Source organism: Polypterus senegalus, chromosome 6 (genome assembly GCF_016835505.1).
Source record: "Polypterus senegalus isolate Bchr_013 chromosome 6, ASM1683550v1, whole genome shotgun sequence".
NCBI classification, from domain to species: domain Eukaryota; kingdom Metazoa; phylum Chordata; class Cladistia; order Polypteriformes; family Polypteridae; genus Polypterus; species Polypterus senegalus.
Genome location: NC_053159.1, coordinates 18,355,573 through 18,427,661, shown reverse-complemented (window position 1 = coordinate 18,427,661; position 72,089 = coordinate 18,355,573). Strand labels below are relative to the sequence as shown.

Here is a 72,089-nt window from a genome sequence, read left to right as displayed (position 1 = left end):
TGTTCCTATATATACACTTTCAAATTTCAATTTAACACTTCATATAACTCTCCTCTTATTAGAGTTTACAGACATAATATTGCATAATGCTTGTTTCCACAGACCTGTAATCTAGTGTTTATCAGATATTCTTGTCATAACAAAATGAGTTTTTTATTATTATTTTTACAGCCACCACATGTGATTGGTGTGAAAGGGTACAACCCAAATAAAGATCAAGTGATACTGGACCTCTATTTAAGGTAAGCATGTAATTCATGCCTCATTTTCATATGAAATAAGATCTTTCTTTACTGACAGTAGTGAACACATATAACAGGCATTATTATGATCGTTTAATTTTTTTCTAACTTTTCATAGTTTATTTTTGTCCATCATTTAAAGCTATGTAGCAAACATTGATGCCAAGCTGGAAATCCCAGGGGTCATGTCAGCTGGGGCCAAGGCTATTCAGGTAAAATTTTTACAAAGCTGAAATTTATAGAGCCCATCATCCTGTAGAATAAGTATTAAAAGACTGTGTATGAAGTTAACACTCAATGGTTTACTTCAGAAAACTAACTTCATGCAGTCTTTCTTGATACTGTATTAAGATTGTCTTCAACAAAAAAATGATAAATACAAGGCTGTTTAGGGTTTGTTAGGGAGTGACAATTGCTGTTTTTATGTTTGCAATGATGCTTTATTTGTATGAGCTTTACCAAATCAGAATCAGTGGCAACTGACATTGTTATAGAAACCATGTAAAGTATTAAGTAAACTATTGTTCTTTACTAGTTTCAAGCAATACTTCGTGTCTTCATGAATTTTATTGGCCATCTTCCAATACTTCGGGGAATGAGCATAAGCTTTGTAAAGAAACCTGTAAGTACTTCTTGCGAGTTTGTTTGTTGTTGTCTTCATTTTTCTCACAATTCCATCACAAGACATTACTTATTCCTCTCAGAAGCTGGATATCGACTGGACTGGAATCACAAATGTGTTGGATATGCCATTGTTTAAGTGAGTACTTGGCTGTTTAAATTAGATCTAGAATCGCTGTTTCAGAATACTTTTTGTCCACTTTGAAGTGTTGACACCAGTTTCTATTTATAATGATTTTCTATATGGTAATGAAAATATATTGATAATCTCCAGATTAATTACAAACTGATCTACCTGTAAATGAACAGATATGGTCACTGAGTAAATTATTAGGAACACCTGAACATCTGCTTATCCATGCAATTATCTAATCAATTAATCATGTTGAAGCCGTATCATGCATAAAATCATGCAGATACAGATTAGGAGCGTCATATCAAATTCCAGAATGGAGCAAAAAAAAGTGATCTCACTGATTTCGACTGTTGCCACCATTGTGAGTGCCAGACGGGCTGGTTTGGGTATTTCTGTAACTGCTGCTGTCCTGGGATTTTCATCCACTTTGATCTCTAGAGTTTACTCAGAATGGTAGAAAAAACAAAAAATAATCTGTTAGTAGCAGGTTTCAGGATGGAAACGCCTTGTCGATGAGAGATGTCATGAGAAGGATAGCCAGTACTGCTTCTAGATGACCTAAATGCTATGGTAATTCAAATAACCACTCTGTGTAACTTTGGTGAAAAGAAAAGCTGCTTAGAATGCACAACACGTTAAACCTTGTGGCAGATGGGCTACAGTGGTAACCACTCTGTATAACTGTGACGAAATGAAGCGCTGCTTAGAATGCACAACACATCGAACCTTGAGGCAGATGGGCTACAATGGCAGAAAACCACCGTGGGTTCCACTACTGTTAGTCAAGACCAGAAAGCTGAGGCTGCAGTGGGCTCAGGCTCACCAAAACTGGACAGTTGAAGACTAAAAATATAGCTTGGTCTGATGTATCTTGATTTCTGCCAGGTCACACAGGTGGTAGGGTCAGAATTTGGCACCAACAACACAAATACATGCATCCACCCTGCCTTGTGAAAACAGTCTGTTTGGGTAGTTGTGGTGTTATTGTATGGGCAAAGTTTTTTTGGCACACTTTTGGTAAATTATTACCAACCTTTTGCTTGAATACTAATGCCTAGTTTAGTATTGTTGTTGACCATGTATACTCCTTCGTGGACACAATTTACCCAACCTCTAATGGCTACTTTCAGCATGATAATGCATCATGCTGCAAATCAAAACTTGTCTCAAGCTGGCTTCAAGAATATGTCAGGATTAATGCAATCATGTCAACATAGACCGTAATATCATAGGAATGATTCCAGCATCTTGTGCAATCCATGAAGGACTGATACTGTTTTGAGAGTAAAAGGAAGACTTATCAAGTGTTAGTGTTCCTAATAATTTGCTTATGTGTAAATTCTCGGATTATATGCAAATTGATAAAACACTTGACTATTGGTTTGGATCTTAGTTAACATTAACAGAATATTTCTCAATTATACATTGTTGCAGTTGTTACTGTTAATTACTGCTGTAGAGTTAGGCACTGTGGTGACTCCCTCTAATCCAGAATTAGGAGGAATGCTAGTAGGCCAAAGCACACAACTAATGAGTTCATAAAGGAATAACACACAAGAACAGATCAACAAAACATATAACCTTCCTGCACTTACTTTAACAGGTATTGGTCTGTGTCTATTATGTGGGGTGACTTCTTCATCTACTCACCACTTCAGTTGCAAATGTGCTCCTATCTCTATCCCTGCTCACTTTCTTGCATTTCCCTCTCTTCCACAAGCAAGAACTTGCCTCAACTCTTCTTATGACCCTAATCTCAAAGACACAATAGCCATGAGGCAGCTTTAATTAAACCTGTGAATTTTACATGTGAATTCATTACTACAAATGAATCATAAAGTATAATAACAATTATTGAAAACCTTTTATAGTTGTTTTCTTTCTGTAAGGGAATATATTTTTAATATAACAAAATATTTATTAGTTTAATTGAATAGCAGCAGCTTAGGTGAATTTTACTTGGCAAGAAAGTACAGTACTGAAGTGGTTATTGCTTCTGCATTACAGCATATTCTTCTTGTGTCTGAGTCCAATTTCTCCAGTTTTACTCCCACACCCAAAATAGTGAAAGGATAGGCTGAGTGATGACTCTAAATTGAGAGTTAATTAGTATGAGTTGTAAACGATTTGACGGACATAGTTGGGGCACCAACCTAGTGAAACCCTGTTTAAAAAATGAACACATTGAGTTGAATGAAGAGATACTATATCCTATTTTCTTATTTCATACAATACAATTCTTCTTTCAGCTGTTCCCATTTGGGGTCACCATAGCAGATCATCTTTTCCTTTACCTCCTGTCCCCTGCATCTTGCTCTGTCACACCCACCCACTAGCATATCCTCTCTCACCACATCCATAAACTTCCTCATAAGCTTTCCTCTTGCCTGGCAGCTCTATTCCTAGCACCCTTCTCCCAATATACCCAGCATCTTTCCTCTGCACATGTCCAAACCAATACAGTCTTGTCTTTCTGGCTTTGTCTCCAAACTGTCCAACCTGAGCTGATCTTCCAATGTACTCATTCCTAATCCTGTCCATCCTCATCAACCCAGTTCAAATCTTAACATCTTCAACTCTGCGTTAATAACTTGTGGATTTTTGGAAAGGCATTTTTAAAGTTTGTGTTGAGCAAATTAACTGTAATTTCACCTTCATTAACATAATTTTTCCTTACTTCTCACATATTTACTGTGAATGTCCTAACGTTTTAAGTCTTTTGGTCAAATGTGTTTTAGTTTCTTTCTTCTGTTCTTCTGGGCAGCTGTATCTTCTCTTCTACTTGATTAACCTGTACTCTTTGGGGCAGTGGGGTGGGCACCATGGAATGGGTGTTTTATTTTGTATTGATGTCTTAATGGTTGTGTTTGATTTACTGTAAGTTGTATTTACATATTCACTTAAAAAATGTGATAACCAAAAAAAAAAATCCTTTCTTGTTCCTCAGCACATACTTTGAGGAACAGATAATGGATCTCATTGCACAGTACTATTTACTTCCAAAGAGATATGCACTCTATCTTGCTGAAGGTGTGACAGAAGAGGAGCTGATGGGCCCAGCACTTGAGGTATCAAATTGAGGTTCAGATAGATAGATAGATACTTCATTAATCCCAAGGGGAAATTCACATAACACAATTTTGTTATCTTACTGTACAATAGGTTATTCTGAGAATCCACTTGCTGGAGGCACAGGATCTTATTGCAAAGGACAACCTGATGAGGGGGCTAATCAAAGGAAAATCTGATCCATATGCAAAAATACAAGTGGCCAACCAATATTTCAAAAGCAGGGTTATTGACAACAATTTGTCCCCAAAGTGGAACGAAGTGTTTGAGGTAATGAGGCAGGGGGTGTTTCCATATGTTTATAATTACGGAAAAGCTTAAAAAGTTCCCAGGTGGTCATAATATCCTCTTCACAGGCTACTATATATGATGTTGAAGATGAAAATCTAGAGATAGATATTTTTGATAAGGACCTCAACAAGGATGACTTCATTGGAAGGTAAGACTACCCCTTTCTTTTAAGAAAATTGACCTGATAATCTTGTTGTGAAGGTGTCCTTGCTCATCACCATCCTTTCACCCTGTTGTGAGCAGTAAGTCATAAACTGAACCTTCTTCCATGTTTTCTGCTTACAGAATGAGTATCAGCTTAGAAGAAATAAAGGAAAGAAAAGTTATTGATCAGGTGATAAGCCATGAGTGCTAGGGTGTAATGTTGTTTCACTATAATTAACCCAAAATACAAGTTTTGTTGAAAATGTCAAAAGCTAACATACTTAAATGGAGACTTCCACATTTATCATTTCATTCAAAATGACTTATTCTGAGCCATCTTTCAATTTCAGTGGTTTAAATTGGAAAATGTACCGAGTGGGCAACTCCATCTGCGACTGGAATGGCTAACAAAACCTGCAGAATCATGATAAGGTTTGTTAAAATGTGTCTAAAATGCAAAAACTATTATTTTTTTAAACAAAAAGGACAGTTTGAGGTTTTACAAATATGGAAAGTTAAAACCATTATACACTTGTATCCTTTTCACGTGCATACCAATAGTATGAATATGGTTGTTGCTCTCATGCCCTCCTTGCTTATAATGTCTGTTGTTCTAATCTTATGTTGTTATTCTACAACATTAGCACTCATGTACTGGTCATTTTAATCCAGGCAGAAATGACAAATAGACCAGGATATATCAAAAAGTAGAAATTTGTATAAATAATATAGCCATTAGGTGACAGCTGCTCTTGACTTTGTTACCTACTGGTAACTGCTGTCTTTCTGGATGGCCCCAGGACTACCAAAGTATACAGAGTTGAGAAGTGAGAAGTTCATGGGCTCAAATGTGTGTTTGTGAGTGAGGTTTGAGAGATGAGATGGAGTGTGTTGGTGCTATTTTGGAGAAGCTGTCAAGGATAAAATCCATATGGAACTGTGGTTAGTGTTGTTAGCTTTATAGTTTGCAGAAATTGAGTTCAAGCTGTGTGTATGGGGTTTTCCACTTTACTAAAGTCAATGTGGCTGTTATTCAGGTATGCTGGTTTTCTGCCACATCCCAAAGACATGCAGTTATGTTTCTTCGAGTCTCTAAAATAGAATGTGCCTGTGTACATGAGTGTGGTTTGCAATAAACTGGCAGCTTGCCTTGTACCAGGTGCTATTGGAAAGGTTCCAGTACCCTGTAGTCTTACACTGAAGTAGCCAGTTTCAAGAAATTAATGGATTGATAGAAATTAAGTGGTATAGTGGTTAGCAGTTCTGCTTCAGAGTCCAGATGTTCCAGGTTCTTGGTGCAGTCATTATCTGTGTATAGTTTTCATGTGTTTGTGTGTTTTTCTGTGGCTTTTCTACATTTCTTTGTATATCTCAAAGATGTTAGGTTAACTGTAAGCCTAAAATATAATAGTGAGTGTACCCATTGATGGCATGGTACTTCATCCACATCTGTTTTCTTCCACACACTAAACACTGTTAGAACAGTTGTCACTGGAAGTTGTGTTAAAATAAATGCATGCAAATGATATACTTAATATGTAATATTCATATACAATGTGTAAAACATATGGGTTTCCTCCCACAGTTCCAAGAACATGCTGTCAGGTCGCTTGACATCTGTGAATTGCCCAGGAAGTGAGACTGTGTATAATTAACTTGTAAGCACCCTGCAGTGGTCTGGCCTGTCTTTTATTTCTTGTCGACTTAAGCTGTGATTGCCCCATGACACTGCATTGGATTACACAGGTATGAAGACAGAAGTGTTGATTCAAATGCAGACAGTAATGTTAGGGGTTTGCTGAGGTGGCATCTTTGCGTATACAATTGCTGGTTACATTAAAAATGTTGAAAATCCCTGCTGTAGAGCATTTCACTAACTTAATTGCTAGTGAGTGATCCTTCTGAAAAAGCATGACACAGTTATTGAGGAAAATACAGTTATACATCCCAGCTGTATAAATGTAATTAAAATGTCTACCACCAGAACACTAGATTTAGTAAAATAGCAGGCTGTTACAGAACTTACAGTACTGTGATAAATCAGCAAAACCAGAAGGGCTGTTAACCTCGGTTCTTACCCATGAATTTCAGTTTACTTGCTTATGCTAATAACAATGTAGAAAATTATGTTAAAGCTGTAATAAACATGAGATATTTCTGAAATATTTAAATGCTATATAGATCTCAATGAGCACAAGAGTGTAGGGACTTGCATATTAATAATTTTCCAAGCCATATAAAATTACAGGAGCATGCATAATTGAAACAATATTTTTCCAAATAAGGAAAGTATTTGCACAGTGTTGGGTTATAAAATCCTTGGAAGAAACATGAACTTAAACACTTAACTATTGCAGCCATCTATAGCATGGATCTAATAAAGCTGGCCCTGGAGGGCCATAGTGGAGCCAGGATTTTGCCTAATTAGAAACCAATCCTTGCCAATAACAGATCTTATTTAAATTGATGTCTCTTTAGTGGTTTCATTCTGCCATGTCAAGTCATTCATACATTGTTGATTTCTATCTTTTCCAAAGATAGCATCAAAATGATTTGAGGCCTAAAGAAGATTAGTAACTTTTAATTCTTCACTTTTTTCCCTTCAGTCTCCATGAAATGTTTTATAAAAGCACACAAAAGCACAAGATGAAAACACACAGGTGTAAATGGAAGTAAGGTAAATTAGGAGCTGCTGGTTCCTTTATCATTTGCATCTTATTGCTAATAAGGAGCAATTTAAAAACAATGAGGGCAGCTTTTTAGGACTAAAAAGAAATTAGGGGTGGCGAATCTTTATAAGCAAAACAGCTAAAGTGAAGCATTGCTTCAACAGTAATAATTTTGATTTTGATATACTCTTATTAATCCCTGAGGGGAGATTGTCTTTTAACCTGACCTTTGGGGTTAGAGTTTACTTTTTATTAAGAAATTCAGTTGGAATGAAACTGTACAGTGACTATAGCCCTTCAAGAATGATTTTGTAGAGCCCTTCTCTAGGGTAATATAGTCATGAATAAGATACAGATCTAATTTTATAGAAGCTATATTCTAAACAGCTGAAATTTAAAAGTGGAACATCTTGTTAAACTAATTAAATTGATTTTTTTAGAATATGCAGCCAGACAACAAGACAACACAAAGCTTTTAAAATACTTTGCAATGTTTAAAACAGCATTTTGATAAGATTTCATATGCAATTATCCTTAAGCTATATGCCAGTGGCATCAGTGGCAATTGGAATTCAAGCTGATTATTAAGTATGAAATAAAGAAGGGCTGCTACTCTTGTTAACAAAATTCATTCTGATTTTGTGACAGAATTTATAATGTCAATATGTTATATCATACCAGAATTGGAAGACAGAGCCATAAAGACCTGGCTAATATTTAAAACTGGACACACACTTAGAAAATTCAGTTTAAACATGGTAATTTCAAGTGCTACCTGCAGGTAAATGTATATTCATTGTACAGTAAATAAAAGACTGTTAAAAATATCCTATTTAAAGCAACCACTGAAAGAAATGCAAAGGTTTATGCCTTCATGCACAAAGAGTATGCAAAGTTGGTCTAGGAGGGCTGTTGTGGCTGCAGGCTTTTGTTCCAAACTGATTGCTTAATTAGAAGCCAATCCTTGCCAATAACAGATTTTATTTAATTTTTATAGCTCATGTTTTCATTCTGCCATGTCAGACTATTATCTCACTGATGTTTTGTCTTTCCAAGGATATCATTCAAATGATTTCTAGCCTGTGGCCAATTAATAATTCTCAGTCCTTTAGTTTTTTTACTTCAATTTCTTTCCAAATATTTTGTTAAACGAGATAGTTCATGATGAACATGTAAATAGAGATCTACTTGTTCTTTTGTCATTTTCACCTTATTGCTAGTAAGGAGCAATTAAAAACAGTGAATGCAGCTGGTTAAGACTAAAATGAGTAATTAAGGGCGGAGAATCTCAACAAGTGAGACAACTAAAGTGAAGGTTAAAAACATTGCTATAAATGCTTTGAACATCAATAATTGATTTATCATTGAGAAATTTGGAACAAAAATCTGGAGCCACTACGGCCCATCACAATCAACATGGCACACCCCTGCTATAGGCAAAAGGGTGAATTAATTGAAAAAAATGAATAAAATATTACATTGTAAACATTGTTTAATAAAAGTCAAGGCATGTTATACTCCGACACAATTGTGTACTCCTATACACTGTTTTTGGAATGCTTCTTTGCAGTAGATAGAGGTTATGACAAGAAGAACAATTAAGTAATCCATCTGCTAAGACAGGGTAAGGAAGCTAAACCTCAGAGGTGGCTACTTAGCAGAATGCCATTGATAAACACGACCATGTAAAACTCGTGCAACTTAATAGTGAACCACATACCGTACTTAAGGGCACTGGTGAAAAGAAAGTACTGGAAGACTTAAAAATTGAAATTACTGTAGGAGGCACTACGTCATACAAGGGGTCACTAGTATGTTGAGCAACCGGCTTATTCAAGTGCTTGACACAAATACAGTACCTGAACATCATCTAGGAATGAGATACTGTATTAAGATGAGTTTCAGTCCTTAATTACCCAGACAAGCTTTGATTAACTGGATTATGTTCTCCTTATATTATAGTTTCTAATATTATAGTTTGGGCATTTGGAGCTACACATTCTAGAAGAGAATATTGCCAAAGTTGCTACTGTATATGAATTTATGTAGTATGGAAAGTGTTTATTCACTTAGTAGAAAGTGTGCATATTGAAAGTTAAAATTATTTATTTTTATTTTTGAAAGGAATACAGTGAAAAATCATCTGGGTGCAACAGTAGAAATGAAACCGATGAGTGCATGGTAAACCAAGAGGATGGAGCTGAGTAAAACCCTATTCTGGACAATGTGTCATACAGAGATTACTCTTACTGGATATGGATAAGAGAATGTTGGTTCCAGATAGAGTGATGTATCGGATGTGTTGGTACCAAGAAAGGAAACATGATTTACAATAGACATCACAACTGGAGATGATGAAATACATTTACAGAAGACCAAAACAAACCTAAGAAATAGTAAAGGTGAAGGAAGAATGCTTCTGACTGTCTGCATCAAGTCTCTTTTGGTGTAGAATTTTACAACCACAATATAAAGTACATTTTTAAAAATACATTTTGGACTTGGGCAATGCATTCAACTCCATACAGGGACTGATATATTAACCTGAGAAGCTCTGATTTCCCCCCAAAAATCAGCTAATCTCTTAGCACTGCTGTATCATAGTACTTCATAATGAAGTTTGATTTTGCATGTAATCTGTGTTCATGGTGGTTTCATCCTACAGTTTTAAAATCATGCTGTCAGATCAATTGAATACCTTAAGTTGCTTAAAGGTGTGACATTTAGTACATTTATGTATGCTATGCAAATCTGTATAACCTCCACAACACTTTTTTGTTTTGCACCTATTACTGACAAGTTGCCCTACACCACCATCATCATCCACTGCCTGCAAACATGAATTTGATTAAGTGGTTGAGAAGTGTTGACTGTGCCAATCTTATGTCTTTGAAAATTCACAAATTTACTTTCAAGTTAGGTTCATGTACATTCACCCAGCTGTGGACAAGATGCTGTACATTACAGGGCACACTCTAATGCAGGCACAACAGGCTAGTTTAAAGATACATGCAGTAATGGAGTAAAAAGCAAAAAACTTGCAAAGATCGTGGACAGGCTGTAGAATTGTGGGGTTTGAAAAAAGGATCCTGGAATTAGTACTAACCACTGTTCTGTGCTTTGAATTAATAACAGTACAAGATAAAACAAGCCAACAGTCGCATCCTGTTAAACAAGATCCAAGGGAAAATGGGATACATAATAATAATAATAATTCTTTGCATTTATATAGCGCTTTTCTCACTACTCAAAGCGCTCAGCAATTGCAGGTTAAGGGCCTTGCTGAAGGGCCCAACAGAGCAGAGTCCCTTTTAGGAAATGAGGGTGCATTATATATATGTGACACAAAAAATGGGGAATGTTTCTGATGAAGTTATGGTAATAAAGAACAAAGAATATAGACCATAGATAGCATGTCATACAGTATATCTTTTTATTTATTTAAAAACACATTTACTGTATGTTCCCATTGCGTTTTATGCTTCTACAGTTCTTTGCATTAAAGCTTGAAGATGTGCCTGTGACATCCATTGAGTTGAGAGCATCTGAAATTTTTTAAAAATAAAAAGTAAGTTTAAAAGAAAAAGAATTATAACAGTAATAATGATACTCATATCTTTCCATTACTCCTAGACATAGACTTAAAAACATGGTGGGTCACTGGTTTAAAACATTCCTGCCAAAATATGTCACTCTTCATTTAAAAATATGTATATTAGTTGTACTCGACATTCTTTGGGACAATATTCACAACAAAAAGCACTATGCAAATAAAAAAATATATTATTTTTTGACTTGCGCATATTAGTGCAGCTATTAGCACTACTTCTTACTGGTTCATAACTCCCGATTCCAAATTCTGGCCAGACCATTGATTTTGTAGTCTGCACATGTGCATGGTACTCCAGTTTTCCTCCCACATAATACAAATATGCATTACACTAATTACACAATACTAGTCTGGTGTGAAGGAGTGTGGCTTGCATTAGACTGTACTTGGTGCTGTAAGACCCTGTGATTGTACAGTACTTCAAAATAATCAGATTCAGAAAATCAATGGATTGATGGAAATATGGTGATGCGGTGGCTAGCATATCTGCCTTAGAGTTTGAGCTTCAAATCTTGGTCCAGCCACTGCTGGTATAGAGTTTGCATATTTCTCCTCTGTATGTGCATATTTTTGGCTACTCTTGTTTTTTCTTTCACATACCAAATATGTTTGGTTAACTGTAAACTAGCCCTGTGTCATCTGCAGGTCCAGCTTGGGTCATGTGGGTTTGCAGTTTGATGAACAAATGTAATATTTTAATACATTACTTTAATCCCGACTGAATATTCTCTTTTTCAGAAAAGGATTCAAAAACTGACCACCCTAGACTAAATCTGTGCTTCTGATTTTTTAATTTTATTTATCTTTCTTTTTTACTTTTCTTGTTCTAGCCTAGCCTAATCAGTTATTATCCTATTTATTATTTATCCTGTTTAGTTATTATTATTTGCTATTTCTATTTTCCTACTATTGTCAAGTGACAGCCTCCTTGGGGTCAACTCATCTCAGAATAAAAGTGCAAAACAGTTCATTAAATATTAAAAGTGCAGTTTTTTATTGACCAAAAATGAATCATAGATACTTTAAGGAAAAACAGAAAGTTGCAAAGTAAATGCAGGAAAAGGAAAACATAGAATCCTAAAGATTTTTGTTAACTAGGAGGCTTTGCTCGTCAATCCCATGGCTTACACTATGTGCCAGCCACTTCGTGTCTCTGCTGCTTGTGTATGTGAATTTCACTTTCACCAAACAACAAATCTTAGAATTCTTCTACTTTTCCATGATGGCAACATGAATTAGACGATCTACAAGTCTCTGACTAAATCCGAACCATATATTTGATCTCTTTTCGCTGTTCCGTTATTTCACCGAGTAATAATTTCCATTTGTTTGCGCTAATGTGATCTTTACTATCATTTTGTTGAGACTTTGGAATTTTAGTACTTTCATTATCTCTAACCTGCGCCAACGTTTTTGAATTCTTTACGATTTTCTACTTTGTCATCTACTCTTTGTCTTTTATTTCCGGCCCTGGGCATGGTTAAATCTCTTGGCACAAAGTTTCCTCTTCCGGGACGTGAAAGTATCTCTCTGAAAAAGTCACGTCTTGTCCCAGGATTGTTTTTTTTATAATAGAGAGAAAAGGCTTCTAATTCTCTTTCTGCCAGGTGGAATGGCCCCCCACTTTACCATTTTCTCATCTTCAAGTTTTATTGGCATGTATAACCAACAGACTACATTTTGTCATCATGTTTAATCTTACATCTTACAAATATTACTAAAACAATCAGATAGAACAGACAGGGTTCTGTGCACGGCACTTCTTAATTGCTGTCCCCTCTTTAAAGTCGGACCATTGAACCTTTGGCTAAACTCAGCTTCCTGCTCTGGACTCATTGATACACAGTCAAATAGCAGCTCTTAATCCCCATCCTGATGTTTTGTCTGTTAGGTCAGTGATATTCTACATTGCTCCAGCTCACAGACGCCATTAGATACATGGGACAAAATACACTTCTGAGCCTTGACCAGACATGGCAGCTGCCGGGTTGCCTTGTTTCGTTTTTGAGCAATAGAATTCTACCTGTCGCAGGTGGAGTCCTCCAGTAGCCACCTTATGGCCCAGAAACTGTGTGTTCATCCTTGTCCCAACAAAATATTTAGGTCTACTGTAAAGATCCCCAAGTCTGGTCCTGGTAGGCCGCAGGTGCAGGTTTTTGTTCCAACCAAACAACTTAATTAGAAGCCGATTATCTGTGCTGATTCCAATTATTACTCGAGCAACATTTTTGTGCTTCATTTAGTTAACTTGTGTTTTAAAATTCCCTTAATTGCTTTTTTCACACTTCAACAGCAGCATTCTTTGTTTTTAATTGCTTGTTATTTTCTTAGCCAGCTTCTAATCAACAATGAAATAAAAGTAGCAAAAGATCATGTGGATCATCATCTAATGTGGTCCCATTTTCCCCTGTGTTGTGTTCATCATGAAATATTTGTTTGAATAAAATATTTGAAAAGAAAAGGCATTGTCTCCAAGAGTATCTACCTGCCTGTCTACCCACACACCCCTGTAGAAGTAACCTCCATTGGCTAGTTTAGATTTTTCTCTTGTGGTGCACTTATACTGTACATCTGTTCACATCCACTTGGATGCCATTTTGGGCCCTGACAATTCCCCCACTATGAAATAAAGCACTTTTTTTTTTTAATTTACTATTTTAGAAATCCAGTCAGATGTTATTTACATACTATGTTTTAAATTGTGCCAGGACTGGTATATCTTGCACCAGTTGCTTTTGGGATAAATTCCAGGTATCTGAGACCTTGACCTCAAAAAGCAGGGTCTATAAAGGTAAGATTTTATTGTTGGCATTTGTTATGGCAAAATTTGTTTCACTGTACTTAATGGCCTATTTCTAGATTTATTGATTGATATTCCCTAGTAGTGGCAAATACCAAAGATCACCTCTACTTCTGGTTCTTCTTAAATCAGTAGGGACAAGGACAAGTAATGGACAGACATTTCAGTGGAAAGTGTGTTTCTGTCTTGGCTTTGTGGAATATAAATACGTTTTCATACATTATTGATGTCTTCAAATCTATGTTATTTGCTACAACTATGATAAGTACATATTAACAAGGTATGAGCTGATATGTTGGGTTCCGTGGGTTAATATGTGTATTAACAGGTGAGTGACGAAATGTGAGTTGGCATCTCTTGTTTTTATTCATGGTACATTATTCAGGAAACCCAATCAAATATACCCGTCAGGTGTCTGTTTTTGTTTCCATAGCTTCATATTGAAAGTCAGCATCCTAGGAAATAAGGCAGAAATAACATTGATTTTAGTAGTTTATTGAACTAGATATTCTAGTAGCGAGAAGAACCTGGTGAAAAACAATGTATCTTGAATCTTAAATGCGGATGTAGCAGAGGAGGTGATGAAAGGTAATTGAGTCAATGCCAGTAAAGAGAAACCCAAGGTGAAAAAAACAGATGTTAGGAGATCAAACTCCAGGCTTTTGTGGTCTGACTTTGTGTTGCATGCTTAAACATTTAACAGGAAGTGTGGTGCAGCCACTGAGGAAATGAATTTCAAAGTGCAAGATCTTAAGTTCACATTCCATTACTGAGTTAAGGTGTGACAGTAAAGTCCAACAAGAGTTTACTCAGTATGAAATTATGAATAAATAAATACAACTTTCATTCATTGAAGTCAAAGGTTTTACGGGGTCGCTTGGTAAGGACTAAATATCTAGGCAACAGGGAATACCGTTAAAAGGACAGGAATGCTCTGATGTTAACACCACCAGACCATCAGGGGCTGCTTAGAGATAAGAAAATAGGAAATCTAACCAACAAGAGGAGACAATTCAGTCCCATCAAGCTCATTTTCTTTAGCTAATAGCTAAGCTGTCCCAATATCTCATCTAGATACTTTTTAAAGGTTGTTGGAGTTTCCCCTTCAAGTACATGTCTGGGTAGTTTGTTCTAGATTTCCACAACTCCTTGCACAAAGAAGTGCATTCTGACGTCAGTCTTAAATGCCATATCCTTTAATTTCCATTGATGTCCTCAAGCATGTGATTCATATTTAAGCTGAAAGATTTCTGCTAGATCTAGTTTATCAATATCTTTTGAGGATTTTGAAGACCTGAATTAGGTCCCCAAGCCATCTCCTCTGCCTGAAATTAAGCAGGTTTAATTCTCTTCAGTATCTCTCAGTAGGACATGTCCTTAGGTGTTGGGGTGCACCTGGTTGCTGTCCTGTGCCGTTAGCATGGTGACCAGAACTACACCCAGTACTCCAGATGCAGTCTCACTAGTGCATTACATTATCCAGAGGTAAAAACTCCATTGAATTGAAGTTAATAGGGCATTGGCAGTGCTGGATGTACAAATGATCCAGTCTAAAAGATGGCAGCAGGGGGACCCATTACATTACAAATGATCTCTGGCTATGTATTATGGTGGGTAGCAGCATTATATAGTAATGAGAGGTTAGGAGCATGCGCTGATACAGCACATTATCGCACCCACCACATGACAAACCAACTCAGATTCCCAGATTAGGACCCAAGTGCAGCTAGCACCACTCTAGTTCAAATGGAATGGAACCAGTTTGAGGTTTTCTATGGTGGCTGGAGTGCCAATTCTGCCACCAACCTCAAGGTTTCTCCCTGCTGGTTGGAGGGCCCACATGCAGGGATGGATGCAGATTAACGTCATACCCAGGACTGAGCAATTGCAGGTTAAGGGCCTTGCTCGGGGGTCCAACAAAGTAGAGTCACTTTTGGCATTTACGGGATTTGAACCGGCAACCTTCCGATTACCAGTGCAAATCCCTAGCCTCAGAGCTCTGCCCAATAGTATAGTATAGTAATGAAGTAAAAATATTTTATTACTGTACTTGAATTCATGTTTTAAGAATATTTCTACTTGAGTGTAAAGTATTCTGTCTACCTTTATTTCACTACATTTTCAAACACAAACCACTACCTTTACTCCAATATATTTTGCTGGACACATTCTTTACTGTAGTATTAAAACAAGATAACAAAAGGGCTATGCAAATACACAAAATGTTTTACTCAGTCAGTTATCCAAAGTAGAGCCTTCCCAAACTTTAGGAAAATGGATGTGTATGAAGAATCTGGGATGATTTTCAAATATATGCCACTAGCACTGACACCCTCTCATCTACGCAGTCGTCAAGAGAGTGTACTGTATCTCGCTGAACAGGGACTAAGTGCTGCAGACACGCAATTCCAGTTTCAGTTATTTCAACAGCTGATGCCACGGTGGTAAGATACGGTCCAAACAAGATGAGGCTGATCAGGAGGCTACAGTGAGGTGCACCTGTGTGCTCACATCCTTCAGTTCACTCAGCTTGTCACGTGTGTTGCTCCCATGTCTTCTTACAGCATCCTTGGCATCAAAGCTCCAAAACAGACTGTGAACTAGTTTAGAAATTACAAGAAAAAAACCAAAGACCTTTGCTTTCAGTAGATAGCTAGAAATGCTTTTATTTGTCCCCAAGGGAAAATTAAAAATGTGAATATGAAACTAGAAGTGATAAAGTCCAAGTACTAAACATTATAAGGAATTACTTTGATGACTAATGTTATTATTAAACTAATTCTGTTAATTTTTATGTTTCTTGGTGTTATTTAAACAAACATGGAAATTATCTTGGGCGGCACGGTGGCGCAGTGGTAGCGCTGCTGCCTCGCAGTTAGGGGACCCGGGTTTGCTTCCCGGGTCCTCCCTGTGTGGAGTTTGCATGTTCTCCCCGTGTCTGTGTGGGTTTCCTCCCACAGTCCAAAGACATGCTGGTTAGGTGGATTGGTGACTCTAAATTGGCCCAAGTGTGTGCTTGGTGTGTGTCCTGCGGTGGGTTGGCACCCTGCCCAGGATTGGTTCCTGCCTTGTGCCCTGTGTTGGCTGGGATTGGCTCCAGCAGACCCCCGTGACCCTGTATTCGGATTCAGCGGGTTAGAAAATGGATGGATGGATGGAAATTATCTTTGGGGCGGAGAACATTTCAAAATGTTTTCTATGTAATTGTAATTATATGTTCACAATATGAAAATTTACTCTATAAAGGTGTTTTCATGAAAATATTAGCTGCTTCTTACAGTTGGGGAGGCCTGCATGATTCTCTTATTAGCACCCACACCAATATAATTAAGATTCAATCATTCAAATATCCATTCATGCTGAATGTCACTGTTTCAAGTTGCATTTACTTGGCTCATACCTTAGTAATTGTATAACAAATCACACACAAAACACTAGGTGGTCTGAATTACCTTACATTTGTAAGAACCTTCTTCGACTATATTTAAAGTGGGAATGGGGTGGGGGCAACAGTGGTGCAGTGGGAACACTGCTGCCTCACAAGAATGGAGACCACGGTTGAAGTTCCGGGTGCACCCTGCGTTGAGTTTGGATGTTCACTCCATTTTCATGTGTTTTTTCCTCTGGGTATTGCAGTTTTCTCCTACAGTTCATAGACATATGGGGCAGGTGGATCATTAATGCTAATTTGGCCCCAGTGAATCTCTGCATGTGTTCATCCAGTGATATGCTGGCACCCTGCCCAAGGCCTGTTTCTGTCACGTGTTAAGTGCTTGATGGAATAGGTACCAGCATTCCTTAACCCTGCTCCAGAAAAGTTGATTCTGAAAATGAATGGCTGAATATAAAATCCTCCATTTACTTGTCTTTCTACTGTATTATAAATGAAAATCTTGTGACGAGACAAGACTATTGCCAAGAGATTTTTTTCAAGTCCCGCGAGATGAGACTATTGCCGAAGGATTTTTTCAAGTCCCGCCCTCCTCTCAACCATTTACGGTTCCTCTCACCTCTCATTCGTGTGAATGCTTTTGTCAGACACAGTTCCTGCGCTCTCAGCTCTTATAAATTTTTATGCTTTCCTCACTTTAAGTTCCCAATAAAAGAAGACTTATTATATCACAATTTCATCCTAAAGGCTTATTAACAGAAGAAATGAGTACATGGGCAATCCTAGCACTGAGAAACGATGAAACCAAATGAATTAATGTGAAAATTGTTGATCAGTTACACAGCAATTTGGTTAAATGTGTATCAATAGATTATGCTGAAACAGTTAGTGGTGATGGTGCGGAAGATGAAAACATCAACTTACAATATCCTGTAGAACATCTACAACTGGTCTGGTCTTCCACTAGTCAAGTTACAGTTGAAAGAAGGATGTATCATAATGTTATTGTGTAATTTATGTCTGAGTGATGGGCTATGCAATAGGACAAGATTAGTTGTATTCAAAATTGGTCGAACAATTCTGACATGTAAAATTTTAACAGGCAACAATAAAGGTAATGTGGTACATCTTCAGGGGATAACATTAGACACCAAAGGAGATCTTGATTTGCCATTTGTATTAAAACGTTTACAGTTTCCCGTTAGAATCGCTTTTGCTATGATAATTAACAATTCACAGAGCCAAACATTTGAAAAAGTCAGTTCATTTATTAGAGAGAAAGAAACAATATTCACTCACGGGCAGTTATACGTTGTGTTGTCATGATGTAACTCCAAACACGGAATCAAAATTCAATGCGATATTGATGAAAAGTTAATTCCAAATATTGTTTTTAGGGATGTTTTACAGTATAAGTGTAAGTTTATAAAGTATTTACATGTTCATTTCAAAGCCAAACAGAACAAAAACATATAATGCAATGAATGCCTCTAAAGGAACATGAAGCATTAATTTTCTTTCAATGTATTACATTTTACAATTTTTTACTATGATTAATTACTTGCTGTAATGTAAAATAGTTATTTCTATTATGCATATGTAACAATTCCCATGAAAATAATAATCTGTTTAAATTGTACATCCGGTTCCCCATACGCGAGCAGCAGAGAAACAAAGTGGTTAGCTCGTAGCGCCTGCACAGGGGTTGGCGAGCGAAGTGAGCAGGGGGCAGAGCCCCCTAGTACTTAAAGTCTTTACTTGAGTAGTTTGCTTGTGGGCAATGTTTATTGTGTTTGTGTGTGCTTTTACTCAAGTAGGGCTGTTGAGTGCTTTATAAACACTGGTGAACAGCCTATATGGAAGCTGACCTTAAAACAGGTGCAGGACTGCATGGAAACCTGAGGGTGCTAAGTATAGTTTCAAGGGTATGACCCCAGATGTTCCATAAGGCATTCATGACACCCTTAGACATGTTGTCCAGGATGTCCCCAAAAGTAGTTTCTGGTCCGAGCGTAATAGCTCTTTCAGTCCAGCCCATCAGTGAATACGGAGATAGGAGGTGAGCGAGAGAAGGATTTAACTCGTAGGAGGAAGAGAATCCTAGAAAGGTAAACTGTATGAGAGGTGTGCAAGAAATGCTTAAACTGTGATACTTCAGAGGGAGGTGAACCAAACACCACACTACACAGACAGGAGATAAGTTTGAAAAGCCTGGGGTTATTTTCTTTGATTCTGTACATTTGTTGTGATTTCTGTGCATTCCCTTACTTGTGTTCATTTTGAGTTAATAATAAATTAACTTTTTTATTTATTTTCGATTAAGATTTGCTTCAAGAGCTCCTGCACAAGTTACATATCCATCTATTCTCAATAAAGTCTCCTTAGTTCTTTTTATGACTGTGGGTATTGGAGTCTACCCTGGCAGCACTGAATCAGTCATGGATGGGGTGTCAATTTATTGAAGGCCACACTCACTGTGCAAAACACTAGGAACAACTGTACATCTGCTTATCCACGCGATTATCTAATCAGCCAGTCCTGTGCCAACAGCGCAATGCATAAGATTAGGCAGATACAGGGGAGGAACTTCAGTTATTGTTCACATCCAACGCGAGAATTGGGACAGAATGTGATCTCAGTGATTTCGATTATAGCATGATTGTTTGTGCCAGACCGGCTGGCTTGAGTATTTCTGTGCTTGCTGATCTCCTGCGATTATCTTGCACAACAATCTCTAGAGTTTACTCAGAATGGTGTGAAAAACAAAAAACATCCAGTAAACGGCAGTTCTGCAGACGGCAAAAGCCTTGTTGACGACAGAGGTCAGAGGAGAATGGCCAAACTGGTTCAAGCTGAATGAAAGACCACAGCATCTCAGAAGAGCACCTCTTTGTTAGCCAAGAACAGAAAGCTGGATCTGCAGAGGGCACAAGCTCACAGAAATTCGACATATGAAGACTGGAAAAACATTGCTTGGTCTGATTAATTTAGTTTTCTGCAGAGGTACACTTGAATCCATGCACCCAAGCTACCTGGTGTCAACAATCCAGGCTGGTGGTGGTAGTGTAATTGTGGGGCAAATGTTTTGTTTGTACACTAATACCCCATTAGCCCATTAATACCAATCAATTGTCACTTATTATGCCTATTTGAGTTATGTTGCTGACCATGTGCATCCCTTCATGGCCACAATTTGCCGGTCTGCTAATAGTTACTTCCAGCATAACACTGGACCATGTCACAGAGCAAAAGTCATCTAAAACTGGTTTCTTGACCATGGCAATGAGTTCAGTGTTTTCAGTAGCTTTCCCAGTCACCGTATCTGAATCCAATGGAACACCTTTGGGACGTGATAGGACAGGAGATTCACAGCATGAATGTGCAGATGGCACATTTAAGGAAACTGATTTAATCATGTCAGCATGGACCAGAATCTCAAAGGAACGTTTTAAACATGTGGAATCCATTCCATGAAGAATTGAGGCTGTTTAACTTTCCAGAAACACATTTCTTTCACTACCTCCAAATTAGAAACGTTGCTAAACAAAACCTGACCAATTTTCCTCACCTCCCACCTACCTCTAATCCAGAAAAAATATTGATAAGTCTTGAGGTCTCAGACAGCATTTCTGTAATATATAAAATCATTTTAAAGTCCCTACCTTTTAAAGATCCCAGAGTACAGTGGGAAAAGGATCTCTCACTCAACATCTCAGAAAAGGAGTGGAAGGTAGCAATGCACAGAATTCTCTCAAGCTCCATATGTGCAAAGCATAGAATTAATCAACTTAAAATTATATATCGAGCACATCTGTCTCATTTAAAATTATCCCAAATGTTTCCAGGGCAAGATCCAACCTGAGAACATAACAATCGAGCTCCAGCCTCATTGGGCCACAAGTTTTGGGCCTGCGCCAAATTAACATTATTCTGGACCAAAATCTTTAAATGCCTTTCAGACAGCCTTGGTGTCACAATCCCTCCTAACCCATTAACAGCTGTGTTTGGTGAACTTCCAAATGGACTTAAAGTGGAGAAGGACAACCAACAAACTGATTGCCTTTACTAAACTATTGGTACGTAGACTTATCTTGCTCAACTGGAAGAATCCTAACTAAGTCATCTAAGTCCTATTCTAAGTCAATGGGTAACTGATGTTAAATACTACTTGAAATTGGAAAAAAATCTAATTTTAACTACAGGATCTGTGCAAAACTTTTTAAAAACCTGGCAGGATCTAATCAATAACATTTTAGAATAAACATTTAAATTGTAGAAGCGGATTCTCTTCCCTTTTCTTATTCTATTCATTATCCAACCTGCTATATCCTGTCACAGGGGTCTGCTGGAGCTAATCCCTGCCAGCACAGGGTGCAAGGCAGGAATAAATCCCTGGGCAGGGCACCAGCCCATCACAGGGCACACACACACACCAAGCACACACTAGGGACAATTTAGGATCGCCAATGCACCTAACCTGCATGCGGAAGGAAACCCATGCAGACACGAAGAACATGCAAACTCCACGCAGGGAGGACCCGGGAAGCGAACCCAGGTCTCCATACTGCAAGACAGCAGCACTACCACTGTGCCACCGTGTTGTCCTCTTATTCTAATTATCTTATTTATTTATTTTTCTGACTATTAAAGTTTTACTCTGCTGGCCTAGCTCTCTTTCTCAGGGGTGGGATTTGATTTAATTCGAACCTAGATTTGTAAAATTTGAATTGCTTGTATGGAATATTATTTGATTTTAATCTACTATATATATATATATATATATATATATATATATATATATATATATACAGTAGTGTGAAAACTATTTGCCCCTTCCTGATTTCTTATTCTTTGCATGTTTGTCACACAAAATGTTTCTGATCATCAAACACATTTAACCATTAGTCAAATATAACACAAGTAAACACAAAATGCAGTTTTTAAATGATGGTTTTATTATTTAGGAGAAAAAATCCAAACCTACATGGCCCTGTGTGAAAAAGTAATTGCCCCCTGAACCTAATAACTGGTTGGGCCACCCTTAGCAGCAATAACTGCAATCAAGCGTTTGCGATAACTTGCAATGAGTCTTTTACAGCGCTGTGGAGGAATTTTTAACCCACTCATCTTTGCAGAATTGTTGTAATTCAGCTTTATTTGAGGGTTTTCTAGCATGAACCGCCTTTTTAAGGTCATGCCATAGCATCTCAATTGGATTCAGGTCAGGACTTTGACTAGGCCACTCCAAAGTCTTCATTTTGTTTTTCTTCAGCCATTCAGAGTTGGATTTGCTGGTGTGTTTTGGGTCATTGTCCTGTTGCAGCACCCAAGATCGCTTCAGCTTGAGTTGACGAACAGATGGCCGGACATTCTCCTTCAGGATTTTTGGTAGACAGTAGAATTCATGGTTCCATCTATCACAGCAAGCCTTCCAGGTCCTGAAGCAGCAAAACAACCCCAGACCATCACACTACCACCACCATATTTTACTGTTGGTATGATGTTCTTTTTCTGAAATGCTGTGTTCCTTTTACGCCAGATGTAACGGGACATTTGCCTTCCAAAAAGTTCAACTTTTGTCTCATCAGTCCACAAGGTATTTTCCCAAAAGTCTTGGCAATCATTGAGATGTTTCTTAGCAAAATTGAGACGAGCCCTAAAGTTCTTTTTGCTTAACAGTGGTTTGCGTCTTGGAAATCTGCCATGCAGGCCGTTTTGCCCAGTCTCTTTCTTATGGTGGAGTCGTGAACACTGACCTTAATTGAGGCAAGTGAGGCCTGCAGTTCTTTAGACGCTGTCCTGGGGTCTTTGTGACCTCTCGGATGAGTCGCCTCTGCACTCTTGGGATAATTTTGGTCGGCCGCCACTCCTGGGAAGGTTCACCACTGTTCCATGTTTTTGCCATTTGTGGATAATGGCTCTCACTGTGGTTCGCTGGAGTCCCAAAGCTTTAGAAATGGCTTTATAACCTTAAAAATTCCTCCAGAGCGCTGTAAAAGACTCATTGCAAGTTATCGCAAACGCTTGATTGCAGTTATTGCTGCTAAGTGTGGCCCAACCAGTTATTAGGTTCAGGGGGCAATTACTTTTTCACACAGGGCCATGTAGGTTTGGATTTTTTTTCTCCCTGAATAATAAAAACCATCATTTAAAAACTGCATTTTGTGTTTACTTTTGTTAAATTTGACTAATGGTTAAATGTGTTTGATGATCAGAAACATTTTGTGTGACAAACATGCAAAAGAATAAGAAATCAGGAAGGGGGCAAATAGTTTTTCACACCACTGTATGTATGTGTATATATATATATATTTTATATATATATAAAATCCTAAACCTAAAAGTGCAACGATTTTGTGAAACGATTTTATGTGACTTTTTTTTCACACTTTAAACAGGCTTATTTTAAAACCTACATATATATGTTTGGTATCATTCTTTTCAGAATTTATCAGACTTTAATGTGATGTTGTTAGATTTTCAGATTCTTATTCTGTTTTTTAAATTATAAACTAAACTATCCAGAACTCACTTCCCGCAAGATGAGACTGTGTTCCAAGAGATTTAACCACGCCCAGGTTAAATAAAAGATAAAGAATAGATGACAGAGACATCTGCTGTACAGGCTATAAATGTTCGAAGCACTGCATGAGATGCAGATTACGCGGCATGGCAGCAGCAGCAAGCCAACAGCTGATTGAGCAAAGAGGAGACAAAACAAAAACTGTATTTGTTTCCCGTTGTATCACCATTTAAGAGGGGGTTTTGGAAGTGCAACCACTTCTCCTTGGGGTGCGTTCAGCCCCCCTCTTCACAATACGAGCGGCAGAGACGGAAAAGTGGCTGGCGCATAGTGCAGGCCAGAGAGGTTGGCGAGTGATAGCGAACAAGGGGTAAGCCCCCTAGTAAATGCAATAGAATGTTAAAAAAAAAAAAAAAGAAAAGAATTGAGGCTGTTTTGAGAGCAAGTAGAGGCCCTACCCAGGAATAGTATAGTGGTCCTAATAATTTCACAAGTGAGTATATATCTACACTAGCTTATATACAGTGATCCCTCGCTATATCGCGCTTCGACTTTTGCAGCTTCACTCCATCGTGGATTTTAAATGTAAGCATATGTAAATATATATCATGGATTTTTCGCTGGTTCATGGATTTCTGCAGACAATGGGTCTTTTAATTTATGGTACATGCTTCCTCAGTTTGTTTGCCCAGTTGATTTCATACAAGGGACGCTATTGGCCGATGGCTGAGAAGCTCCCCAATCAGAGCACGTATTATGTATTAAATAAAACTCCTCAATGATATACGATATGCTTCCCATGCAGTGCTTCGCACACTTAAAAGCTCTAACAGCCCGTATAGATTTTTGATTGTTTGCTTTTCTCTGTCTCTCTCACTCTCTCTGACATTCTCTGCTCCTGACGGAGGGGGTGTGAGCAGAGGGGCTGTTTGCTTAGAAGATACAGACGCTCCTCTAAAAAATGCTGAAAAGACTACCTTCACATTGATCCCTTCATTGCGGCCGCTTGGTGCTTCGCATACATAAAAGCCCAACAGCTCGTATTGATTTTTGATTGTTCACTTTTCTCTCTCTCTCTGACATTCTCTGCTCCTGACGCGCACTTTGAAGAGGAAGATATGTTTGCATTCTTTTAATTGTGAGAAAGAACTGTCATCTCTGTCTTGTCATGGAGCACAGTTTAAACTTTTGTCTAAAGGGTATTATTTCATGTCTAGACGGCTCTAATAATGTTAAACAACGTATTTAGAAGGTCGTAAACAGATTTTCAATGCTCTAACTGCGAAAATATTAGATTTATAAATAAAGAATCCTACTTCGTGGAAATTCATTTATCTCTCTGGAGCGGATTAACCGCGATAAACAAGAGTTTACTGTATAACTGTGCGGAGAATATTTATAAACAGTGTGGGAGAGTTTCTAAGTGCTTAAAATATATAAAAATAACCATACAAACATATGGTTTCTACTTTGTGGATTTTCACCTATCGAGGGGGGCTCTGGAACACAACCCCCGCAATTGAGGAGGGATTACTGTAATGCCAATTTATTGTCACCAGTTAACCTAACCAGCTACACAGATACTGGAACCCGACCCACTCAGACATTAGGAGAAGGAATGAACTCCACACAGGCAGTGCACATGTTGAGATCTGCACCCTGACCTCTGAAATTGTGTTGTAGCAGCGCTGATCACTTCACCATTGTGCCATTTTTACTGTATAGTTCATTGTTATTTATATTTATTTATTGGCAAGAAAAGCATGCCTTGTGAAAGCAATTTAACTTCTCTTTTTTAAGGGTTACTTGCTGCCTTACTCCTTTTGGTGCCAGGACAGGCACAGGTTCTCTGTGCATCTTTGACTAAGGATGACACCTAATTTACCAAAATGCAGTCTACTGTACATGTAGGAGGGTAGCCAAATGACAGTGTGTTTCTGTCCAAAGCATTTATCTCATTTTCCCTGTTTAGGGCCTCCTGAGTTGGCTTTCCCAGGTGACCATCATGAAAGTGAAATTTTATTTTTTACAAGTCAGCATTCAATTCATCATTTGTGAACGTTGGGGCTGGCAAGAAAAAACAGGAAATGTAATCTTCTGGGATCAGGCAATAACAGTGGAACTGTTGGCTGCTTCAAATTCCACACGTTACAGATATCCAATGACCTGGAATGGATCCAAAACATCGAGGTCATAGTGAAACAAGGCAAAAGCCCTCCTTCACGTTCTGAGTTTCCTAAGGATTCCTATTTTTACAGCTTCTTATAAAATGTTCACTGTCACTTCAGACTATGATATTAAGGTTTCCAGTTTCATATCTGTCTTTTACTCACAAAACCCTGTGCACATCAAATAACTAGCAGGTGCTCCATTTGTAAAAAACAATACAGTGATTATAAAATGTATTAACACCCTTAAAAGTTTTCAATGTTTTGTTATGCAACATTAAATCACAATGGATTTAATTAAGATTTTTTGACAGTGATCAACAGAGAAAGACTATTTATTTATTTATTTTTATTTTATTAATTTTATTGCAATCCATACAAAGCAATCAAGTTTTTACAAAAAAAAATTAGTTAAGAACAGATCGATCCCCACCCTGAGAGAGAGAGCAAGCCAAACGTGTAAAATTTAAGGCTTGTAAAATACCTAAATTAATAAATTCTCTGTGCTTTATGAACTTATTTTAAAATATTACTGATTAGATCCTGCCATGTTTTGAAAAAGTCTGTACAGATCCTCTAACTGAGTATTTGATTTTTCCAATTTCAAATAATATAACACATCAGTTTCCCACTGACTTAAAGAGGAGAGTTTGGGTTCTTCCAGTTTATCAGAATAAGTCTGCGTGCCAAAGTGTAGTGAATGCAATCACAATTTGTTTGTCTTTCTCCACTTTAACCCTCTGGAAGAACCCCAAACACAGCTGTTAATGGGTTAGGAGGGATTGTGAGTCCAAGGCTGTCTGAGAGGTAATTAAAAATTTTTGTCCAGAATAATGTTAATTTGGTGCAGGCCCAGAACATGTGACCCAGTGAGGCTGGGACTTGGTTGCAACGTTCGCAGGTTGGATCATGCCCTGGAAACATTTTGGAGAGTTTTAGTCGAGACAGATGTGCTCGATATATAATTTTAAGTTGTATAATTGTATGCTTTGCGCATATGGAGCTCGAGTGAATTCTCTGCATTGCTACTTTCCACTCCTTTTCTGATATATTAATTGAGAGATCTTTTCCCAGTGTCCTCTTGGATCTTTGAAAGGAAGGGATTGTAAAATGATTTTATATATTGTAGAGATGGAGTCTAAGTCCTTGAGATTGAGCAATATTTTTTCCAGCATGGATGAGGGTGCAAGATGAGGAAAATCTGGAAGGTTCTGTTTAACAAAGTTCCTGATTTGAAGATAGTGAAAGAAATGTAGCTGGAATGTTAAATTTGGAATGTAATTGTTCATAGGATGCAAAGACGTTGTCTATATAAAGATCTCTAAGCAAGTTAATTCCAAATTTTTCCAGATATTAAAACTGCATATGTTTGTGAAGGTTGAAAGAGGTGGTTCTCTTGCAGAGGTGCCACAGATAGAAGCTTCTCCGTCTTAAAATGCTTTCTACATTGGTTCCAGATTCTAAGTGAGTGGAGCACAATTGGGTTATTAGTGTATTGCCGATAACGTGTGTTTATTGGAGCACAGAGCAAGGAATACAAAGAAGTACTGCAGTATTTTACTTCTATTGCGTCCATGCCTGTGTATTTTCTTCTATTTGTGTCCAGGTTCTTATCACCTGTATATTTGCTGCCCAGTAATAAAACTGGAAGTTAGGTAGAGCCATGCCGCTTCTGCCTTTTGTCTTTGTAGGGTCGCTCTTTTGATGCGTGGATGTTTTGAATTCCAAATAAATGAGGTTATTGTTGAATCTAATTGCTTAAAGAATGATTTATTAATGTATATTGGATGTTTTGAAATAAAAAAAGGAGCTTAGGAAGAATATTCATCTTAACAGTGTTAATTCTTCCAGCTAGTGTGAGATGAAGGGTTGACCATCTATGCAAGTCTTGTTTAATTTTTTCCATGCAGACGTGAAATTTTGTTGATAAAGAGCTTTATGTTTACTTGTGATGTTTACCCGAGGTATTTAAACTGTTCTGCAATGATAAAAGGTAGGGTGTCTAATCTAATATTATATGCTTGAGAATTCACTGGAAAGAGTACACTTTTATTCAGATTAATTCTGAGACCAGAGATCTTTTGAAATTCTGTGAGTGCTGCTAAGACTGCAGGCACAGAATTTTCTGGGTCCGATATATACAGTACCATGTCATCTGCATATAATGAGATTTTCTGTTCCAGTCCTTCTCTGCTAATCCCCTTTATCTGATCAGTATTTCGACAATGTATTGCCAGTGGTTCAATGGCAATGCAAACAGCAGTGGTGACAAGGGCATCCTTGTCTGTGCCACGCTCTAGTTTAAAGTAGTCTGAGCAAATGTTATTGATGCAAACTGAAGCTTCTGGGTTAGTATACAGTAATTTAATCCATGCACAAATGTTCGGGCCAAACCCAAACTTCTCCAATGTAGTAAAAGGTATTTCCATTCAATCATGTCGAATGCTTTTCTGCATCCAATGATAATAATATTTCTGGGGTGTTTGATTTAGTTGGTGAGTATATTACATTAAACAGGCGTCGAAGATTTGAAGATAAGTGTGCCCCTAATAAATCCAGTTTGGTCTTGTGATATTACGAGGGAGCACTTTCTCCATCCTTCTAGCTATGATTTTAGAGAGTATTTTAACGTCGTTATTCAGAAGTGAAATTGGTCTGTATGATGCACATTGTAATAAGTCCTTATTTTGTTTTGGAAAGACAGTGATTAGTGCTTGGCGAAAGGTTTGTGGAAGAGATTGGTTATCTCTGGCTTCTGTAAATGTTGCTAATAGGGAGGGAGCTAGCTGAGCGGAGAATTTCTTGTAAAACTCTGCAGGGTAGCCATCAGGGCCTGCTGCTTTTCCACCTTGGAGTGACTTTATAGCATCTAGTAATTCTGATAATTGCAGAGGTTTATCAAGTTCCTCCACACTAAAAGCGTCTATTTGTGGTATCTGTAATGTATCCAGAAATGCATTAGATTGTGTATTGTCTTCTTTAAACTCAGTAGTATATAGGGATTTATAGTAGTCTCTGAAAGTGTGCATTATATTTTTGTGTTCGATGATTTTATCTCCGTTTGTTAGTGATTACCGAGATTGCGTATGCACTTCTTGCTTGTGAATTTGTTGAGCTAAAAGCTTATTAGCTTTCTCTCCATGTTCATAATAATGATGTCTGGATTTGTAAATTAGTTGTTCAGTTTCTTTAGTTGTCAAGAGGTTTAATTCTGAATGTAGAGCCTGCCTCCTCCTATGTAGAGTCTCGCTTGGTAGTCTGGCATGTTCTTCATCTATTTTAGTAATTTCGCTTTTATCTCTGCTACTTTCTTGGCTTGGATTTATTTCTGTGGGAAAGATATGAGATAATCTGTCCTCTTAAGAAGGCCTTAAGAGTTTCCCAGAGTATTCCTGCAGAGATCTCAGGGGATGTATTTGTCTCTAGAAAGAATTTGATTTGTTTGGATATAAATTCAGCACAATTCTCGTCAGCTAATAGAAGCGGATTGAGGCGCCATCTATGGGGTAGAGTGTATGGGGCTTAGTAATTTTAGCTCCAAGATCATAGGTGCATGGTCAGAAATAACAATAGCATCGTATTTACAAGATTTAATCTTAGGCAAGAAGTTATTGTCTATAAAGAAGTAATCAATCCTTGAGTAGCAATGATGTACTGGTGAGTAGAAAGAATATGTTCTTGAATTTGGGTTTAAAAACCTCCAGGGATCTGATAAGTTGTGATCAGTTATAAACTTTGTAATTATCTTTGCGGTGTTAGATGCCGTTCCCCCAGTGGAGGAAGTCCTATCTAAAAGTGGATTTAGAACACAATTAAAGTCCCCAGCCATTATAACTTTATGAGTGTTCAGATTGGGAATGGATGCAAATAAATTTTGTATAAATTCCTTATCATCAACATTAGGTGCATAAACATTTATCAAAATCATTTTACAGTTAGATAAGTCTCCCATGACCATTACATATCTCCCTTCAGGATCCAATACTACATCTGATGCTACAAATGGTACTGTTCTACGTATGAGAATTCCCACACCTCTAGTTTTCTTCGTAAAACTAGATTGGAACATTTGGCCAGTCCAGTCTTTTTGCAGCCGGAACTGATCCTTGCTTAGTAAGTGGGTTTCCTGTAAAAATACTATTTTAGCATTTAGACCTGTTAGGTGAGAGAGTACTTTCTTTCTCTTTAATTCGTGATTCAGGCCTTTAACATTCCAGCTTACGAAGTTAACTGTCCCATCATGGAGACACTGATTCTGAGTTTTTGATGTCATTTTATAGTCTTAACTGGAAGTGAGACAGTTTAGGTCTTAATTTCCTATTTCCCCAAGAGTTGTTGCCATGCAGCTTATTATTACGTTGGTAGTTATAATTGTAAAAATTAATAGGATAGATTGGGCATAGATCAAGCCTGCTCTCTGAGAAAGACTATTTAATGTCAAAGTGAAAACAGATCTCTGCAAAGAGATCTAAATTAGTTCCAAATATAAAACACAAAATAACTGACTATCAGTATTTACCCTTTTTTAATATGACACACCTAACTAATCCCTGGTGCAGCCAATTGGTTTTTGAAGTCCCATGATTAGTTGACTTGAGATCACATGTCTAGGGTCTCAGTTAATTGCAGCATCAACGCACCTCATCTGGAAGGTCCAACTTTATGCTGAGTCAGTATGATGACCTAACCTACACAATGAAAACAAAAGAACACTCTGAGAAACTCCGTGAAAAGGAGTTTGAAAAGAACAACTTAGGGCAGAGGTTGCAAACACCGGTCCTGGAGGACCACCGCGGCTGCAGGTTTTCATTCTAACCCTTTTTTTTTTAATGAGTGCCCTGTTTGTGCTGCTTATTAACTTTTTGTGAATTCATTTGAATTGAACTGCTTTTTCAATTTCTGTTCCCCTGAATTTCTTCATCGTTCCCCTGAAATTCTTCATCGTTCCTCTGAATGGCACCCAAACAGAAATGAAATGTGAAGTGAGTCAGCCAACAGAAGACCAGCTAAGTCAGGGCCTCAAACTCCAACCAATTTCACTCCAACTAGCTGCTTAATTTGGCGCTGATTCTTGTCGTTCATTAAACCCGTTCTTTAATTTCATAGCTTGTTGTTTCTCTCATTGTGCAATAGCAGACACTTCCAAAATTGTTGATTTTCTCTATCTAAGAACACTGTTAAAATGTTTTGGGGACCTGAGCAGATCAGCATTCCTTCATCTTTCTTTATTTTCAGATATTGTATGATGGACACCAGTTGTTTTGGCTAATTTTGTAATTCATTATTGTTTGGCAGCTAATTAAGGAAAAGAAACAATTAAGGTGCTTGAGTCTTCAAAAGCAAGTCAATTAAAATTATCCAATCCTCCATCCATCCATTATCCAACCCCAAATATCCTAACTACAGGGTCATGGGGGTCTGCTGGAGCCAATCCCAGCCTACATAGGGCGCAAGGCAGGAAACAAACCCCGGACAGGGTGCCAGCCCACCGCAGCAATTAAAATTAGTTCAAAAGAAGTTAATTAGCAGCAAAAACAGGTCACTGAATAACAAAAGGGTTAGAATGAAAACCTGCAGCCATGGTGGTCCTCCAAGATCGGAGTTGGCGATCCCTGATTTAGGGGTCGGGGAAAAGAAAACATCCAAGTCACTGACTAATCCTTGTAATCCAGTTAAATTAGTCATTAAGTGATGGAAAAAGTATGACACAGCTGTGAATCTTCTGGAACGGGCCGTTCACAAAAACTGAGTGATGATCAATGAATATGACTAATTATTGAGTCCAATAGGAGACCTGTGAGAATTCTGAAGGAGTGACAAGCTACAGTGGTTGACGTCAGAGAGACTGTGCAGACAACAACTGTCCCCAGGTTCTTCAAAGAGAAATCAAAAAAAAAAAAAAAAAATTAAAGCACATGACATCTTGGACAGAGTTTGTTATAAGGCACATGGCAGACACAGGAGTCATCTGGAAGGGGGGGTTGGTGGTCCGAATAGACTAAAATTGAAAATTTTAGCCATCAGATTAAATACCATGTTTGGTGTAAGCCAAACACTACACATTATTGAAAATGCACCATGGATGCTTCTCTGGAGCAGGCCCTGGAAAGATTGCAAGGGGCAGCAAAATTAGGGAAATTCCTGGAGGAAAACCTGACCCAGACTGCAAGAAACCTGCCCCTTGGGAGATTTGTTTTCTATCAAGACAAAGGGTAAAACCAAAGCTACACAGGAATTGCTTCAAAATAAAAATATTAATGTCCTGGAGTGGCTGAGTCAGAGACCACATCTCAGTCGAATGGTGAATCCCCATGCCACCTGACAGAGCTTCAGCAGTTTTGGACAGAAGAAATGGGGAAAAATGGCAGAGTGTAGCTGAGCAAAGCTGACAATGAAAGAGAGAGAAGAGACCTGAGCACGCAGACTCAAGGCTGTAATGGCTGCCCAAGGTGCAGTTACTAAATACTGACTTGAATACTTATGAGATTTAATGTTTTGTGCTCTACATGTGTAATTAATTTAGATCAATTTGCAGAGATTTGTTTTTACTTTGACATTAAAGAGTCTTTAAAAATGAAATCCACTGTGATTTAATATTGTATAACAACAAAATGAGAAAACCTCTAAGAGCGGAGGGTTGGATATTTTTTATAGACACTGTATGTATAGCCATAAAGCAGGGGTGGGCAAATTTGTCTGGTGGTGGGCTGAAATGTCAACACTGACTCATGCAATGAGTTGTATACACTCTAGGTGTGCCTATGAACTCAGGCATATGTACTAATGACCAGCATTAACTTTAAAAATCTTTGTATCAAGTAATGGTTTAATTATAATCCATCCATCCATTATCCAACCCACTATATCCTGACTACAGGGTCGTGGGGGTCTGCTGGAGCCAATCTCAGCCAACACAGAGCGCAAGGCAGGAACAAATCCCGGGTAGGGCGACAGCCCACCGTAGAGTTTAATTATAATTTTGTTATTAAAAACTATTAAGAGCAATACTCAAATACTAATAAAAGAGTCATTTTAAAATAATGTGATTTTGCTGTAACATTGTTCCGGTCATGAAAATGAAACTGGTTGCTTCTGCCCAAACTGTTAATATCAACTGAGGTCCTGGAAGTCCCCACAATTAATTCATTATAACGCTTTGTAACTCTTAGTTCACTTCTGTACTCGCTGTATTTAATTTTCATTTGTGAAAAGGCCTGCTGGCAACTATATTTGCTACCAAATAATGATACCACGCACACAGCAGGCTTACAAAGCCTTGGATATAAATCCTAAGTAATGTGCAGTCTGTAGAAATCAAGGTAAAGAGACGTAAAATCTCCCCCTGGCCCCTGACTATGTCTCTTCTGATTCTTTTCTTTTTTTGTGCTATATTTTTTATCTTAGCACAATGCTGATGCAAAATCACACATAATGCTGGAAAGATGAAATTTTCAAAAATTTGAACACTGTTGAGCAAGAAAGCACTACTAGCTCAATAGGGAGTGTTTTCAGAAACTGAGATCTAGTGAGGAATGAAGCTTTTTATGTTGAGTAAGAGATTGCACACGGAATGATGAGGTTTTGCTCTTGCCTGGCTGTAAAAAGTTAGCAGCCATCATTGTGTTGTCATTGTGGAAGGCAGGGAGCTTACCTATATGTGATATGTATAAAGGATATCTTCACATAGAAGTGGGTATCAACTGAATGTGAGCATTAGAACAAAACATAGATTAAAAGTAAGAACATAAGAAAGTTGACAAAAGAGAGGATACATTCAACCCATCAAGCCCGTTTGTTAAGCTAATAGCTAAACTTTTCCACTATCTCAACCAGGTACTTCTTACAGGTTGTTGTGGTTTTGGCTTCAATGACTCAGTAGGGTTTTCCAGATTTCCACAACCCTTTTTTTTAGTAAAGAAGTGCTTTCCAGCTTCAGTCTTAAATGCACTTCCCCTTTAATCTCGACTGGTGTCCTAATGCATGCAACTCACTGTTTATTTGAAATAATTCAGCTGGATCTACTTTGTCGATGCCTTTGAGAATTTTGAAGACCTGGATTAGGTATCCAAACAGTCACCATCTTAGTAAAGCATTTGATACTGTCAAGAGTGATATTCTACTGTCCAGAATTGAGAACCAATCTGGTATATCAGGCACTGCACCCCAGTGGTTCAAGTATTATCTCACTGATAGGCAATAGTTTGTAAGTCTTGGCAGCAACAGGTCCAGCCCAGAATCAGTCACACAAGGCATTCATGAAGGCTTTCTCCTCTGCCCCCTGCAGTTCTGTTTTCACATGCTTCACATTGGCTATTTTATTTGTAGCTTTGGACTGGGTTATTGTTTTATGCAGATAATATTCAGATCTGTCAGTGTTAAAAGTGAAAGTTCATCTGGGCTTTCTCGTCTTACAACTTCCCTTAGTGAAATTAAAACCTAGATGGAATATAACTCTTTAAAACTGAACTCTAATGTTGCTAACATACTCTGTCCTTACTCTCTCAGGCTATCCTGGATTCTGCACCCTCAGGTCCTTTAGGGCATGCCATCCTCTCCTCCAGGGAGTGTATGTTGCCAAATCCAGCAAAAGTCTTCTATTTTAAGATCTGCTGACCCATCCCATCCCACCTCATCCCATCACAGATGTCTAAGTGATACTCTTTTTCCTGATGTACTCATTTAATATGAGACCAATAACTATATCAGCCATCTATCTTTATGAAGAGTACTATTTGTATTCTGTTTTCTATCTTGTGTTTTACCCAGTTTTTGACACCCACTGCAAACCCAAACCTACCTGGAAGGTAGATCTGAATTGCCCTTCCCTTTCTTTCCTGCAAGGTTTTTTGGGAGTCTTTTTTCTTCTTCTTCTTAAAGAGTTAAGCCTGGTGAGCTGTGATTTAAACAATGCCAGTTAAAGCACATTGAGACATCCTTTGTGTGATTTTTGGCTATATAAAAATATTTTTTTCAGCATAGGTACAGACAAGGATACATTTCTTTTTGTGTCAAATGTTTCTAGGAGAGCCTACATCTCTACATGATCATTTAACATAAAACACATGCTTGGGATCTGTCAATAACAGCGGTATCAAACTCCGATCCTGGAGGGCCACAGTGGCTGCAGGTTTTTCTTCCCGCTATTTTCTTAATTTTGTAACCAATTCCTGCTGATAATTGACTTCTTTTCACTTTATTTGCCTTGTTTTTTAAGACTTAGTCCTCTGAATTGCTTCTTTTTTCCTTGAATGGCAGCCAAACGGAAATGAAATGTGAAGTGAGCCCACACTCTTAAAAATATTTTTTATTTAATGACATTTTATGTTTTTTTACTGGGTTGTGTGGTTCCTTGTAGAACTGTAGCTTAACAACACACCATTTCATTCTGCAATAGGTTCTTTGTATATGATGTTGGTCCTTTGTGCTTTGAAAAACTTCCTAATATATAGAACAAACTGAAATCTATAATGTATGGTGGGCAACCTAGCTGCACATTTTCAGATTAAGAAAACCTGAACTTAGCTGATGTTATTTTATGCAGCAAAGAGTCCTTTTGAAATTAGGACCAATTAGCATTTTACGAATTTGTTACCATCTTTTAGTAACTGTATGAAGACTGTTAGAGATCTAAATAAATAAAAGGTTCTTCCTGCAACCTTCATGTGGATGGATCTTTTGGTAACCAAAAATGGTTCCGGTATGGCAGAACCACTCTGGCACCTTTATTTTTAAGAGTGCAGAGACAGTTCTACCATTAGGGCCTTCTGGACGTGAGCCCAGGGGTCTGTGATGGCAAGTGGTTCTTTCATTAATCCTCATGATGAAACAGCCAAGTGTCAATTGGGGACCTACCCTCTCTTAATGAAACGATCAAGTGTCAATGTGATGCATTGGGCAGCATTAAACTGCCAGGTGTCCACAAGCTTCTTTGTTAAAAGTGTGATTAGCTCTCTGTTAAGGAGCTAAGTCACCCACAGGCTTGTGGGGGTCTTAAGCTAGGCATGAGTGAGTCGCAGATGATCAGCAAAGTCAGGGTCTCAAACTCTAAACATTTTACCTCCAATTGGTTTTGAATCTTGTTGTTAATTAAACTTGTTATTTTATTCCATTGCTGTTGGTGTGTCCTCCCTGCGTGGAGTTTGCATGTCCTCCCCGTGTCCGCGTGGGTTTTCTCCAGGTAATCCAGTTTCCTCCAAAGACATGCAGGTTAGGTGGATTGGAGATTCTAAATTGTCCCTAGTGTGTGATTGGTTTGTGTGTGTGCACCCTGTGGTGTGCTGGTGCCCTGCCCGGGGTTTCTTTCCTGCCTTGCGCCCTGTGTTGGCTGGGATTGGCTGGGTTGGATAATGGATTGATGCTGTTGGTGTTCTCATTCTGCCATATCATGACGGAGTGGTGGCTCTGAGGCTAGGGATCTGCATTGGCAATCGGAAGGTTGTCGGTTCAAATCCTGTAAATGCCAAAGGTGACTTTGTTCTGTTGGGCCCTTGAGCAAGGCCCTTAACCGACAATTGCTGAGCGCTTTGAGTAGTAAGAAAAGCGCTATATAAATGCTAAGAATTATTATTATTATCACACATTTCTAAAACAGTTTATTTTCTTTTTTCTAAGAACACCATCAAAATGTTTTGGTGACCTGAGCAGATCAACATCATCAAGACATTCAGCTTTGTTTATTTCCAAATAGTGTACGATGGACACAGGTTAGATGGCCATGTGTTGGCTCATTTTGCATCTCATTTTTGTTTGACTGACAGTTAATAAAAAATTGAACAATAAAGGTGCCAGAGTCTTAAAAAAAACAAGCCAATTAAAATTATAGCAGAAGTTAACTGGCAGCAAAAACTGGTCACTAATTAAGAAAATGGTCAGCATGTAAACCAGCAGCCCGCTAGGATCTGTGTAGGACACCCCTGGGCTACAAGAATGAGTGTGTAATAAATGAGAAATGCGGCTAAACGTAGGTTTTTTCCTCACCTGCAGTCTTCCTTTCCGCTAGGTGACGCTGTAAAGCTCTTATTTCGCCGTTTTCCACTTTTTTTTAAGCACACCCCCTCCTCCCCGTTTTCTTCCCAGCTTCCCCCCATGTGTTTCTGTTTCACGATTCATATTTACATTTTAACAAAAAGAAAAACAGACAGCGCGAGAAGGAGGAGGGGGCGCCGCTGCTTTGTGCGTGGATCCCCCCGTTTCTGACATCGGCGGATATCTTCATTTGTGGTACTCCTCCGTTGAAAGCGAGAGAAAAAACAAATCAAGAGGCCGGAAAAGCGAGGTGAGTTTCTTGTATTTTGATAAAGGGAGGGGGAGGTCTTATTTTAGGGTCACATGGGGAAAGGGGGGGTGACATTGATATTCTTCGATGTGTTTTTTCCCCTCTTCATCACCGACTTAAGAAAAAATGAATTGAGCTGCAGGCTAAACCCACGTGGTGCAGTCGGACGGGCTGCAGATTCTTTTGTTCAAAATCAATCAAAAACAGGAGGAAGAAGAAGACGGTAACACGGAGACCGTGAGGAGGAGAAGAAGAAGAAGAAGAAGAAAAGGAGGAGGAAACAGAGTAGCGTGGGCCGGAGGAGAGAATTGAGAAGAAAGGGGGAAAAGCGAGAAAAAAAGGGGGAAAAGCGAGAAAAAAAGGGGAAACAAGTAGGAAGAGAGAGAGAAATTCGAGAAGAGCCAGAATTGATCAAAAATAAAAAAGTTGCGTGACGAAGAGCCGTATTGGCCGCAAAGACAAACTTTTGGAGCTTTTTTTCCTACATCCTACTTCCCGATTGGATGCGAATATTTAAAAAAAAAAAAATTCTAAAAGTTTGAAGGGGATTGTTCCACGACAGGAGAGCGTCTTTTTCTGCTGAATTTAATGTAAGCCGCTTTTTGAGTTTTTAATTTGGTGACAAGAATGGCGAGAGAGTCAGTTGTATTTCAGTAATAATAATCGTACCATGATGCGCTTTTTCCAAATAATAAATTAATAAAGCCGGCGTAGGACATTGCGAGTGAGTTTTGCTGTTTTCACCTCGGGTATAGGGATGCACATTAAGGTTCTTTTTTGTAAATGCAACTTTTTTTTCTTAAACATGATTGGGGAAACGTTTTATATTTGAGCGCAGGTGTGAAGTGGACGCGCCGTTGTGTACATCTGCCCGGCTAAGACGGCAGACAAAGAGGCGGAAGGCAGGAAACGGCGGGCTCCACGGCTCCCCCGCCGACATCTTTCTTATTTCCTCAGTTGTCTTTAATTATTTATCTATCAACGCGTCTGCTCATTTGATTGTTACCGCAGTGTTTTTTTTTTTCTTTCTCCAAGATTTACTTTACCGAGTGCGATTCGGAAAACCGACTCGTTTTTGTTTGTATCGACGTGTCGGTTGTAAAGTTCTCTTTGGGGCAGCATTTTTTTTTTTAGTCTTTTGGGAGAAGCGGTTGCACGGGAAGTCGGCGTTTCTGTCACACAATGGATGCTGACGGTGGTGGAGGAGGAGACGATGAGGCCCGAGAGTGGGCGCGTAGATGAACTGGCGCGCGTGTCCTGGACAGCCACGCGCCGCACACGCAGCGGTCGAAGGCGGGAGACGCGCGCCAGTCTGCTCCCGGGTGTCGAGCGCGGCGGCCTTTGTCTTGAGAGGGGGCAGGGATGGTGGGGTGCCATCCGGCACGGCGGCTGTTGCCGTTTACATTCATGTTCTTATCCCTAATGATTTCTTTGGAGAAAACGTTAAATGAAGTGAGAATGTGGTAAAATTAGTTATTTTAAAGCTACTTTTTTATTTAGTCCAATTAACATTGGCAGTATACCGTTAGTTTAATGGATGACTGTTTATTAGTTTCCCATAGTTCGCGTGTAACCATTTAATTGTTCATTAATGTCCATTGTTTCATTATATCTGTAGTATGTTTCGGAAAAAAAACTAACTTGACAAGTCAGTATTATTGTTTTTGATTTATTCCCGCGGCAGCCTTTCATGTTGTTTTCCACTCCCGCGACGCTGAGCATCTCTTCTGTCTCGAGAGCGCCTTTATAGAACTTTGGCACATTGCGGTTATCTCGCATCTCTGTGACGGGCTACTTCGAACAAATTGCGTGGATCGGAGTTACGCGGAGGTATACTGCCTGTTGTGTGGAAACCTTCGCTAACATGGCACTGGTGTTTGGTAACATAATTTCAGATCTTCGAATCTTGACTTGTTCGTGGTCACATAGTGTCATATCCTGTTAGTGCCACTGTACAAACGGCGATGTGCAAGTCACATCACTTTCCTGTGCTCTAATTGGGAAAACAAAAGGCACGTTAGCAGTTGTAAGTCACCTTGGATAAAAGCGTCAACCAGATAGGTAAAATGTTAACCTGCTCCTGTGAGGGCCGTAGCCTCTGAAGGGCAGAATTAGTGGCCTGAGCCGATATAGGTCGGTGCTTGGGATGGTAGAAGTACGGACGTCAGCACATTGTCACTTCTTCCTGCCAGTTTAACTAGAGCAGGGATTCCCAAGTTCAGTCCTCGGGTGTCACTGTGTGTGTGTTTGGGGGGTTATTCCAGCCAGTTTCACAAATCAAATGGTTCGGTTTCACTTGTAAATTAGCGATCTAGGTTTTTTTTTTTAATTTAGCCTTTCTTTTGCGTTTAGAACTATGTGCTGGTATATTTACATGTAAACAAAATTGAGAAACTTTCATTTTTGCCTTATCTTTTAAATGTTAACTTTCTTTTACCAAATTATTTTTAGTTCACATTTTCCTGTTGACTTTACTGCCTTAATTGTATCAAAATACTGACAATGAGTGATGAGATGTGCAGCCAAAGGTACAAATGAAACTGAATGTTAAGTTCATCATTGTGGTAATTAGTAATCAAATACTTGGCTATGTGGTCCTAAAGTTTAGTCCTACAGATCGTCTTAACTGAATGTGTTCATAACAACCTTCTGGATTTCGTTGTATTCCTCCCTTTAATAAACACACTTATTTTCCAGTTCTGCCTGTTTTGTACAGAAACGTCGGAAGCATTTGTTTCAGACATTTTTTTTTCTTTTTAAGGTTTTGCTCTTTATGTTCTGATTTCACCCTTTCCTTATGTTTATGAAATTGTATTTATAAGAATTGGTTGTAATCAAAACCTGCAGCCACAGTGATACCTCATAGACTGAAATTGGGAACCTTTGAACTAGAGTGTCAAGTCTATAGTGGTATAATTAAGTCTGTGATTGGACATTAACCCATGTTACTGTTAATTTTAATCCTTTGGCATGGTGGGTGATATGTAAAATAAATATATTACAAACAACCATACAATATTAATGTAAAGGGCCCCCCCCACCCCCAAAACTCTGCAATTTCCGTGAAAGACTGGTTCGTTTAGATTTGGACACTCCTGATGTGTTTGGGTGTATATCAAAACAACTGGACTAAGACCCCTTTGGAAAGTAAACCTGTAATGATTAAAATGTGTGAATGTGATCTGACACGGTAGTCTCTAACTACATGAGATTCTGGGCATTATATGTGAAAATTGTGTTTGCTGTGGTAGTCATGCTAAGTGTCTGCTTCCAGTAATTAGGGAATCTTATTCATAGCATAATTAGTTGAGAGGTTAACATGGAGCTTTAAAAACAATTAATGGGTAAAAATAAATATATACGTTGGTAATTGTGCACACCATTTAATACAAATCATGTGACATTTGTACATGTCAGTAAGGGGAAGTCTCACACCTGATTCAAGTACCTCATAATTTCTCCTTGCACATGCAATCATACAGCAGTTGGAAAAGAAACAAAAGGTGTGTTCACTTGTGATCAGGTAATAAAGCACATATAGAAATGACAAGAAGTTAACAGTACTGCCTTCCTAATCTTACTCCACAAAAGTTGTGTGCAGGTGGGGTGTCCGTTGAGTGTGATCTGAAATTTTGTTTGGTGGTCCATCGATTGTATGCTTTTTCTTGTGTGTCTTTGAAACTTCTAGTAATAGGTTGCCATCATACTGACATCCCACCGTCTCTGTTATCTTCTTTCTACAGTATCCCTTGATATCCCGATGGAATCCTTCACCCTGCTGTTCACTTACTGGTCCATGATTTTTAAGAGAAAAATACAAATTGAAATCCAAAAAGTGAACTTTGAGATAAATATTGCAACCCAATTCCTTAAACTTGACTAATATATTTTTCACATTTTTTTTCCAATTTGAATCTTTACCTTGATGTTTTTGATATTTGAATAAGCAGGCCTTTTGTTCCAGGTCACTGCACCGTCAAATTCTTCATCAGAAATCAGTTTTCTGATGTGTCCAACAAAAATGCCGTCTTTCAGTTTAGCTTCAGACAAATCTGTAAACTTTTAGTACAAATGCATAAAATGGGTTCTATCTTTTGAGCTGGCTTTGACAAGCTGCTTTATTACACCAGGCATAATATGAAGTGGTTGGTTCTAGAATTTTATCTGGATCCACCACCAGATGAAAAGTATTTTTTGAAAAAAAAATAGTGATGGAGAAAAATGATTTTCATTTTTTAATTCAGCACCCAAAATATGTAAAAATCGTGTGGAATGATCAAAACAATTTTTCTTCGTATACCTGTGAAATGGATATTGTGTGTTTTCTATTGAGTTTTCCGTATTATGGGTGATCAGATTCTTGATTGATCAACTGTTCTGTGCAGGACAGGCATGTGTTCACAAATATATTGTCTCAAATCACCAGAAATGATGACCTATGGGAGCCTTAGGAGTACAAAGTATGCTACCTTTCACTCTGAAAGATGTAAGAGGTATCATTTTTATATAAGGACGCCACAAAATTCTCAATTGAGAATTATTTTGTACACCATAGGTAAGGTAAGCAAAAATTGTTTTTCTAACCTGAAAGATCAGGCCAAATCTACTTATATAAATGTGTCAGTAGATGACTAAACCTACAGAATTGCACACCTGTTCTCGTTTTGGTCATGTTCATCAGTTTTATTGATTTGTAGTTTAATTTGTTCAGTAGATGCTAGTATAGGACGGTTTTATGGATAGTGGTGCCTACTTGGGTCACTTGAACCTTTGTTAAATTTCTTGGATGTGGTGTAGCATTTATGTATGTTGCATGAGTTCCGGTCATCAATCCAAGATATGCTGTCCATTTAGTTGGAAACTCTAAATCCACTCAATGCAACCGTGTTCCATTGATGAATTTAGACCATGATTATTATTATGGTCAAGATGATCTCTGGCTCTTGCAACTTTTGAAGTGGAAGAAACTAACTTAAGGGAGATTTTCTAATCAAAATAAGATTACTTTATTTATACAGTTGTTTCCTATGACCTACTTTAGACTATTTTAGCTGTTTTTCCTAAACTGATGTTTTCCTATGGTGTAATTCTTGTAGTGTTTTATGTAAAGTATACTTTAAACCAGTTATTTAATGAAATGGTTTAGTTAAAAATGGCATTGTGATTATTGTTTGAATTTTCAAATAAGCTCTAATTTGTCTGCACCTTTTTCTGAAACTATCAATTACAAATGGTGCAGGCACCCAGAACTTGACTAAGGGATACTCCTCCTTACAGCCTGCTCGCAAAGTCATTTTTAAGTTTCTAAAAGACTCAAAAACATTTGACTTATTTTATCCTTTACCAACTTGATCCTAGACTCAACATAATGCCAAGAAAGAAGGTCACTGACATCTCTGGAAATGGAGGAATTAAGAGAAAGCGTGCTGGTGGTAGGAAGAAGGACAGAGACTTCAGCAGTGAAGATGAGTTTGATGATTTTGAGCAGGAGAACACAAAGAAACCAGGAAAAACTGCCACAAAGTCAGGAATGCAGCCAGTCACGGTTGCTGATGATGTCAAAGAGAAGATTGTAAGATTTTAAACATTTGTGTTTGTTTTGAAATAATGCATTCCAGTAAACAAACCTGATTTTATACTTGGGTTGTTAGAGTGAAATTACTTTAAAATAAAATCAGTAGATGTTTAGGACACGTTCTTTGTAATCAGGTCCTTAGCTGACTTGAAGTTTCAAGTTTATGCTCTTTGTGTGAAAATTCAGAAAGTTATTTTTAGGAGCTGCTCAGAGTTCCACTTAAGTGCTTTTTATATATTTTGCGTATAATAAGTGATGTGCAATAGGGAATGGTTATAGCTAAAATTAACACTGTTGAGTAGGGAATCCTTACAAATTCAACTGATAGTAAAGAGGGTGTATAAAACTGTATTTGTTGAAATTGTTCTTGCTACAAAGTCCTATGGTATGCAATATTAAGGAGAGCTTGAGATTCATTTTTGAAATGGTTGGTGGGTACTCATGAAATGAATACTTGGAAATTTCAGACAATTGAGATCAAAACCCCACCATTTACAAAGTAAGTCAAGAGTAATGTGCAGTCATGAAAAGGCTGATCTGTAAGAGATGCACTGCTGTAATTCATTTCCTTCTGTGCCAATTGTTTTCTCAGTGAGAGTGGTAGCCCTTACTATGTGTTTAGTCACTGTTTTTTGTTTGTTTGTTTTTGGTCTGCCGTTCCTAAGAGCTTTGCATCAGCCACATTTTCCTGACAGTTCAAGGATATCTATCTTCTAATATACAGTATACTTTGGTGTGCTAAAGCATTTTTCTTCATACTGAGTTCATAATCTAGTGTGAATTTCAGTTCTGTTTACATTTTTGTCCAAAGAATTGTGTATTTCATTGGTGTGTGTGATGTTTTTTTTGTGTGTGCATATGGATAGATGTACAGCTAAGTTCACAATTAAGTAGCACACTGATAAGAGAGACCCCAGAATCAGTTCTGAACCACCAGAGTAAGGGTTATAGAGTTAAAGTCTCATCCAGTTATCTATTAATGTTTTGCAGACCAAAAAGTGTAGAAACATTTTGAAGAATGCTTGTCATTAATATACAGGTTTATATTTTTCACTGAATGGTCTACGAGTAGTGTAACTATGAATTAGTGACCATTCCCTTGGGCTACCTTTAATTAAAAGCTTAAGAAGAGCTGGATAAAATTGAGCAAGAGATTGAATCTAATGAATCCTTATTTTACTTGGTCACTTTACAGATACAGTTGACACTCTTAACATGTTTTAATACAAAATTATATATGAGTTATACAGGTCAAATCAGATTATACAGGGTGGGCCATTTATATGGATACACCTTAATAAAATGGGAATGGTTAGTGATATTAACTTCCTGTTTGTGGCACATTAGTATATGTGAGGTGGGAAACTTCAAGATGGGTGGTGACCATGGTGGCCATTTTGAAGTTGGCCATTTTGGATCCAACTTTTGTTTTTTCAATAGGAAGAGGGCCATGTGACACCTCAAACTTATTGGCAATTTCACAAGAAAAACTATGGTGTGCTTGGTTTTAACGTAACTTTATTCTTTCATGAGTTATTTACAAGTTTCTCTTTGTTTACAGCCATTGACATGTTGCAGTGGTTAATACGTGAGGAGCGGATAGAAATTGTGTTGATATCTGGTGAACGTAGTAACCGGGTCATTGCAGCAGATTTCAATGCAAGACACCCTACGAGACCACCCATCTCCCATGCTACAGTTAGCAAACTGCTTGCTAAGTTTCTTGAAACTGGTTCAGTGTTGGGTTTGCCAAAATGTGGACGCATGAAAACGGTCACTAATGAAGAAAACATCAGTGGCTGTCCTAGCTTCATTCAGCAAGAGCCCACAGCGTAGCACTCGCCGCATGTCACTGGAGAGTGGCATTAGTCGAACATCCTTCGGCAGATATTAGCTACTCACAAATGGCACCCTTACAAACTCCAGCTACTGCAGCATCTCAACGAGGATGACCCAGATCGGTGCACTGAATTTGCAGAATGGGCAAAACAAAAATTGGAACAGGACCCTCAGTTTACGCAGAAGATTTTGTTCAGTGATGAGGCAAACTTTTATGTGAATGGTGAAGTTAACAAACAAAACCACCGCTATTGGTCTGACACTAACCCACATTGGATAGATCCCTCCAAGACTGTTGGAACAAAAAAAATGATGGTATGGTGTGGTATATGGGGTACAAAGATAGTGGGGCCATTCTTCATCAATGGAAACCTCAAGGCCACTGGATATGCGAAATTGCTACATGATGATGATGTGTTTCCCTCTTTATGCACTGAAGCTGGCACGTTCCCTGAGTTTTTCCAGCAAGATGGTGCACCACCACATTATGGGTGTCAGGTCCGAGCATTCCTAGATGAACAGTTTCCTGGAAAGTGGATTGGTCCTTGTGGGCCAGTTGAATGGCCCCCAAGGTCTCCCGATCTGACCCCCTTAGACTTTTATCTTTGGGGTCATCTGAAGGCAATTGTCTATGCTGTGAAGATACGAGATGTGCAGCACCTGAAACTACAGATACTGGAAGCCTGTGCTAGCATTTCTCCTGTGGTGTTGCTATCAGTGTGTGAAGAGTGGGAGAAGAGGGTTGCATTGACATTCCAACACAATGGGCAGCACATTGAACACATTTTATAAGTGGTCAGAAACTTGTAAATAACTCATGAAAGAATAACGTTACGTTAAAACCAAGCACACCATTGTTTTTCTTGTGAAATTCCCAATAAGTTTATAAGTTTAAGTTACATTTTTTAATTATGGTGCCGTGGTTTCCAAGTAAGCTATTTAAAGGTTACATTGAAGTATTTGATCTACGTACATCATTTCATTTTAAGCTTCTGTTATTGAATAAAGTTGTTGTATAGTTAATATTATAAAAGTTGTACCTTGACATTTTTAAAACTACTGCATTTAATTTCAGATTTAGGTGCTGTTTCTTATGTAAAATTACAGTTACATCATAATATAATGCAGTTCTCAGTTAAAAATATTATTTTTGCAGAAACTTGAAAGTTCTAAGTTTAAAGGTCAGCTTCTGATTTGTGGAGCCACCAACTGGGATCTAATTGGCAGAAAAGAAGTTCCAAAACAGCAAGGTACAGTGAATTGTTTGCGAGATATGTTTTTTTTTTTGTTTGTTTGTATGCATGTCTCTAGCCACATCATCACATTTGGTTTCTAAAGACTTATCCTCCTCATCAACCAAGTACTAATGATTGTTGTTACCCTAGGGTTGGGGGTTTTGATAATGAGGTGAAATTTTGAAGAAGCTTAAAGTGTATTTATAAGTGTGATTTTTTTTTTATTTTTATTTTATTGGTTAATAGCTTAAGAATAAAGGGGTTCTAACAGAATAATAAGCTTTAAACCTTGTTAATCATTAAGTGATGCTGACAGTATGCTGTCATTGCATAAAATTACTTGGTAGGTAAAGAAGTGTCTTGAGCCATCATTATATATGAAGTCCATACATGGATGTCTTTTATGTACACAAACAGGTGGTTTAGTGCGTCCTGGTAGATTTAAGCTATTTTACAGAGCACTGCCCTTTTATTTAGGTGCATTTACATATATTTTAATCCGTCAACATACAGATAAATGGTATACTCCAGAAACATTTCTTATTATTAAACATTATGCAGTTGTCAAACTTGTTGGAGATCTTAAGAGTTTTGGATAAATAACTTGTTAAAAAAGACCTTTTATATGTAGGCTATTACTAGAGAACAGAATATAGAGTTACATGTTATATAAATATTTCTATTTTTAATGTACTGGTATATGTCAAGATGTCCTATTTTAACATGCAGGCAGTTTCAAGAACATTTTCTGTTACTGTTATTGTGACACTTGTTCTTTTTCTATCCCTTATGTTTCTAAAAAGTGCCTGAATATCTAGTATTCTTTAGTCATAGGGCTTCATCATTTGTTAGAGTTGTGAATTTTTCTCTAATGTAACCACAAAGATTTAAACGTAGGGTTTATATTTAAATATACAATCTTAATGAAATACCTGATGTTTCTTACATGTGGACAGACTAAATTATTTAGAAGTTTTTTTTCCAGTAAATGCAAAGTAACTACTGCTTAAAATCAATGCTAAACATAAATATTCCAAAGATTCAGTAATTCAGTGTCACTGAAGTCAAAGGCATTTTGGGATGTTATTTATACCAAACTCTTTTGTAACGGTACACTTTTCATACTGTGAGCTTGTGAAGAAAAACATTACTGGGTATGTAAAGTGAACCTAAATTTCAAATGATACATACTTTAATTTTTCCAAATTTTTGCCTCCTTTTTTAGATTTGTCTGAACTTTAAGTCTACCTTTGTGAAATTGAACTTGGCAGTTTGGCAGTTATTTGTGAGTTTCTATAAAATGGGCTTTGTTGTGTTTTCAGGCTTTCTCATATAGCTGAATCAGTCTTTGCTGCTGTTTATGCCTGTGTACTAATCCATAATTAGCGATTGAATGCAAGTGCAAAAATTGATTATAACTAGAGATGCCATTGCATTCATTTCAGTAATTTGAATATATGCTGTGTATGCTTCAGTCAAATGTTATTTGTTTTACTGATTCTTAAAATGAGTTCCAAAAATCCCAGCTAATGATACAAATTTAATGTTGGCCGATTCATTTTCAGGAATTATACCATTTCAGTAGCCCCACTAATTGCATACCTCAGAGATTGAGTTTCTATTAACACATTGCATGTCATACAATTTGCTTTGTGCCTCAAAACATTAATGGATGTTTGGCAGAAGTGGAAGTTTTAAAATACTTACTAAGTAAGTTTTATTTTAGAATGATGTGTAGATGGATATATGCTGGCTTGGCACCCTGTTCCAAGTTGGGATCCCATTTTGCATCCAGAATAGGGCAAGCACTGATTCCCAGCAATCAGGAAATGCTTTTACTGGTCAGAAAATTAATAATTGGATGGAAAACTGCAGCTATGTTAATAAAAAAAAAAAAATCTGGAGAGAAGTGAGAAGCTTCTGTTCCTTTATTGTTACTGTGTGTGGCACTATATTTAAAAGCTAATACTGTAATATTGCTTTCTTAATTTAATCCTGTGTGTCACTGTATTTAAAAGCTAATCTTACTTGGTTAATTTACCCCACTAACCATCGATTGGTCACATCATGCTCTCCAAGCATGCATGAATTGTGTAGTTTTATTAATTCTATAATGGCTCAAAAGTGGTAATACTGAAAGTCTTCTATTGCCTTGAAGACACAGCACAACCTCCCTACTTTGATCAAATATGTGGGATTTTTAAATAATATACGAGACACCTGCAACCCCGTGACTAAATTCAAGCTGAGTAATTCTCAGAATTACTTTTTATTGTTTCATGTTTTGCAGATTCCCCATGATAGGTGTATAGTGAATTTTGAGTAAGGCTGAAAGTAGCCAGTATAACAGACACCCCCTTTTAAAAAATATGTACTTAAGAGTAGGGCTGGGCAATGTATTAAATTTTCAATTTGATATTTAATAAAAATCAGTGTGTTCAAGTCAGTGTCAGTGTTCAGCACTTTTTTACTTTTCCTCACTTTTAAAAGTTATTTATTGCAAAGGTGACTGACTCACTAATTAACAAACACTATTTTCTATTTAGCTAAAAAGCTGACATTTGGCAAGATGATGTGTCTAGGGCATTAGGTATCCACTAAGAGGACATTTTGATATTCCAACTGCGGCTGGGCGATAAAACAAAGATCATTATCACAGAGTAACTTTTCCTCCGTAGAAGCTTAAATCATGTTCAATAGTCCATATAACTCATTCCATCCATGTTTTGACAGATAACACGAAAAGCCAATAATGAGAATATTGCTGCGTTGAACCAATTGTGTGGCTGGAATAGTTACGGCCACGTCGGGATAGGTTGACTCGCACAGTTTGGAGTGTAGCAGCTCGCAGCTGTACACGTGGTAATGTCTGGGTTGCAGCAGCAGTGTATGTTAGTAGTGGGAGTGAGATAAAAGAGAAAATTACAAAGGAATGTTAACTAAACCTCAAATATTTCGCGTTACCAAAGAAGGTGCCTAGATGAACTCTGCCAAAGGCTCAAGAGACAAAAACATTGTCGAAAAGAATGTGGCGATATTTTGGCTATTTAAAGTTCAACAAGAAGCAGAGTAGAGTACATTGCAAATTGTGTCAGAAGAATGCACCCTCAAACACAGGTAATACCACTAATATTTTTACAATCTGAAGCAGTGCCATCCTTTAGAGCATGCGTAATGCAAGACTTTATAGTCCCAGACCCAAGCAAGTGCTGCACTAATGGGAATTTCTTGTGCCTTTGTTTTCCTTGGAGCATAAGCAGACCACAATTGAGTGAATATGTCAGTTTTTTTTTTTTTTTGTTTGTTCTCCTTCATTTACATTTGAAAGCCGCTTGAATTAGTACTGAGGATATATACAGAAAGTTGCATTGTTTTCCACTTATTTAAAACCATTTGAATATGTACAAAGGAAGGGGTAGAGTATAGTGTTTTTTTTTTACACCTATTAATTATTACCTACTTATTAATGCTACTTTATCTCTTTAGAACTGACCAAATTTACTTTGTGTTTTCCTGTAAAACCTGAAAGCTTTAAGATTTTGGTTTTAGATTTAAGATTTTGGACTTAAGATATTTTTTTATTTGGAGTTGACCAACAAGTTTAGTGTGTTCTGTAAAACCTGAAAGCTTTTGACTTGTATTTGTATTTTGACTTTTGTATTACCTAATTTATTTGGAATTTACCAAAGAATTTACTTGTGCGTGTTTTGTTCTCCTGTACCACTTGAAGCTGTTGAATGGTCATAATTAGGTTTATATAATATACTAAAATCTTTTTATTCATTTGAAATGCAGTTGTAAAATTTACTAGAGTACATTTGTCATTTTTAGCTTCGGACAGAAAATAAATATTTAAACCAAAATTAACCATACATCTTCACATCTCACTTAGGAGTAAAAAAATGAACTTTTAGGCTTGACAGAAATAGTAATTTGATTTGTCGTCATATATATCTATCCACTGATATGAAAAAATTATCGTCAGAATGTTTGTCTATATTACCCAGCCCTAATTAGCAGTTATAAAAAAAAAAAAAAAATAGGAAAATTATCTTCCTCAAAATTTCGAAGTGCCTTAATTGAATTGTTTGAAATTTGGTATAGAAAAAAGAAAATAAGCCTACATGTTTTTTTGGACTATCCATGAGTTCAGTGTGCTAACATGTTGCACAGAGCTGACTGAAGTCTGAGAGGGACTAGCAGCTGTGCTGAGGTTATGTCACTAAGTGTAAATGAAAATCTCCAGCTGACCTGATGAGTGTAGTAGGCAAACGACACCGCTGAGTAATAGGGTGGACTAAAAAGTGACAGTCTAGGATAGGAAAAAGACATGGAATTAGAAGTGCTGTGCCAAGGGAGTTGTGAAGTAGAAGGGAGGAAGAAGTTCTGCTAAAAAACGTTTTCATACACAAGACTTATTTCAAGTTGTATATTGGGTTTAATCAGTTAAAATATAATCACTTTTGATTAATAATTTACCAGTTTCACAGAATATAATAGAGATGTATTCAGTTTGGTAATTCTGAATCAAATTGTCCATCTGGTAGTGAGACAGTGGGAGCAATACCAATCAAATGGCAATGATATGTATATGAATGATGTGCAAAATCGCTTAACCTGCACTACCTTTTTGTAGATTAACTGTAGATTAACTGCATCAGAAATTTTTACAAGTGTATTTGAAGTTTAGAGAAATGGCATACTTGCTGAATCTGGGTTAAACGGTCAGCTAGTTAAGATTGTTTCACAGAAGTGTTATGCAGGGTTCATTTTGATGTTTACAAACTTATTACTGCTCTTGATCTGACTTAAAATTGGTTATACCAAAAATTGCAATTAAGTACATTGTTTTTCTTATCTGATATGACTGAATTATGTGAAAACTATACTAATAAAACAGAAAATCTTAAGTGCCATACTAGATATAGACGATACCAGATGAAATCAATTTAATAAATCTGCCACTAAATAGGCACAAAAATCCTGAGGTCAGCAGAGCTGCAGTTGCTTTATATAGATACAAAAATTCCAAAGTGAACAGACTTGCAGTTATTAAATATTCTGAAGTGAACAATGTTGCAGTTGCTAAGCACACGCATAAACATCCAGAAATGCACAGTTTTGCTGTTAAACATGCCTCAAAACATTGATTTGAACAGAATGTTCAGCATGCAGACCAAAAAAGATATTTACCAAAAGTTGCATTACTGGGTTTTATTTTAATTTGCACATTCTTTATAAATAAATTCTTAACTTGTCCATGAATGTTAAATGACCTGTTTGAGGCATCATGCAGTTGTTAAATTTTGAGAAAAAAGTTTCATTTGGTAATATTTGATACTATTGTAACAAGTTTTGGAGTTTGTATAGAAAATGTGTAAACACATGTTTATATGTTGCACATGTTTATGTGTTGCTGATTTTCAATCTTTAAGGTGCTTTGCAAACATTTAGAAACCTATCAAATTGCATTTTGGTTCAAAATAATCACAATAACAATTTAAGTGCATATTGGCCTAGTTTTAGATATGAGGTACATTTTTGCAAGCACGGGACCCGTGAAGTGCTCTACATTGACGTAAAATTTACTCCACCATTACAGAGTCTTAGGTCGTCATTTTGTTGGATTAAATGGAACTTTGAAAATTCGGCTTACTAAGAGTTTGCTCATAATGACATGTTAAGTCTGTTTCCGGGGTGTTGGGGTGAAGTACATTGAAGTTCTGTGTAGATGTAATGGATGTCCTGTTGTATTTCACAACCCAAATAGTATCTTTCTAACTTGTAGAAGTTCAGTCAAGTAAAATAGTGTAAAACCCTTAAAATCAAGACCTAAATTCTGTAATGTGTGGGCCCCTAAAATTCAGCACTTTACCAAACTCCGTCAGATCTGCTTGCCTTTGGTGGAAGTAAATTCTGGACATGAATTGGATGAATGAAACTTTAGCCATAACATACACTTGGACCTTTTATGCACTTTGGAGGTTAGGGCAGGGTTATTGAAGACCTGTAGCATGCGTATGGTTTTTGGTAGCCTTGATGTAAATTTGCATGATCATTGTAGATCTCCATTCTATGTGTTCTGACTGTTGATCATCAGGTTTTATTTGCTGTTGTGGTAAGTACAGCAGTGTGAACTTGCCGGTAGCATGCACGTATTGTATGTGGAAATGAATTATAGATGCACTACCCTTAAGTTTCAACACAGCATTACTCTGTTTCCAGTAAATGTCTTTACCCTTCCACATGTAAATGAACTGTTTTAGATATTTGTTAAATTTGTTGTTTTTAACAGTATTTTTTGCTAGATTTTATTTATACTTTCAGTACTGAATGTTTAAATTTTCTTATGTGCACATGATATTCTTATTTACATCTACTGAGATATGAAAAATACCAATACATGTTAATATACAACAGCAATATATAGATTTTGTTTGTACATTGGAGGATTTGTCATCCTCTAGAATGGAGAACAAGCTGAATGTGTACAAGATGTATTCCAGCTTGGGGCTCAATTACTTATACCACCAAAGTTCTAATATTTCACATACTGGGGACAAGTCTGGTCTGCTTGATCACCTCTTTACTACCATAAAACCAATGAGACAGCTCAAGATGCAAAATTTCATCTGCTAATGACATTGGTTTTTATATAGAATCTACATTGACTTGGAGAGTTACTTTCCAAATTACCAAAAGTAAGGATAAAGTATCCGTTTGACTCCATTGCCAATTAAAAGTGTCTACTTTGCAGGGAAGATCTAAAAATAAAACTCTTGAGGGCATTGGCACTATGGCCTTTGTTGTTACAACTGTGAAATGAAGCCAGCCCCATAGAGAATTAGATGATTGCACTATGGTTTGGAGACTTTAGTTGTATGAAGCTAAATGATGGCCATGTATTGGCTAAATATGTTCAATCCAGTTTCAGATTTATGGGTATCAAACAAAGATCATACAAAGATATGCCCAAACTTTTATTGAGTCAATTAAGACCCACTATCTGATTTAAAGTATACAAGTTCGATGTGTGGGTGCAATACTTGATTGAAAAATGGTGTACCATATACACAGATATTGACTGGGCTATAATTGAAATCCGCCCTCTTGAGGCTATGAGGATCACAATGCCTATCATTTAACCAATGCTGCTTGAGTAACAATGTATTTGTAACTTGTAGCCATAAGTGACATTACCTATGCTGCTATGGAAAAAAAGTACTTCATTTTTATTTTCAGTGGTATCAGATGTTCTTAATATTTAGTTTAATATCGTTTTTTTCCTCCTCTCTTTTTGCAGCTGCCTACCGAAACCTTGGTCAGAACCTGTGGGGTCCTCATCGTTATGGTTGTATGAGTGGCATTCAGGTTAGAATGGTTGTATCAGGTCCCTGTGCCGCCCATAGCTTGATTATCACTACTGAGGGGAAGCTCTGGAGCTGGGGTAGGTACTAATGGATGTTATTGGAAGATGTTTAGACCTTGCAGTTTTTGTAGCTGTGGGTGTTTGACCATGTGCTGTACAACTGCCATTGTTAGAGTTTGAACCAAGTAAAGTGAAACTGTCTTCAGTACTACTTTCTGTATTATTAATTTTATTGATTGACTGAGCTATAGAAATTTTCAGTGTAGTGCACACACTTCCAATTTGTAAGGCAAAAATTAATTGGTAAAGCATCTCACTAGGGTCTCTTAAGAGAATTAAGCTTGGAGTCAATATGTACAGTGTTGAGCCTGAAAGCAAGAATTAAATTCCTCACCTTTTTGTTTAATTGCCGAAGATTTGAGGTCATGTAAACATTGTGTGAGCAGTTATATAGGCTTCAAGCCTATGTAAAGCTGCATATCAACAGCATGAAAACAAAAGAAAGTGTTTGCCTATATGAGCGAGAGAGATTTGCATTAAAATAAAGCTGTGTAAAATGGCATGGGTAGCAGGTTCTGGAGTGGAACAAACTTGCACCTCAAAATTGAAATTAGTTCTGAAAGATAAGAGAAACTCAAATTGGGAAGTAACTCTGTATGGACTGCACAGTTAAGCATACCATATTAAAATTAAATGATAGATGTTGGTTGCAGCAGTGAGATCAAATAAACCAAAACAAAAAATTTACCATCTAGTTTATAATACATACACCTACTGGTGTAAGTCACAGAAAATGCTATTGATGAGGAAAATTGATCAGAACATGGCATATATTGTAAAGGTGATCCAAGGAGACATTATGTACCACCACATCATCACTTAGCAAATTAAGAAAAGTAAGGGTTATGTACCAAGCCTGAATATCTGAATGAAAGATCAAGGAGGAGAGCGTTAGAACTTATTTGGCTGAAACTTTGGTATTAGGAGGGAATGAGGTTACGAAATCATTAGATGTGAATGACAAGTGGGGAGTGAGGAAGATTGTGGCAGAAGGTGACAGCGTGAGCTATAAGGAAACAGATTGCTTGAAAACAGTTGTGAGGGTGCAAGAAGCTAAGGGATCGGAGTTTGAAAGTAAACTATATATTAAAAATTGTAAAGTAGATGTGGAAAGAAAAACAAGTTGTATTTTGTGTAAATTGTTTGAAAAATAGGCAAGAATCTTTATGATTGATTGTAATGAGAGTAATAAATACCATGAAGTAAACAAGTTGCTAAGTAAGGAGAGTTAATGTGATGGTGCTTTTTATTATGAGAAAATAGGACTGAGCTATGAGCTTCAAAAGTGGAAATTGCAAAATCACTGAAAAAAGATGGATAAAGCAGGTGGCCCTAACTGGAATCCTCTTGAGTCTACCAATCTCTGATTCAGGGACTCGTCTCCAAAAAATTAATTTTGGCACCCATGGTGGTGTTCTCGTCATACACTTTTATTGGAATAGCTTTGGCCACCTTGTACTTTAGAAACCATTAACTCCCACCCTGACCTTTAGAAAATTCTGAGCTACCTTTGTCCTTCAGTTGTTTAAAATATTTTTGGCTTAGTTATTACTTTTACCTTATGTACAGGTGGGTTCTTATTTTTTTATGTGCATGCAAGTTAGTGAATAGTTTATATTAAAGTCCCAGTTTCCATTTGGACAATATTTTTTAAATTGTTTTCCACTTTGGTATTACCAAGGTTTATGTTAAAGACAAAAAAGTACAATTTAAATGTTCCATTTTGTAGTTAAAAATAGTATAACATTTTAACAAGGTGCAATAAACATTAAGTGCTCTGGAAGGTCCCCATGTACTAGGATTAAAAAAAAATACATTGTAAAACAGTATTTGGTTTAATTGAGGATTCAACAGTTGCTGTTGTGTTTTGTGATCCAGGTCGCAATGATAAAGGACAGCTAGGTCACTGTGACACCAAACGTGTAGAGATCCCCAAGCTAGTGGAAGCCCTGGCAAGTGAGGTGATTGTGACAGCAGCATGTGGTCGCAACCACACCCTAGCACTTACAGGTAAGAAGTCTTTTCAGATAGTCTCTGTCAATACTACTATAAAAATAAAATATATTATTATTGTTGTTATTACTAGTACTAATAGATAAGTAGGAAATTGTATTTTTAATATTTGGCTTGCAGCCAAGACAGGAAAGAGGTCATCAGTAAATTATAAATCTTGCAAGTCTTCTGTTTTGTGTCAATGAGTTGTTTCAACAACTTGGGATATGTAAGCCTTGCTGTATGTAACTGGTTAATACTCTGAAATGTACGCTGTCCCTGGTTTTTTTTTTTATGTACGTTTTTAGGTTGGCCGTTTTAATTACCTTAATTTAATAAGGGGTGTTGTATGCTGAAGTTTAGAGCTCAGAGTTCTGAATATTGATAAATAATGATTAAGCATTTAATTTGTTGAGTCTATTTACAGTTTAAGTTATACTTAACCATTTACTCATTTTAGCATCTCAAGAGGTGCCACGTTTTATTTATGAGGGGCGTAGTAGAATCCCATACTCTTAGCCATAATATATGAAGATTCAAAAAAGGGAAAGTTCTTCTTCAAAAGGGTGTTTATGGTTTGGCAGTAATTACAGTATAATCTGATGCTAAAAAGGTGCGTAATTTTATCCTTGATCCTCATCGGTGATATTTAGCATGAATATAACAAAGTGGTACCCTTTTTATGTCACTATTACATTTGTACAGAAGTCCAAGTAAATTTCGACCTTTTTTCAAAAGAAAGATGTTTGTGTTTTTTTTTTTTTTTAAATGTCATGCAAATAAGTATGGTATACCATACTCTGATACAGATTTATAATTTGTAATATTTTGACATCAGATTTTCCACAGGGCAAACAGTGCTAGTGTCTCTTTAAAATATTTGTGACATTGTTTTAGTCAAGTGCTTTACTATTTAGTGCTTTGCAGCTCACAGATAACAGTTGCACAGAATGCCATGTTTTTTGTTTTTTTTTTACAAAAAAAAGGGCAAATTTTGTACATGGGGTAACTGGATGAAAAGTGGACATTTTGAAGGGACTTTCTAAAATTAATTACATTACGATTTTGATTGCATATGTATAGTTAATGTTCTTGGAGAAATAACAGTAGTGAATCATCTCTTTGCTTCTGCATGGCTCAACAGTGACTGTAAGAAGCACACCTTTTCCCCCTTTTAAAAAAATAATAATCTGCAAAAGATTTGTTTGGTACCCTGCCTGTGTTGCATTAAGATACTTGAAAATTGTTTTGTCACTTTATATACTGTTACTGTAGGTGGACCTGAACAGAATAGCTAATTTTCTATAATCTTACCACACTGTGAAGGTTAACTGTTAGTGTAGTTAAATACCTCCCCATTTTTTCTTCATCTTTAACTTTGGACAACATAGAGCATTAGAAAAGGCCAGAGAATGTATTGCACATTTCTTCATACATATTCTACATTTTCAATTTATCTCAAATATAATCAAATGGAGTACAAGTTGGCAAAATAATAAGTTCACCAGGATTATGGTAACCGTCTAATATGTTTAGATTACTACATGGCTGCCTGTCTTAATATGTTGTGTACTCTCTGGTCCTACATGGTCCTGGGTGACCCTTGAATCCAGCATGCTGTCTGCATAGGGCAGCAGAAGTGGCTTCAGAATGAAAAATGGCAGAGTGACAGAGTAAGCCTTTATGTCAACCTTAACTTAAAGTAATCCTGTGGCTTTGTGACACACAATCAACCATATCCTGTACCACTATGGAGGCAGCATTTATCGGTGAAGCAGCTCAGTCAGACATTGCCCCAGCCAATGCTTTGTTCCTGTCAGCATTTTTTTTTTTTCAAGATTCAAACTCTGACAAAATTCAAGATTATCTTGATTACAACTCAAACAAAGTATATACGAGTAATTAAGTTTTAAACTACATTCTCAAATCTGCTTCTCTTCCAATGTCGTTAATTATGTCAATCCCTTTCAGTCCAATCTTATGTCATAGCTGCCTGTATTACCACAGCCTAGCTGTCCTGGCCTGTCAATTGGAATAGCAGCCAGGGCTGCCTGCATGCAGAAATCATAGATGATGAATGGATTGGATTATAAAATTTAAAATATAAATCAATTAAGTAAAAATAATTTAAAAATATCTATCATGCTAGGTATTTGTTTTAAACAACAACCTAGTGAGAAAATAATGGCCTATTTAAAACTTAGAAAATAACAATCAAATATACTATGCAAGGAACGGTGCAAATATTTAGAATCTGAAAGGCATTTACTAAACATGCTGACTTTTGTCACCTTTTTTTTTTTTGAGCAGTAACTTTAGATTAAGTGTTGTTTCTGTGTCTCTCTGTTCGCTGAATGTGTAGTGTAAAAGGGTTATATGATCTGTTTTGAATAAGATGTAGGATTTTAAATGTTACTGGCACATACTCATTGTAATGCATGCTTTTTTAAAATTTTAAGTAGGGATGCTGCTGTTGGGGGTTTCTAGAAAATCTGATTTGGCTTGCAAATTTCAGGGCATGCTCCATCCTTTTTCAGTTATCTTGGATGATTAAACCATAGACTCAAATAATATGGGTAATTTTGCTATTTTTTTAGTAGTACAGTGGTAACTCTGGACGCGACCCGAATGTAATTTCCCCATAAGATTGTATATAAATACAATTAATCCGTTCCAGACTGTATGAACTGTATGTAAATTTTTTAAGATTTAAGCACAAAAATAGTTAATTATACCGTAGAATGCACAGTGTAATAGTAAAACTAACCAACTAACATTGCAAGAGTTCACGTTACACCCTTATGAACTGCTCACTGTAAACACTTTTTTTTTTATGAGTTTTAAGCACAGAAAAAAAATTTAAGTTTGAAAAATCCTTAATTTATACAAAAACTAACCATAACTAACCAAGAAAACTAACCTTGCATGAGTTGAGCTCTGGCATGAAGGAAGTAAGGAGGAAGCTGGGTGGAGAGGAGGTTACAGTTTTGAGGGAGAGTGTTGCTCCGCAATGGAGGGATGTTCTCCTTCAGGTGTTTTCTCTCGTGAATTCTTGGGTTTCTGGTGTTTTTAGCCGTTCAGCTGGTGGACCAGACTTCACGAAGTAGCAGTCTAATGTGACTTGCCTTTTCCTGCGCATTAAAATTTTTCGGAAATGCGAGATGACATGGGTGTTCATCATGTTTATCACTCTTTTCAATGATTTCTTTCTTTAATTGGATTTCAGTTATCTTCAAACATTCTCACCAACACTACCACTCTTCACCTATTTAGAGGCCAACTCTTCACCTATTTAGAGGCCATGGTTAATTGCAAAATTAATAATGCAAAAGCACACGAAATAGAGCACAGAGAGTTCACAGCGAATGCACGCATGTCTGACTGAGAACGATGTACAGGGAGAGACTGAACACGTGTGGAAATCATTGGCGCATACGAACCGGAAGGGAAACTGGCCGCCAGTGTTTTTGTTCATAATCAGAGCATATGGTCGTGAACAGATGCAAAAGTTTTTAGCAAACTTTTTGATCGTGACCCGATTTATACGTGATCGGAAAATGTTTGTGACCAGAGGTTCTACTGTAAGACATGTTACAACCTGTTAGTGCTTTTAGCCTGTCATTACAAAAAATGAAATATTAAAGTGCATTTAATTTATTTGTAAATTTAATAGCATGTTTTCACACTTTTTGCTATTTATAAACTATTTTCCATTCATTATCTTTTTTGTGACTTAAGAAAATGGGTCTGTATTTTCCTTTGGGGAGAACAAGCTTGGTCAACTTGGACATGGAAACCAGACGGATGCAGTTTCTGCCCCTGCTCAGGTAAGTATATTTAATCTTGGAGGAGGGGGCCTTGGTCTGGTTTATATATGTATGTGTATATATGTATGTGTGTGTATATATATATATATATATATATATATATATATATATATATATATATATATATATATATATATATATATATATATATATATATATATATATATATATATATAAAATACACAGTAATCCCTCCTCGATCGCGGGGGTTGCGTTCCAGACCCCCCCCGCGATAGGTGAAAATCCGCGAAGTAGAAACCATATGTTTCTATGGTTATTTTTATATATTTTAAGCCCTTATAAACTCTCCCACACTGTTTATAAATATTCCCCGCACAGTTATACAGCATAATCCCTTTGTATTCTCTTAGATATTAGGTAAGATTCATTGAAATTATGTATATAAATACACTGTTTATATACAGTAAAACCTAAATATTATTTTAAAGATATTGAGTGTCTCCGATATCACATGTTACAGCCATTACGATAGACAGGCCACCAGCAATAAATACGTACAATGCAACAAAAATAGTATACAGTAAATGTGTGTGTACAGTGACACTAAACGTACGTACATGTACTAAGTACTGTAAGTAGAAAATTAATTATGGTTACTCACCAACAATGACATGATGACTTGTCCGATGATAATGAGTTTAATTTTACTACACAACAAAGGAGAGCGTTACAGCCCTTAAAGGAGCCACTTCAGGCGATTGTGTAGCACTGCCGTTGTTCTTCTTCTTCTGGCAGTCTTCAATCCAAATCCCTAAAGGAGATTCCATCCAGACTACTGCCTTATTACATCCACTTACAACTTGTTTTGCACTTGTTTTAAAAGGACACTGCGGCTGTAGATCTTATATTCCTTTCCTACTTTTTAAATAAAAAGAATTGTAGCCTTCAACAAATCCAAAATGTTTACCTTTTCGGCAATCGTTAACATCTTCCGTTTGCAGACACGGCCCCTGAAGCAGTAGCAGATCGTTTTGGAGCCATAATGAAGGGCTTGACAATGCACAAAGATAAACACAAAAGAGCACAACTCTTTACACAGCGAAACACGTTGATGCTGAATGAGCGAGACGAGACTTCCTGGTTAACATTGCATTCAGCAAGCAGGAACTTAACTGCGTGCTCTGATTGGTTATGCTTCTCAGTCATCCGCCAATAGTGTCCCTTGTATGAAATCAACTGGGCAAACCAACTGAGGAAGCATGTACAGGAAGTAAAAAGACACATTGTCCGCAGAACCCGCGAAGCAGCGAAAAATCTGCGTTATATATTTAGTTATGCTGTCATATAAAATCCGCGATAGAGCGAAACCGCGAAAGTCAAAGCGCAATATAGCGAGGGATTACTGTATATATATAATATATATACTATTTATTTATATTCAATGCATTCGTAGTCTGAATCACAATCTGATTGTGTGGGTGGTTACCTACCAGGTAACGCTTGTGGTTGGTCAGCAAGTCGGCTAACGTCCGCCACGGTGCCCTCTTTCAGTTGCGAGAAGCAGTTCATAGAATGGTTGAAATAGTTTTTACTGTCAAATAATGCAAAGAGTACGCGACACGTGTTTCGCCCTAATTCTGGGCTCTTCAGGCGTACACACTCGCTGCACTCCCTCTCGGCAATTGAACCTCAGGCGTCAGTGGCGAAGCCTCTCACGTTGCACCATGGCGTGTGGTTCGTTTATTTGACAGTCTGTAGATCAGGGTAATTACATTCAATGCATTCGTAGTCTGAATCACAATCTAATTGTGTGGGTAGTTCGAGGTTCAATTCCCGAGAGGGAGTGCAGTGAGTGTGTACGCCTGATGAGCCCAGAATTATGGCGAAACACGTGTCGCGTACTCTTTGCATTATTTGACAGTAAAAACTATTTCAACTATATATAGATAGATATAGATAGATATAGATAGATATATATATACTGTATATATATAGATAGATAGATATAGAGATAGATAGATATAGAGATATAGATAGATATAGAGATATAGATAGAGATAGAGATAGATATAGATATATTAGAGATATATAGATAACATACTAGTAATCGCCCCTCATGTTGTGTTAAGACATTGTTCAGAAGGATTTACACTCGCTGTAATACAAAGGAAATGAAAAAGGAAAAACATTTACTGTTCACATTGAATGGCTGCCCCAGGACCTTTATCAAACAATGCCTACATAGGAGACGCCCCAGGACTCTGCAAACAGTTGACTTCAACCTGATCTGCCATTCTTCTTGGCACAGCCTTACTTATCACTGCATTGCATCTGAAAATACAGCGGGCATCCTCTACCGATCAGGCATGAAAATGGCGCATAAACCAGACAAACACTCTGTGGACAGTCCTTTTAATGCTAAAGGCCTTAAATCTGCAGCAGAAACATAAAGCGTAGTATATAGTATACCATGCCGTGCATGTCCAGTTGTATACTTGAGACAAACGTCTAAAACACTCGCAACATGTATACAAGAACATCGCAATTCTGTCAGAAGGAATGACTCGCAATCTCTGATAAATGCCACTATCAATTCAACTGGACTCATGTTTAACGGTGCAAGTAAGATTCAGGGCTAATACTAAAAGTGCCAGAGAGCTGGTTGAATTGTGGCTATCAAACAAAAATGCCATTAGCAGACTCTTGGACATGAACCTAGGATATGCAGGCTTAAAAAGAACATTCAAATAATTTTTTATGACCAACGCCCCCGAACCTCACCTTATTAATTCACAAGCCCTCCCACATTTGCTATATATTGCCCTTGATTCCTGCATGTCTAATCATTTTTCCTTTGATGATGACACCTGGTGGTTTGCCAAGCTTCGGAATAAAAAGCTATTTTAAGATATGTGACTCATTTTCTGCTTTTAATGGATTTCTAACTACAAATATGCAAACTGTATCACAGACCTTCACCTCTGTTCATATGGCCTTTCAGGCAAGAAACCCTTCAGTTTATTAGACAATGTGAGTCTTTGGCTATCCAAGAGGCGCTCAGTTATGAAAAACTTTTTCCTTCATAGCTGCATCAGACGTGAAGTAACTCCAAAGTGTATGCAGTTTAAACTATCAACGAACACCCCGAAGATGGCATTTATCATTCAACAATTCACAAGACGCGTTCTATATAAACTCATTAGCAAAACGCCACAAACTAACCACGTACAATTCAGAAACAAGGCAACGATCCAGGTTTCTTGCAACATGTTGACAGACAGATACAGAGGAATAGACCAAATGCATCCAGGACACAACCTCCAAAAGCCTTAAGTCTAAGCAGAATACACTCAACAACAAAAAATGGAACACATTTAATGGAATATTCCTATTAATGAACTGCAGTCCGGATATTCAGCTTCTCCAAAATACAGCTTTCTACCATGGAACAAAATGTTCTTGACAGAGGTTTGAATTTCAATTATAAAGACACCTTCCATGTGAACTTCCTACACACCCTGGAACACATTATTTAAACTGAAAAAATTCCAGCAGATAACGCACAGGAAATAAGATGTGCACCGACCAGCCAGTCACATACAAGCAATCCAACTGCATGTAGCTCAAAGAAAGAACAAGGCTTTAAGATCACTACAAAATAACATCAGTATTATTATTATACCATCTGATAAAGGAGGCGTGACAGTCATAGTGGGCAACGTGCAACATGTCTCTGCAGTGGAGGAAATTCTGTGATACCAGTACTTAAGAGCAACTAGACAACAACCCAACCACAAAAACCTGAGCAGAATTTTTTTTTAGTCCTCGACCTTCTGTTTAAATGTATCAATTGCTCACCTGGGAGCTGTACTAGAAACCAGATCAAAAACGTACAGCCTGTAAAGTGTGATACTTGATGTTGCATTAAGACTTGAAAGTAAGTGCAAATTTGCAGCAATTCATTTTAATTAAACTCTGAATCCGTTTAGCTGTCACAGGTTTGAATTTTGCTTCTAAGACACGCAAAGTATGTACACTCTCTTTGAATTATATGGTATTACAGATCAGGACATTAATGGTAATCCTGTTGTCCATATCAAATTCTATAATTACCTAATAATATTTTGTGAATCCTCCACCAGCCCCAATTAAGTCATCCATCATGCAGATGCCATTCTTGTAAAAGGAAGTACACTCTTAGTGCCTCTGTATTTTAAGTTCATTTGTTAGGCTGATGGTAAAGAAATGCTATAACTTCTGTGGTAATGCATTTTCATGTTAGGTACTCAAGGGCAATGCTCAGCTTTTTTGGAGAAGTTATTTCATTATCTTTAAAACAAGTCTTGATAAGAAGACAAATAACTTAAATATCTTGCCAGAAGTGTGCTTTAGAACGATACTATGTGAAGGTCTGGTATAGTGTAAAATGACAGAGAACTTAGAAGCCAAATTTAGAAATCTGTGATTTTTGTTTACCCTTTAAATATTACAGTTCATAGTTCTTCCATTCTAAAATCACCAAAGAAGTAAGGTTTTCATGTAAGTGTAGTCAGAGAAAAAAAATTCTCCGAAATAAACTTAGCAGCATGACTTAGGTTAACAAAGTTGCGTCTGAATAAACCACAAGACTCGTAGAACAATGTCTTCTGGATGGACAAAACTAAACTGGATTTGTTTACAGTGCCCAAAAACATCTTCGGCAAAAAAATCACTTTGCCAGAGTGACAAGCAGGAAATAGATAAATGCTGTTATGTATCAGTAACCATGAGGCAGTGTTATAAGGAGTGTACTTAAATTCTTCAAATATAATGCAATAGACTGAAACTTATACAAAAAATGTTTGTTTTTTCTTCTACGGGGGTTCTGCAAGCTACTGAATCATGGAGTGCACTTTAACTTTCATATATGGCTTCTGCATGTTCACTTGTTTACTGACAAAAATAACTATTAGTCTCTTTTTAGCACTTGGTCAGGGAGGTAGTCATTTATATCCTGATATATAAATGCATGAAATTTAAAGAGGGTACATATTTTCTCCATTGGTTTTATTGAAATTTCCTTTTACCCTTTTCCAATACTTGCCATCCTTTATCTCTTTTAGATTCAGTACAATGGGCAACCAATAGTGAAGGTAGCATGTGGAGCAGAGTTCAGTATGGTGGTGGACTGCAAAGGCAACCTTTACTCATTTGGGTGTCCAGAGTATGGTCAGTTAGGTAAGTCCGTTTCATTGCCAGTCATATAAACCTTGCAGTAGTTGTCTTTTGGTGCAGTATGGAATAGTCTGTAGAATAAGGATTGTTTCAAAATATGATTAATTTAACTCCATAGGGCACAACTCTGATGGGAAGTTCATTGCCAGGGCACAGCGCATTGAGTTTGACTGTGAGCTCATTCCACGAAGGGTGGCCATTTTCATTGAGAAGACCAAGGATGGCCAGATTCTACCTGTACCCAATGTTGTTGTTCGTGATGTAGCCTGTGGTGTCAATCATACGGTAAGAGAGTGTGTAGTGTGGTGTTTAAGCTAATATTAGGTGCACTGCATGGACTGACAATCTGTGAAACTGTACCCCTCAATCTTTTCTGATACAACAACAACAACATTTATTTATATAGCACATTTTCATACAAACAGTAGCTCAAAGTGCTTTTACATATTAAAGAATAGAAAAATGAAAGACACAATTATAAAACAAAATAAATCAACATTAATTAACATTGAATAAGAGTAAGGTTCAATGGCCAGGGGGGACAGAAAAAACATAAAAACAGACGGCTGGAGAAAAAATAAAATCTGTAGGGATTCCAGACCATGAGACCGCCCAGTCCCCTCTGGGCATTCTACCTAACATAAATGAAACAGTCCTCTTTGGATTTAGGATTCTCACGGAAGGGCTTGATGATGATGATGATGGTCACGTACACTTCTGCCCTTAATCCGTCCATCATTGTTGGAGCATCATGAAACTTTGAGTAGGTGGTGGTGGCGCAGGCCACCACCACAAAGAAACCGGAAAAAGAAACAGAAAAGAGAGTAGGGGTCAGTACCGATTTTAGAGCCACCATGAATAGTTATTTTGAGGAGATTGAACATATAGAGTATCAGGATTAAGTTAAATTAAGATTAAAATGAAGTTATAAAAAGGCCATGTTAAAGTAATGTGTTTTCAGCAGTGTTTTAAAGTGCTCTACTGTATCAGCCTGGCGAATTCCTATTGGCAGGCTATTCCAGATTTTAGGTGCATAGCAGCAGAAGGCCGCCTCACCACTTCTTTTAAGTTTTGTTCTTGGAAATATAATAACTGCTATGTTTTAATTAATAGTTTTAATTTCCTATTCCATTTTTTTCTAGTGCTGCTCTGTGTCTCTTATAGAAAAATGGATTACAGATTTTGGTTATAGGCAAGAGTTGCCTTTGTGTTCTTATAGTTTTATATTTGATGTGTAATGTTTTAAAATCTGCCATAATTAGCTACCATAGTCCAACATACCTTGTAAAATGTTAATATGGGATACATGTTCTTGCTTAATTCAGCCATGAGAGAGAGTCAAAAGATTGCATTTCTTTCTGATAAATGTAAACCTCTAATGTTAAATAGTAAAGCATTGCAAAGTGATTGGTCATAATAAATGTTTTTATTTAAAAGATACACAAATGGCACATACTGTTCTCTCTCTCTCTGTCTGTGCCACCCAGAAAGAATCCAGCAGTGTAGCAGTACCATTGCCTCTGCAATTCATTGCCAGCATGACGCCCAGTGGTTACTTAGCTACTGTTGCTTGTCCCCAATATTTTAGTAAGAAATCCTTTGTTCTTGCACTTTAAAATGCAATACAGATAAAGCATGCCTGGGTGCTTATGTACTATGGTCAGTAATAAATACTGTAGATTTGACAGCTTCATAAGTAATTTTAACAGGTATATTGATACTTTTATTTGATCAGTTGAGAGAACACAGAACTAGTATTAAGCAAATACAACTTAATTTCCTTGTGTAAATGAATGTTAAATGTGATGGAATTAACTGATTTGTTATGTGAAGTTAGCCTGTTGTGAAATTAACTGTATTACCCCCTTAATATTTTATAAAGGGGCAAAGTTGCCTTTTGCAACTGTCAATTCAATTTACAATTTTGAGAATCCTAACTTATCTTCTTAGCAGTAACCTGATGATTTTCTCCCCTCAGCTAGTGCTAGACTCCCAGAAGAGAGTGTTCTCCTGGGGTTTTGGTGGCTATGGTCGCTTGGGCCATGCTGAGCAGAAGGATGAGATGGTACCACGCCTTGTCAAACTCTTTGACTTTCCTGGTCGTGGTGCAACACAAATCTACACTGGCTATCAGTGTTCTTTTGCTGTGAGTGAAACAGGTAAGGAGAAATGGTTTTGAATATAAAAGCAAGGGATGTTTTTGTATTTATGGTAAAGCTCCTTTACCTTTACTGATATATATTGCTTTTGGGGCCTCAGTTTTGTTCATCCAACTAATTGATATGATTACTGTAGGTGGTTTGTTTTTCTGGGGTGTGACTAACACTTCTCGGGAGTCCACAATGTATCCAAAAGTTGTGCAAGATTTGTGTGGTTGGAAGATTCGGAGTCTCGCCTGTGGGTAAGAAATGTGTTCACATTTTTGCATCTAATTAAAAAACAAAAAATAGTGATTTACTTGAGCATCTATTTTTATTGTAATATTTAAACAGTCTGCGTTATCTTTATCTTGTAGAAAAAGCAGTATCATCATTGCTGCAGATGAAAGCACAATCAGCTGGGGACCCTCACCCACATTTGGAGAATTGGTAAAACACCTCTGTATTTTTTTTGGTTTGAATTCAGTATGGAGTATCAGTGTAGAGAACAATATGCCTTACGGTCATCAGAGTTCAATTTTACAATATGCCTATACACTTTTTGGCACTTGCAGTCACCATTATAACATAGCATAAATGTTCATTACTAATCTGAGAGTAAATGTTTTCATTTTTCTATCCTGTACTGGATGCAGTTTTGATGAGTGTTTGTTATATTTACACACAACCTATTTTTAATAAGCTACTCTATGTGTAACTAAAACGTAGCTTCTTGTTTTAAAAGCAAAATTGTATCTGAATTATGTGCTTGATTCAGTTGCTTTCCTGTCTTAAAGACAAGGAGTTAGTAGGTCCTTCAGAGTTTCTGGTGCTTTTGGAAGAGTATATATCTTAAGATTTTTTTTTAAATTACTTAAATATGTTGCCAAACATGCACACATAACATAATTGCAGAATTATATAAAGATCAAGTGGATTTTTTTATCTTGGCTTCTTTCAGATTGAAACTTGCACAGTTGTACTAAATCATTAGACCTGAACATATACATATATTAGATGTGACATTTATTTCCAGGGTTATGGAGACAATAAACCCAAGTCATCCACCTCGGCTCAGGAAGTAAAGACGTTGGATGGCATATATTCAGAACAGGTGAGGGTTTTTTTTTTTTCTCTTTACACAATTATATAGCCTTAAGTATGTGGAATTTTTTCTAAAAAGACAAGTCATAAGCTTTTGAAATTTCAAAGATGCTTGAGGCCATTCCTAAACACCAACCTAACAGCCTCTGAATGCCATGGTATGTGCTTCCTTGCCTACATATAACATACTGGTCTAGTTTTTTCCTTTAATGGCAGGGGTTTGCAAATTCAGTCCTGGAGTACCACTGTGGCTACAGGTGTTTATTCCAAACTGTTTCACAAACCAGTGGGTCACTGTTCTGTCTCATCTCATTGTTTGGCTGGCCTTTTTTCTTTTCTTATTCTGCATTCAGAAAAGTGCTCTGTTAGAGTCACATTTAGAAGAAATTCATAAATGTGTTTTCTTTGTCATAAACCGTTAAATATTTTCCATTTTTATTTCAATCCACCTCTTTTCTGTATAGTTTGCTCCTTAAATTGTATCCAAAATACTAACAATTAGTGATGAGCAGTGCAGACACAATGTTAAAGCCGAGCCGCAACTACAGTGTTACATTAATTTTTGTGCTAATTCATAATATAAGTGGTCATGTTCAGTCCTGTGGCCCCCTTATAGTAGGACTTAAGGGTACACAATACACAAGTTCATAGATGAGTAAAAAAAACTTAGTGTCAATGTTTCAAGCCAAAACTGAGTATTGATCTGTGTCAATTATACACACATTCAGTATCTTCCATCCATTACTCAAATAGAACAGCGTGCCGCCAATGGTTTGGCAATGTGCTGAAAAGCAGGACCCTATGTCAGTGCTGGTCAAATGCTAGCAAGAAGATTAATCTGTTCATTTGTGTTTTTCTGTTGTAGACACAATAATCATCCAGTTTCCTAAACGGCTTATACAGGCCTGGGTATTGGGGCAGCTGGTGCCTTTGCCAGCAATCATTGGGTGCAAATCAGGAACAATTCTTGGACATGTTGCCAGTCCATTGCAGGGCAAACCAACACGTGTACCATCTCTCCGTCTATAAGCCACGGCAGAAAATAACTGCTACAGAAAGAGAATTACTAAAGTAAAAATAGGATTGTAAGCAGAATATAACTTGGTAAGCACAGTATAACTTAGTGCTTAGGGACGCTTGTTTTGTTATAACTCCACTCATGACTGAGGCTGTAAGCAGACAAGTGATCAGGAATGTATTTTTACTTCAAGAAAATTAGCTCCAAGAATCTGTGATTAAAAAAAAAAAAAAAATTTGTTATCACAACTGTGCCTCCTAAATGTGGAAGGCTTGTTTACTTAAATCAAAACACTTGCTGCTTCCAAGTTGACATATTTGGGAAGATTGAAGCCTTTTTCAATTATGGACCTGTGTCTCTGTAAGCCCTATAGCCGGCCTATTTACAAGTGGTCCAGAAGCAACCTCTGAGTGGCCCAGCCTGTGGTCCTGCCAGAAATCCAGAGAGAAACTTATTTTGTGAGCTTTCAGAAATTCCTACATACATTTCTGCAGTAGAATAGACCTTGACTGAAAACTAAAGCATAGCCTAACATTCAACCCACAATGGACTGCATCGTTGCATGTCTGGAAGTGGTGGTTATAGCAGTCTGATACCAAAAAAAATCACTCTGTGTGTGACGGTACAGCTGGTCATGGCATGTTAACTGCATATCAAGTGATTCTATAATCGTGTGCCAAGTCTTAGTTGTATTAAAGTTTCATCAGGTGCATGCAATTGTGAGTTTTTGCAAAGTAATCTAATTGTTACTCGAGTGAGAGCCTTGTTACTTACAAGCACTGTCTCCACATTTCTTCATATGATTGGTTGGCCCTCTATTTGCACACTTATATCATGCGGATTCATGGCTGTTACGAATACGACAATCAGCCATTGACACTCAAAGCAGCAAAGAACGAATTAGAAATAGAAAGACTGCATTTTTTTTATTAGTTGGTCCATAAGTTTGTTTATACTGAAGTAGCTGCTTCTGTTTAGTATTCAGTGTCAGTTGCCCCTGTCCTACTCATCACTAATTATCAGTAATCAGATTTAATTAGGCAAGTAAACTCTACACGAAAAGGTGAATTTTTATTAAAAAAAAAAATTAACATTTAAAGCTGTGGCAAAAATGCACATTTATGAATTTTGTTTACATGTACTGTAAATATACCTGCACATATTTCTGAATGTAAAATAAGAGAAAAGACTAAACAATGTGATCATTTAGAAGTAAGACTGAGCCATTTACTTGGAATGAGAAACTGTAGTCATAGTGGAACCCCAGGACTGAAGTTGGTTTATGGGATAATCTGAAGGATCACACAAGAAAGTTTCTCCCTGGTGACACCCTGTACTGTGGCGATAGTTAACACCTAATAAAGATAAAAGGTACTAGGATTCTTAGTCATTTTTTAGTAATGAGAATAGTATGACATTTTTTTAATTGTTTGGTTGTTTCCAAGTTGTTAATTTTTTGTCCACAGTAATGAATTTTCTGAAATGTGTAATGATTGTCGGATATTTCCTCATGACTTGAAAATTAACTTTAATGATGTAATGCTTCAGGTTGCAATGGGATATTCGCATACACTCGTTATTGCCAGGGATGAAAATGAGCAAGACAAGGAGAAGCTGAAAAAGCTGCCGGAGTACAACCCTCGAATACTGTGATATGATTTGTGATCACCAGGAGGCAGTTGATTACCTTCCAAAATGCACTGGCTCCCAGTTCTGCCTTGGTGCAACTGGGAGACAACTGGACATCTGGAACTTTATGGAACTTTCACTTAAAATGTTTCTTTTTGGGGGGGGGGAGGGATGAGGGGAGGGGATTTTTATTAAATAAAAGTTCAAAAGAAAAACATTTTAGGTGCCCCAGGTTTGCTTCTAAGGCAAAATTGTTCAGCTTCTTGATGTTTTCTTCTAAATAAATACTTTGTTAAGAAGCAGGTTCTGAAAAAAAGACCTGCAAGTTATTCAGTGGGGAGAATACACCACCCTTCTCAAATCTGGGAGCAACTCATCACTTTCCTAGCTTGTTGAGACTAGGCCATATTCAAAGTCTGGATCTTCAGTCAAGTGGTACAAAGTCATGTGTACGGGTATGAGCAAATTTGCTCTTTAAAAGGTGGACAAACTGTCTACAAAAAAAACTCAATTCTGTAATGTAATTGTAGGTTCAAAATACTTGAGGCATTACCAGAAATTTCTAAGCAGGTCTTTGTAAGCTTAAAGTAAGCTATAGCATGGCTAGCAACTGGCCATCTCTACTCCATTGCACCCACAGATGAGGTGCTCACTTGCAGTAACTGGTTTTCTTTTTGCTGTGCCTGAATTGTTTGGTGCCTTGTACATGTTTGGAGGGTTTTCTTTTGGCTTGGCTCAGGTCATTTCATGTGCTTGCTTTTTTTTTTTGGTACTTTTTTGAATTTGTTGCATTCATATGGTTTTGCTTTGTTGCAAGTTTGTGTAAATTGAGGAATATAGAAAATCCAACAGCTTTGGGCCAAGTGGCACTTAGCTGCAGTGTAATTTGTTCCTTTTCATTAAACAATACCAGAGCTTCCCATTAAAACTTGTAACACTGAACATTGGTGTCGTATGGCCCCTTCAATTTATCTTGGCCATGTATTCCCTTTTGTGAATTCTAGGTATGCTCATGAACTGGAGATCTCGCATCACTTACTGTTAAGTCTTTCAGACCTTTAAGCCGCCCTTTGTGCAGGCAGTGTGAATGACTTCTCTACAGTTTGGCTGTGTTGGGCCTGCACAGTTGCAGGTTTTAATTTTTGTTAAACTGGTTTCTTATGGTTTAATGTTCATTCATTTAATGGTGTTGGGGAGTGGGATGGAAGCCAAGTCTTAAATAAAGGTTTGTATTCTGCCTCTGCTTTTTCTTGTGCTTCATGTGTACTTTTTTTTTTTTATATAAATGCACTTTCAGTAATGACTTGGGTTTTGGTTACTCTCATGAAAAAATGTGACCTTTCCAGATGTAAATCGCATTATAGTATACACCTGAACTAGTTGGATAACCGGACCACTCAGTGCTACTACACTCAAACCTAGCAATGAAAGGGTGAACTATTGATGTCTCAGTCCACTTACACAACATAGGGAACATCACACAAGAGAGAAACAGCCATTTAATCTATGATTCTTGAGCTGTATTCACCCTGTGCAGGGATTATTCCTGCCTTGTGCCCAAGGCTTGCTGTGATAGGCTTCAGCTTCCCCCATGACAGTGCTCAAGGTAAAGCTGGTTTGGAAAATGCTTAGCTGTATTGCTTAAGCCAGTAATTTATTCCACTATTTCATAACGTTTTGCACAGAGAAGTTGTTCATAGCATCTTTAATTGCACTTTATTTCTACCGCAAACCTGGATTTTGCAACTCATTGCTTAAACGGGTGTCAAACGTTGAGGGCCACAGTGGCTGCAGATTTTCAATCCTTTAAATAGCAGGCAAGCAGTGAGATAAAAGTTGAGCCAAAAGCTGACCAGCTAACTAAGAGTTCACAGACTGCTTCACTGGAAGCTAATTCTTGCTGTTAATGAACGATGTTCACTTTAATACCTTTTCTGTGCTTTCATTTTGCCATACTAGAGATTTCTAAACCGTTTTCCTCTTTATGGAAACAAAATCCAGTTTGTTGTTGATTAGAGCAGATTGCTACTTCTCAGACCACCATGTTTTTTTTTTCTTTTGAAATATTTTATTGGAGTGAGTATAGCAGGATAGGAACTAGGGTTGTAAAATAATTTCTAACACTTACGATACCCAATGCAGTATCTGATGTAACTCAAAAGTACTGAAATTTAAATTCTGTATGCATT

The 72,089-nt window shown here is 37.3% G+C and overlaps 2 protein-coding genes across 4 annotated transcripts in view; both read left to right on the top strand.

Annotated features, from left to right (window-relative positions):
• The window catches only part of LOC120530821 (extended synaptotagmin-2-A-like), a 35,308-nt gene extending 23,322 nt beyond the window's left edge, over window positions 1–11,986 (top strand). The window contains exons 6-16 of one of the 2 annotated variants that reach the window (XM_039755458.1): window positions 172–242; window positions 385–454; window positions 778–864; window positions 947–1,002; window positions 3,947–4,067; window positions 4,162–4,338; window positions 4,425–4,507; window positions 4,645–4,693; window positions 4,854–4,935; window positions 6,089–6,249; window positions 9,297–11,986. In XM_039755458.1, the coding sequence (XP_039611392.1) occupies window positions 172–242; window positions 385–454; window positions 778–864; window positions 947–1,002; window positions 3,947–4,067; window positions 4,162–4,338; window positions 4,425–4,507; window positions 4,645–4,693; window positions 4,854–4,931 (792 nt within the window). In that variant the 3' untranslated portion in view covers window positions 4,932–4,935; window positions 6,089–6,249; window positions 9,297–11,986. The remainder of the gene's footprint in view (window positions 1–171; window positions 243–384; window positions 455–777; window positions 865–946; window positions 1,003–3,946; window positions 4,068–4,161; window positions 4,339–4,424; window positions 4,508–4,644; window positions 4,694–4,853; window positions 4,936–6,088; window positions 6,250–9,296) is intronic. The other variant, XM_039755459.1, reaches the window with a different exon arrangement.
• Window positions 11,987–36,694: 24,708 nt separating this feature from the next.
• Window positions 36,695–71,144, top strand: rcc2 (regulator of chromosome condensation 2). 2 transcript variants are annotated; one of them, XM_039755456.1, is made up of 13 exons: window positions 36,695–36,939; window positions 42,298–42,511; window positions 45,510–45,603; window positions 52,892–53,035; window positions 54,896–55,027; window positions 58,748–58,836; window positions 63,900–64,014; window positions 64,130–64,296; window positions 65,990–66,170; window positions 66,307–66,412; window positions 66,527–66,599; window positions 67,186–67,263; window positions 69,820–71,144. In XM_039755456.1, exons 2-13 carry the CDS (start codon window positions 42,308–42,310, stop codon window positions 69,922–69,924), a joined length of 1,488 nt encoding a protein of 495 aa, XP_039611390.1. In that variant the 5' UTR covers window positions 36,695–36,939; window positions 42,298–42,307; the 3' UTR covers window positions 69,925–71,144. The 2 variants fall into 2 exon arrangements, with proteins under 2 accessions (XP_039611390.1, XP_039611389.1); XM_039755455.1 differs by lacking the exon at window positions 36,695–36,939 and adding an exon at window positions 36,990–37,529.
• The last annotated feature ends 945 nt before the right edge of the window (window positions 71,145–72,089 follow it).

Bases quoted from the DNA above. Each gene is read 5' to 3' on its own strand.
- rcc2 (XM_039755456.1), top strand. From the start codon at position 42,308: ATGCCAAGAAAGAAGGTCACTGACATCTCTGGAAATGGAGGAATTAAG. The intron at 42,512-45,509 runs GTAAGATTTTAA...TTATTTTTGCAG, and splicing joins ATGATGTCAAAGAGAAGATT to AAACTTGAAAGTTCTAAGTT. The intron at 53,036-54,895 runs GTAGGTACTAAT...TTTGTGATCCAG, and splicing joins GGGGAAGCTCTGGAGCTGGG to GTCGCAATGATAAAGGACAG.